General features: G+C 41.3%; 3 protein-coding genes across 3 annotated transcripts in view; 2 read left to right on the top strand and 1 right to left on the bottom strand.

Moving 5' to 3' along the window:
* LOC139339273 (microtubule-associated protein 4-like) overlaps nucleotides 1–9629 on the bottom strand; it is a 108698-nt gene extending 99069 nt beyond the window's left edge. Inside the window, exon 1 of the mRNA XM_070974806.1 lies at nucleotides 9524–9629. The gene's annotated coding sequence lies outside the window, so the exon portion shown is untranslated. The remainder of the gene's footprint in view (nucleotides 1–9523) is intronic.
* Nucleotides 9630–39264: 29635 nt separating this feature from the next.
* lhx8a (LIM homeobox 8a) lies at nucleotides 39265–46580 on the top strand. Its single transcript, XM_070974403.1, has 8 exons — nucleotides 39265–39371; nucleotides 40662–40814; nucleotides 41177–41298; nucleotides 42378–42598; nucleotides 44797–44900; nucleotides 45279–45374; nucleotides 45468–45648; nucleotides 45912–46580. The coding sequence occupies exons 1-8, from the start codon at nucleotides 39345–39347 to the stop codon at nucleotides 45986–45988; spliced, it is 981 nt and encodes a 326-aa protein (XP_070830504.1). The 5' UTR covers nucleotides 39265–39344; the 3' UTR covers nucleotides 45989–46580.
* A 2910-nt stretch (nucleotides 46581–49490) lies between these two features.
* Nucleotides 49491–65897, top strand: klhl20 (kelch-like family member 20). The gene is made up of 14 exons (XM_070974162.1): nucleotides 49491–49595; nucleotides 51832–51895; nucleotides 53083–53340; nucleotides 53485–53593; nucleotides 54326–54532; nucleotides 55659–55817; nucleotides 55974–56068; nucleotides 56302–56417; nucleotides 56600–56783; nucleotides 56910–57053; nucleotides 57337–57470; nucleotides 58013–58221; nucleotides 58541–58647; nucleotides 60342–65897. Exons 2-14 carry the CDS (start codon nucleotides 51873–51875, stop codon nucleotides 60424–60426), a joined length of 1830 nt encoding a protein of 609 aa, XP_070830263.1. The 5' UTR covers nucleotides 49491–49595; nucleotides 51832–51872; the 3' UTR covers nucleotides 60427–65897.
* Nucleotides 65898–72089: the final 6192 nt, after the last annotated feature.

Here is a 72089-nt window from a genome sequence, read left to right as displayed (position 1 = left end):
GCAGATAGTTATCTCTATAGAGGCACATGAAAACCGGTGGTGAGTCATACCTCGAGAACTGTATTTAGACTGAGTTGGAAATGCTGCAACAGATTTCATTTCAAATAGTTTAGAACACGTTTGCAATGCAGGTTTATCTATCTACATAGACATATATGTGTGTGTATATGTGTATATACTATAGCCCTTTACACAGTTTATGCATCCATATAAACTAGAATCTTTGCACCACTTTAACTTACATTTCACCAGTTATCCCTTCAGGCTGCTGTCAGACTCTCTGATGGGCAGACAGAGGGGAGGGCTGCAGGCACAACTCAGGGCTGATAAATGAATAAAATATTTCATCTATTACATCACATTATTTACATTCACGATTCTCCTAAAAATATGCTATGACTGCACATGAACAAAATAAATATTAGATATGGTAGTCGAGTACAGTGGTCTTTTTGGTGGCACATAAAATATTTATCTATCATAAAGTACGATGTTAAGTAACATTAGTGGACTAATCATGCAGAAATGGACCCGACACAGCACTTCTTATGTTCTGTCATTAATTTGGAGAGCATTATATGATGGAATTCATGATAATGTGTTATTTCATCAGTGGGTAGAAATACTGTATGTAAATGTCAGAAATAGCACTGACATTGACATACAGTGTTTCTGATGACTGTCTGACCTTTTGAAGAAGACAACATGAACTTTGATTTATTCCACTCTGAACTCTTGCTGTTGTCCCGTACAGTCGAACATTTTGTCCCTCACTCTGCTGTACAGTCTCATGTCAGGTCCGATCTGAACATCAGTGTCTGCGATCAGCGGGACAGAAAAGACCTTTGCTTGTTTCAAATCACAAACACACACTGATGGAGGCTTGCTGGAAGGAGATGATGAAAACGAGAAAGACACACGCTCATCCCGTCCACCCCGGCTCTACTGTACCGTGTGATGTCGGGTCGGATCTCAATCTCGGCCTCTTCCCTCAGCAGGAGAGAGCGACCTTTGCTGTTTCCTCTGAACTCTCCCTTTGATCTGCTCACTGCATCTCCAACATATATCCAGGTCAGTCGTTATGGTGCTTCACTCTATTTGTTTGGTATTCATTGGTTAAATTGCTTCTGGGTAGAACATCAGTAATAAATGCTGCTAGTTTACCTACAGTTCCATGTTTCTCCTTCCAATCATGGAGAGAGTGCAGAAAGCTGAAGTGAAACCAGAAGCGTCTGTTCCAACACGTGATAAAAGCTCATTTAAAATCAGATTTACATTAGCAGCAATGCAAATTTATCTAGACCACGCTGACACATATCGGCTGATATGAACTGATATCTGTGTATTGGCCGATAAGTAATAAGAAATGTCAGCACAGAAATGCCAAATTTGGTTTGAGGTCATTTAGAAACAGTCCACCACAGAGCTCTGACAGGTTGATGTTTATGCTGTATCGAGATTTGTAACGAGATTATTTCTAGTTATGTGATGTTTATGTGTCTGGGAATCAGATTTTTTAAAATGCCAAACACCCACAGCAGCATCGGCCTCAAAAATCCAGTATCTACACCACAACCATAGCCTACTATTGTTCATTTTATTTTATTTAATGTATACTATTTCTAGTTTAGAGGCCTTTAAAGAACACCACTTTCCATCAGAACAGATCCTCGGTGCTTCTTACAGTCTTGATCAGTGATCGATTTGCTGATTGTGTGACGTGGTTAAAGGAAGCAAACATCTAATATGTGGATCTGTCAGTTTGGACTTTTCAGTCACACATGCTGCTCCCAACGTCAACAATGAACTTCCATGATCAAATAATTTGTTGCTTAACTTTGTTAAAATCGCAAAGGATCACACTCTTGGATCAAGCGTGGTAGTACATACTAGTTTAGCTTTGGTTCCCAACCTGGTGGTCAGGACAGAAGGTGAACTTGAAGAGTTTCAATGTGATAAAAACAGTGTTTAAGAAACACTCATCGGCCGAACTGCTGACAGCTGGTAAGACATATGCAACCTGCGACAAGAAGTCTCAAGAAAATTCCTTTGTTTTAAGGGTTCACCAGCTATAAAGGTTGCAAACAGCTGGTCTAATAAGTCCTGCTCACTCAGACAGACAAAAGACACCCTCACTGAGACGCCAGCTGGACCAGTTTCTGTTAACTTCGGCTTGTATGCAAGTCCATTATCTTTTAGTTGATTTTTAACACAAGCAAAATGTAAATAAAGTGAACATGAGAAACACATTCAAAAACAATCTCCAACCTATTTCTAATCAGTCACAGTGGCACACATTCATTTCTGTTTACTTTCTGTGAGTCCATCGGGTCCATCCAACACCCACCGCTCAAGTCCCAACTGGATTTCTGGGTAAAGCCCCTATTTAAAGCTGAGCTGTTATAGTGCAGACCCCTCAATGAAACATTCATTCACTCATTCATTCAACCTCTATTTATACTCAAGAGGTCATTGAGGAGCGATGCTCATTTACAATGACATCGAGGCAATTACAAAAACAAAGAGGAGGAAAAAACCAAACCACAAAGAGATATGCTAACAGAGAGCCACTGTAATTCATCAAGAAGCCACTGAAGAGATCCGATTTGGGAAAATAATGGGATGGATAAATTATGATAATGTGAAATAAAACGTGCAATAAAATTCAGAAATGACACATCAGTGTGAGGTGCTGGGCCGTTCAGTCAGTCAGGAGGTTGTCTCACACAGGCCTTTCACTTTCACAAAGCTGATTCACGGTTAACCAGGCAAGATCACCATGGTAACCACAACTGAAGCTACTGACATGCCAACTCCTCAGCGATCAGCTCCTTCGAGTCACCATTCAACATAAACACGGTCTACATATAAATTTAGTAAGCAATGAAGATAACAGGCGGCACCGTGGACGAATCTCGCTGATAATGTGACGGCTGGCAGGACGATGCCCCTGCAGAGAGCTGGAGTGTTACATCCATTCTTCACTCATGATTTATTCTATCAGAATTAATGAATGTTTGCAGGAATTTCAGGTCTGTAAATCCCACCGTGCCAATCGAAATGGGCTTCTAACAGATAGCTCACAGCTTATATAATTCTCGGTGGTCATCAATAATGAATAAAAACGACAACTGCAAATGAAGTGCACTGAAAGTCTTTCGAAGGATTCTCAAGAGTGACTGATGCAACAGATTGCAGCCATACTCTCATCGGCACAGCATGAGACCGACTTCACAGACTCAAAGGGAAAGGACAATATTGTATGAATGGAAAGTTTTCCCACCGTGTCTTCATTACCAGGCGGAGGGAAATTATCCCGTCTGCGGTCTCAAACACACACGCTCATGTGAGCTTAAGAACAGAGTCATCAGAATCCAACATGATCGTTTCTCATGCATCTAGCTCCTGAAATATTTCCTCACACTGACGCTAGAAAAGGCTGAAGGTAAAGGTAGATGAAGAGTAAAGGGTTGTTCAAGTTAGAGATACAAAAATGCATACATGTCCTGTAATATCCAACAAATTTCAGATTGATGTTTTAAAGCTGCAGTCATTGATTTTTTAGCCACTGGGGGGAGTGCATGCTTAAAACACAACTGCTGTCATATTTCAATATACAGACACTATTTTTAAAAGTGAGATTCTTCTTTTGAACTGGTTTTTGCCAAAGCCAGCAGACTCCATTCACAGAAACAGTCATTTTATCATCTTAAACACACTGTTGTCAAACGCAACAAACAAAATAAAACTCACCAAAAGCTTGTCTTTCACTGTTCCAACAATCACAACTGACTGTGGATTGGTCAAAATAAAGTCTAAATTCATCCAATCAGGTGAGGAGTGAGAGAGAGGGCGGGCTCAGAAAAGCAGCAAAAACAGCATGCAGTACTGGAATATTTCCACCCCTACGGACACTATGACATTATTATGGGCATTATTTTCAGTATTTTCAGATGGAACTTCAACAGATTTTCCAGTTTTAAAAAAAATGGAAATACTGGATGACAAACTCTGACTCCTGTCGTCCTGCAGCGCATCCAGTGCAGCCGCTGTGGTGGTGCTGCTTTTTGTTTCCATAGTCAAATATTAAGTTTCTCTTTATGTTTCTCTGCAGGTTTCTCATTACGAGCAATCCCTGACACACTGCACCTCGTTCTGACCCATCGTAAATACAAAACTATATTTAAGAGCCGTTTTAATGTGTTCAGACGGCGGAAAGAGAAACATTCATTTATGTCCTAAAATAAACCACCTGGGTGGATTTTATGTACAATTTAAATTTATTCTCATACTTATATAACAAGCTGGCATGTTTCCATCTGTAGAGCAATAAGAAGAAGAGTTTTTGTGGGTTTTAATGATCATTGTTAGCAACGTTGCCTTTATTCAGACTGTGCCAGTCATGCAGGTACACTCCTGTATATACATCACTGAGCACTATTTGATCCCTGGTTACATATCATCATCTTTTTCACTCCATCTGCCCCATCCCTCCTCGCTGGAGGCTATCATAAAGCACTTTTACTGAGGACTTCAGTATGGTTGGAGGGTACTACTACTACTAGTCATCTCGCTCCTTCATACAGGCGGAGTTGATGTTACGCAGAAACACGAAGGGATAACTTGATGTTCTGACCCCACTCTTACATAATCTTACGTTTTACAAACTACTATCAGGGCTTAGAGATTGCCTCAGGGGGCTACGCACTATTAGATCATATATCTACTGTGCTGGCTCTGCCTGGCTGACTTGTTGACGTACTGAATGACTGGACACTTTGCACATTTCCTGTTAAAGCTGCGCATTATAACGGACTGTGATGATTCACATTACTTCCACAGTGAATGGTTGGTCAGCTGGATAACTGCTTGACTGCCTGTTTCACTGGAAACCTAACTCTGTGACTCTGAAAGGCTGCCTTGACTGACTGAATGTTGAGTATACCTGGCTGGATGACCGCTTGCCTGACTTCTTGTTTGCTTGGCTGGTAATCTGGGAGGGATTGCTTGTAATCCCACCAATCCCTAAAGCAGAAATTATGGCATCATCATCACAACAGCCATGCATTAGAACATCTCTGATAATCCATCCAGCTTCCTGCTTGAAGTCTCAGGCAGGGGTGGAGCAGCCATTTTAAAAGTGTGGGGGTTCTCGGGGTAGGACGTGAGCACCGTATCCCCCTCTCTTCCTACGCCGTTCCAGTCTCCAACATGCAACAACAAAACAGCCATACGTGCAAAGGCCAAACCATCCAGCCATGATTCATACACTCAAATATTTACGCTCATGCTTCTTATATTCTGCATCGCACTTCCTCAAAATCTGTATTTCTCTGCAAACAACTGCAGAAATTGTATCTGATATCCCAAAACCCATTAGCTTATCAGTCATGGCTAGTCTCTCTGAGGAAAGGGAAATGCCATGTTATGTTATGGATGTTCCAGTCAAGCTGCTCCCACTATCCGGAACACTGGCCACATCATCATCTCAGACCCACTTTGCAAAGTTCACCTCCACGATATGTGACTTAACTTTCATCATCGGAAACTTTGCCATCTTAAACTGCTCTTCATCATCCTCAGCTGTAAAATAAGTAAACATGCACATGTGGGTCTGATGGTGCCTGTTAGAGGATCTAGGTTTAGAAACTGGTGTACATTTTAATATTTACACACATTATTTGCTCCAGCCCCAGCTGACGCTCATGTGGAGCTAGTTCATGAGAAGAGCTCAGGTGTGTTTTGGAGAAATTTGACCGCTGGGACTGTAGCAAATGTACAGATGTTAGGTGCATCCATTAGCTTGCTATTCACACACGCAGTCACTCTGTGTGTGTGTGTGTGTGTGTGTGTGTGTGTGTGTGTGTGTGTGTGTGTGGAGCTGTTGACAGTTCAGTCTCAGCTTCTGAATTGATCTCAACATTAAAGAGGAACTCCACTTGTTTCTTATTTTTCTCAGGGCAGGTCTCCCTTCAGTGCTCCTCCATAACTGATGGTGAGGTCCGGCAGCCTCAGGGTGAGTGTTTATTGTTGAAACGTTACGACGTCTACATGTTTCACTTTCAGTCTGAACACACCTTCATAAGTTTGACCTCAAATACTAATACTCGAGCTAGCTTTTGTTTTCATTCTATCTTATCTACTGTGACATATTTTTTGCATTTACAATTCTTGTCATCTTGCTATGCGGGCAGTAAGGGAAACATTTTCTACATCTGCACACACTGTAAGTCCCTCTGTATATAGGAACCTGCTAGATACATTTATGTAAATTCTTTGCTCCATTGTGCCTCCCATCCATTTATTACTGCAGCAGTCTCTTGCTGGGCTTATCTTTCTTTCTTTCTTTCTTTCTTTCTTTCTTTCTTTCTTTCTTTCTTTCTTTCTTTCTTTCTTTCTTTCTTTATGTTTTACTGTTCTTCTTGGCTGGTCGTCTTTCTGACAAACCTGTTCATCACTGATCAGTAATGAAGACATTTCCCATAAAATATATGCTGTTTAAGAAGAACTGCTGCTAAAATCTGAGCCGGGGGGCTCATCCACAGGGGCACACAGTTTACATGACAGTTAACACAGCAAGCCGTAATTAGAAACTGGGCACTGTTCATTATGCTGTGAGGGTTATATCGTTTCACAGATCCTTAACCAAAAAACAAAAAGAAAAACCTGGCATTTCAACAGTGTTTTCTTCACTTAAAAAAAAAAACACCTTCCATACTTTCATGTATTTGTGTATGTTTGTTCACCACCATGCTGCTCATCATCCTGTGAACCACTGAACTAAACTGGCCAGCGACAAGAATGGGTCTGCTGTCTACCAGTGACAGGCATTCATTATGCCCACCAAAGGTCCTGACTCATGACAAACCTGTGCTTCTGACATTTCTGTCACATCACTGTCCCTTGAATCTTTTGAGAATGTTTTCTCCCCAAGCCAAAAATACAGGATAAAGTTTCAGCCCGTAACACCCTGAACAATATCTCACATCACAACACTGACAAACTCATAATTTGTCTGTATTTGGGGATGAGAACATGAGGAAAAGACACATTTTAAAACAAATGGCAGCATTATCAATCATCAAACTCCCAAACGATACCTGCTGTGGTCTCCTGTTATGACAGCTGCCACGTAAAGTACAGGAGCCAGCGGCAGTTCATGTATGATTGTCATATGTTTTAGGGTTACCCCACAAAGTTTGGCTAAGAATAAAGCAAATGGTTGGTCCAGTGGTGAATGACACATACAGAACTGTTAAACTGTGACATCTATGGTACCCAGGTGGAGACTTGTTGTACACCACCTCCCCTCTCTCTCCACATTCCCCCCCCCTCTCTCTCTCTCTCTCTCACTCTCTCTCTCTCTCTCCCTCATGTTAACAATCAAAGTAATATTACAATACATTCATTTGGGAGATGCATTGCATGTTAGAGGAAAAAGATGCTTCTCTAATGTGAGGAATTGCTGCTTTTGTCTCACCTCTGTTGTATAAGTTGAACATTGATGAGTTTGAAAGTGTTGGAAATAAAAAGCAGTTTGAAGCACTTTCTCCATTTCCACATGTTTAACAGACTGAATGATTATGTGGAAAAAAATTAACTGAGAATATAAGCAACAAATGAATTTATAATGAAATAATTACTGTGGCTACTTTTGCCTAAAGTTCGGTCTCTTGCTCGAGCACACTTAGACGTGTGATAAGGAGCAGCAGGGCAATAAACCAGAGGCGTGAATATAGACAGTGCAGTTACACTGGGACCTGTGGGGTGAGGGGGCCTTCAAGAAAGCTGGCCCTCCAGTTTTATAGAACAGGCCCTTACGAGTGAGATGCTGAAATACACCTGCATTCAAAGAAGAACCCACAATAAATTTACAATGGTGCCATTTGTGATGTATGCTCTGGAAAAGGCAAACCATCTCCATCATGGTTTTCTTCTTCTTCTTCTTCTTTTTTGTAAAAAAAAAAAAAAAATGATGATGATACTCATTCTACATAAGATATAAAAACTATTCAAATAAAAAGCAAACCAATAACCTTTTGAGCAGCTGCCCACCTGGTCTACCGCCTCCTAGCACCTCCTTAAATTAGTAATGAATAAGATAATGTTTTGATCTATCATCAGATGTCATTTTATTTTTTAATTCCCAGCTGTCTGATACTGATTAGACCCAGTCTATGCCCTGCAGTTGTGTCAAAAAGTGGCCTAAATAATGAAAATTCAAGGGGATCTTCTGATTAAATACTGTGCGACAGATGAGTGACAGCGACTGAGACAGACTGTAACAAGGCGACAGGTAGGCAGAGCTGGACAGGCTGAAAGTCTGCACAAACAAAGTGTGTCAGAAAAATGACTGACCTCTGCAGCCCTGCAGGGGCCACCAGCAGGTCAGCACCAAGCACTGACCCCTGTCCCACTGTCAATCTCTTCTAGACCCCAAACTTTCCAAAGACACCACATATTCCAGGCTCAATTACTGTACAGTAAAACTTCAGAGCCACTTCTGCCCGTGCTTGAAATGTAAGGGACGATGAAGACATACGTGCTCTGAGAGAGTATTCCCACAGCGTGTCTGCGCTGCGGCAGCTCATCCATTAATGACTTTAAAATACATTTATCATCCTCACACACAGCATGTTCAATTTCACATGTGAGGCAGCCTGAAGACTAACGCCAGAAACAGCCAGAGAGAGAAAGACCTGAGTGCCGTTGGAACAATGTGTACTAATCCACATAGAGACACAGGATGCAGTGTGTAGCTGTGTATGTGTGTGTGGAGTCGGGGGGTGGGGGTATTATTGTATAACGGCAGGCTTAGTCCCTATAGAACATCACAGACTCTTCCTAAAACTGGTGTATAGGCTGAGCAACATCAGAAAAAAAGCCTTTATATAACAAGGCCCTGTCTGCTCCGGAGCTGCACCTGACTGTCTGAGAGAAATGTGCTCCATAGTGAATATGATGGAGACAAATAGCACTAAAACCCACAGGCTATAGGTTACTGTAGTCCCATATGGGAGTATTAAGGTTAAAGAGGTGAAGTGAGATGCAGTGAGGCCTCTATGCACTCATTAATGATGAGTGAGGAGCACTATGAGCTCGTGCAGGAGGAGAATAAGAATATATTTTTGGAGTACTACAGCCTAGTGGTTTTTCAGCAGGAGGGGTGTACCATCCCGACTGCGGCACCACCATAACAAAGAGACACGAATCCACGGAGCCCTGCATGAGAGGCAGAGATCCCCCCTCACACGCCCACTCTGCTCCACCGTTGTGATGGGGAACACCGTGCACAACCATGACAAATCACCAGTCCGCCATATCAAAAGCTAAATATAGGCCCATGTCCGTGCCACTGCAGCTCGAGACCTACAAAAAACCCGCTATAAATATGATATAATATATCATCATTCATTTAGGAACGCACGAGAGGCTGGCGCAGCGCGAGGATTCACGCTAGGACAATCACGCGATGACACACCGTGACTCAGATGTTAATTGTGAAAGAGGTTACTCGACTCACCGTTTCGATGTGTCCCGTTTCTTTCGCGGAGTGTGTGTGTGTCTGTGTGTGTGACAGTCAGAGTGTGTGATGGTGAAAATCTCTCCACCTTTCGCTGCTTGCAGAGCAGACTGGTGCCAGGACGCAGCACAGGCCACGCCCCCTCCTCAGACGGCTCAGCCAATCAGAAAGCAAGGAGCTTTTTCCCTGAATCTGCAGACAGAGGGCTGCTGCTTCCTTCACGTGCTGCCGTAAATATGAAACTTTCAATTTCATTTCATTTTGTTTATGGATTTGAGGAACACATTTTAGTAAATCCAATGAACAGCATGTCAATATGATGACACGTAAATCCATGGACCCGAGATAAAAAGGTTAAAAGATCAGGTTAGACCAACTGAAAAAACTTTAAAACCTGCATCACATCAGCATAAATTAAAACAAAAATAATTATCATCTTCAAAATGATCATATAAAACAACAGCAAACGTATAATTGATATTGTACTTGAATATTCACTGCAACATAAATCAGACATGACCTCTCTAAAAACCCCTCTTCTCCTGAACAACTTAGTATTCAATGGGAGTTACCAGCGAAGAACCACTTTAGGTGCTACATTTTTGGCAATTTACATAATTACACTTTCTTTTTCATTTTTCTTTTTAGCTAGGTTGACTATGGACCAGTTATCTGTCAGCATAAGTATTATGAAGCATAAATATTGAGAGTTTGGTTAAAACGTCTCCCATGTTCGTATTATAAAATGTAGTGTTTTCAGTGGACTGAATTGATAGCTTAGATTCAATTATGAACACTGCACACAGTAAGGATCGGCACAGAGAGAAGCAGTTTAGGTCCATCTACACAGTGTAGTGCAAACAGTATATACAGTGCAGTGCATACACAGTAGGTAGCATAGTATAGTAATGTATATTAATGTCATAGTGAATACAGCGATGATGTATCATTAATAAAACTATGATATGTACACCATGGACAGAACCACCAGTATGTACAATACAGTGAACCTAAACAAGAAGCTAGTATGTAAACATGCACAGTGTAAAAGAGGCCATTATCTACAAATCTCTGAATACAGATAACCTAAAATGCAAATACAGTAGGCAAATGAGCCCGAAGTAACAGCAGTGACAGTGTAAAAGTAGTGCAAACAGCTTGATGAAGTGAAAGGTCCTGAGGTTAGGAGGTGCTGTTGCTTGGACCATGTGCTATGGTGGCAGTATGTAAGAAACGAGAACATGATAAGCATGAACCAATAGAGCAAACATACTGAGAATGTAGGATTCCATCACCAAATTGAGATTTGAGTACTTCACAAATAGGAAGGTAAATTGCTTTTCCAAGAATTTGTTACCTTACTCTGAGATGTTGTGTGTTTATCCCTTTCAGGCTGCATAGCTCCTTCTGTTGTGTAGTGCATAGTCGACCAAATATCTGCACACCCAAAACTTTGAACTTGTCTAAGCATATTGGAATATCTCTTGATGTTGTTCTCCCAATATAACTGTACTACAATCCCATTTTTTTTTTAAAAGTTGGGATGCTGTAGTAATATCATCTAGTAATATCCTTTATACAATCTCCATCCTTGCTTGTGAAGGACTGAGCCTTTCCAGGATGCCCCTCTCATACAGAATCAAGATACTATCACCTGCTACCAATGAACCTCTTTACCTGTGGAATGTTCCAAACAGATGTTTTTGGAGCATTCCACAACTTTCTCTTGTCCCAATTTGTTTGAAATGTGTATATGTTACACAGTGTCCCCACTTTTTTGGAATCAGGATTGTATATAATCTAAACCATGACTAGAATTAGTAGATTTTGCATCTTGGGTGCAGGGTTTTAGGCAGAGACATTACAGGCTCTAATGAAGTGCTCAGCTAACCTGCAATTTAAGTCAAAACACATTATGTGCTACATAGGAACAAGTAGCTGACCCAAAATTGGGTTTACATGCAATGGCTTCTTCTATGGCTAAATAATGAATGTAACCCAAAACATACCATACACAAACACACACACACACACACACACACACACACACACACACACACACACACACACACACACACACACACACACACACACACACACACACACACACACACACACAAAATCAAAAGCTAGTCCACATTTAAAGGAAGTTGACTGGCTGACTGGATGGCTGTCTGAGCTGCAGGCTGGTGAAGATAGCTAGCCAGATGACTAACTGGCTGTTGGAGAAGCAGAGGTTTCTATAGGATTATCTGGGATTATGGCTCCCTTTTGATTTGGTGGGTTTGTTTATAATCTCTCAAATATCACATACTGTCTACAGCAGTCAGTCATTTGTTCATTTTTAACAGGGGGGATGGTCCGATGGGAGCACCCCCCTGCCCCCACACCACCAACCTACATACACACCCATTCTTGATATTAGAATTGTGAATATTATTTGGATTTAATAGAACTGCTTTGAGGCCAAAACTTTATTTTGTGAAGGCCTATTCTTTTACTTCATGTGGACATTAACCATTTTAATCATGTTCAATTTTCAAAACACTGTAGCAGCTTAGCATGGTGTGCTGAGTGCACCTTCATTTCCTCTGTCACACTTCCTGCTCTACTCCCAGGTCACACCAAACATCTGTAGTAAAAACTATATCTGGGGTTATGTCTCCCCTAAAATATTTTTCTACAGAGGTGTCTTGGTCTGGGGGTGTATTTTCAGCTACTGAATGATCAGAAAACTGTAGGAATATTATAGGAATACTACAGGCAGCAGTGCGTCTCTATGATCCTCTCACTCTTCTGCAACTACATGTTGCTATTTGTCACTTTGGTCATGATGGTGACAATACTTTAGAGTATATAGGCTATATGATAGTATACAACTGATTATTTCTAGTGTGTAGTCTAGAGATTATTATAGGTCCAACATGAAACTGATAGAAGGGCGGGACTGAGAGAAAGAGGGGCAATTACAAATCAATCTACTACTTCAGCACCACGTACAGCACCCTGGATTCATCAATACACAGCACAGTTAAACTACTGATGTTTCAGAGCCGTGGTCAGGCAGATGAGACTAACATATTCAACTAAACAACCCCTCTGGCCATGCCTCTGGTCTTATGAACTTAGACATCAGAGTGGTGCACCTTCGATTTGACACCTCCCAAGTCTACCTGATCTGTATTCTCCCTCCATGTTTCACCATTATCTGCATACAATTCTAACCATCAGATATCACATAGAATTGACCAATCCTCAATACTCAGTCCCGCAGACAAGAGCAGAACTCCAAGGCAGGCAGGCAGGTTGAGTTAATATATGTTTACAGCGTCCAATGAGCAGTATAAAGTTTGGACCATGTGGTCATTTCAAACAGGCAAACATCATGAGAGCTTGTCACTGAGCTGCAGATTAGAGGCCATAATTCTCAGTGTGTCCATCACTTGGAGCAGCCCCTTTATATTATTCATTTGATCCATTGTCAATATGTAAATATTGATTCATGTAGCTCTGATATTGTAATGCAATGGATATGAGCCATGATCAGCCAATTTTCAGTTTAAATGTTCAAATATATTGAAGAATATTTCTTGTCATAATGTATTGATCATTATTTCAATTTGCTAAAGACGTGAGACTTCATCAGGTCTCCTTTGAAGCTGGCAGAAGTCGAAGGAATCTCAGGTGACGTTCAGGTAAAATAAAGGCTCAATAAAAAGCAGCAGCTGTCGATGACAAACCAGAGGCTGTGGCTGTTTGTCCGTCATCTTCATCAGGTTCATGCAGAGGAGGAGTCAGGAGTGGCTTCATTCACAGACTGCGTCACCGCCACCGTCCTCTCCACCATTTATCTTCCCATCAACCTCTCTGCTGTTCCCTCCTTCTCTCCCTTCCTTTCGCCAGGTCTGACAGCGTTATGCAATATCCCGCCTGCCTGCATCATCCCCCCTCCTCTCTCTTTCTATCGTCAGTATCTTTGTTCCTATCTGAGCCAAACCCAATCTGTTATACCATCCACCCTCTCTCCTCTTTCTCACTCCTCTTTTGCTGTATCATTCCTCCTTCTCTCTCTTTTCCACTCCTCTTATCATTGCACTCCATTCCAGAGATCCTCCGTCTGCCTTTTTCTTTCTTCTGTATGTAAGTCTGTAAGTCTGTATTCTGTAAGTCAGATCAACATACAAATGCATACATTTCTCACATGTACTGTACACCTACAGTGGCCTGAAAAAGTATCTGAAGCGTCTGGAATTTCTCACATTTCTGCATAAAATCACCATCAAATGTGATCTGATCTTTTTCAAAATCACACAGATGAAAAAACAGTGTCTGCTTAAACTAAAAACACCAAGACATTTATATGTTTTCATATTTTTAATGATGTTTGCATACAAACAATGACAGAAGGTGGAGGAATAAGTAACTGAATCATCACATTTAATAGCCGGTTGCCCTCCCTTTGGCCGCAATAACTTAAACCAGAAGCTTCCTGTAGTTGCAGATCAGTCTGGCACATTGATCAGGATCAATCTTTGACCATTCCTCTTTACAAAACTGCTGCAGTTCTGTCAGATTCTTGGGATGTCTGGCATGAATCGCTGTCTTGAGGTCATGCCACAGCATCTCAATGGGGTTCAAGTCAGGACTTTGACTTGGCCACTCCAGAACCTGTATTTTGTTCTTCTGAAACCATTCTGAGGTTGATTTACTTCTGTGTTTTGGATCATTGTCTTGTTGCAGCATCCATCCTCTTTTTAGCTTCAACTGTCTGACAGATTGCCTCAAGTTTTCCTGTAAAACATCCTGCTAAACTTTTGAATTCATTTTACCATTAATGATTGCAAATTGACCAGGCCCTGAGGCAGCAAAACAGGCCCAAACCATGATGCTCCCTCCACCATGCTTCACGGTGGGGATGAGGTTTTGATGTTGGTGAGCTGTTCTGTTTTTCCTCCATACATGACCTTGTGTGTTCCTCCCAAACAATTCAACATTGGTTTCATCAGTCCACAAAATATTTTGCCAGTAGTTCTGTGGAGTATCCAAGTGCCTTTTTGCAAACATTAAACGTGCAGCAATGTTTTTTTTACTCAGCAGTGGCTTCCTCCGTGGAGTCCTCCCATGAACGCCATTCTTAGCCAGTGTTTTACATATAGTAGATGTGTGTACAGAGATAGCGGACTGTGATTTCTGTAAGTCTTTAGCAGACACTCTAGGGTTCTTTGTTACCTCTCAGAGTATTCTGCGTTGAACTCTTGGCGTCATTTTTGATGGACGGCCACTCCTTGGGAGAGTAGCAACAGTGCCAAACTCTCTCCATTTGTAGACAGTTTCTCTAACTGTGGATTGATGAACATCCAGACTTTTAGAGATGGTTCTGTAACCTTTCCCAGCTTTATACAAATCAACAATTCTTGATCGCAGGTCTTCAGAGAGCTCTTTTGAGCGAGGCATGGTGCACAGCAGGCAATGCTTCTCATCAAGACACAATTCTTATCACCTGTGTGTTTTATAGTGGGCAGGGCAGCTTTAAGCCACTCCTAGGCGATTAGACACACACTTGACTTACATTTAAAAAAAAAAAAAAAGCCATTAATTGCTCTCAAAGTCTCCTTAGGCAGAAGGTTTAATTAGTTATTCCTCCCCCTTCTGTCATTGTTTGTATACAAACATCATTAAAAATATGAAAACATATACTGTAAATGTCTGTGTGTTTTTAGTTTAAGCAGACACTGTTTTTTCATCTGTGTGATTTTGAGAAAGATCAGATCACATTTAATGGTGATTTTATTACATTTTCACAGAAATGTGAGAAATTCCAAACGCTTCAGATACTTTTTCAGGCCACTGTATTGCCTTGCTCATCATTAACCAACCTTTCCATGCACCAATTGTCATCACTACATTGACCCATATTGACAAAAGCACATATAAGCAGGTACTTTTTCACAACAAAAGCCATTTACACACACATGCACACAGACTATAAACAGATAACAAGTCTCCAGCCATGCTAGCAGCCCTGTCACGCTGTGAGTTAGCACAGCGGTGCTTTGGGTTAAATGCATCAGCATGCTAAGATGCTCAGGATGACAATTCTGCCATGCTGATGCTAAACAGGCACTGTGCAATGAAGTTATAAGAAGTTGCCAAGGTGGCTCCCAAGGCAGGTGTGGGAAGTCTGATTAATTGCCTCAAGTGATGTCACTTGAGTCAGTGTCAATTTTGGCTGAAAATTACAATTTGGGGGTGTGAATTGCAAAGAAGTGAGTTTACCAGACCCCTGCCTACTCCTAATCAGCTAGCATAACACACCCAAATCTCTGATCAAACTGCAGTCAAGTTGCATTATGGGTAATGTAGGCACCAGGTTTTTGACAAGGAAGAAGAACCCATGAAATAAAAATACAAATATCTAGCTTGGAGTTCAACAATTACAGACGTAACCAAGGATTTGAAACATACACTACCACAGGATGAAGACTTCAGATACAGGAAGACAGCACAAGACTCCAGACACAGACAACAACATGAGGAGTTCAAACACAAGCAGCAACAATTACAGGTATGGAAAGACTGGCTATTTCACCATACCTTAGTGATGAATGATTTTACAGCTAGTGCTGATCTCTATCATTTATACTATACACACCAGAATCTTACTGAGAAATGTTGTTGAAGTTGAAATTATTATCAGAATCCATGTTATTCTTTGTAATTCTCTAAATCAAGCGTGGCAGAGCTTACATCCTACACTGCACCTGGGTCTTCAAAAAGCATCATTTTGGCTGATATATGAGCAAAATATGAGTACATGACATTACAGTTTAACTAATCTGAATTTAGTTTTAGGACTGTGGAAGGGAAGTAGAGCCCACAGCACAAAACCATTCATACTGTTAAGGTGGAGAATGTGCAAACTGTGCTTGAAGTCATCTGCAGTCAGACCTTCATGTTATGCATGAACACTGCTATTCAGGCTGAAACCATGTCTGGGTTTTCTGCAAACATAAATGTGTAGAAAACAGTCATTGAGTTATGGCGGGATTCTACTTTTATTTCATTGCTTGGGTGAAGGTTTTATTCTACATACAACAGGTTCAATCATGCATTTAATCAAACTCTATCTGTATAGCACCTTTTATACAGATTAAGTGCAATAGTAAAATTAATGAACATAAGAAATAGAAATAAAAGTAATGATGAGAACAATAAAATAGATAAGACAATGAAAGATTTGAAATAATAAAAAAATATACAATATTTAAATTATATAAATTATATAATATAAAAAATAGTATTTAATACTAATGAAAATTAAAATTAAATGGACCATAAATATTCTAATCAAACCCCATCTAAAGACATTGGTGCAGGTTGCTGTCTTTTGTTCTGCCTCACATATAAGTTGTTTCTGACTGGAAATTCTGTCATAGAGTGGGAAAAAAAATGTTGCACACTGGCTCCATATGCAAGTGAGTGAGCACACTTTTCTCCTTCTCTCAAGTCTGCTTGCAGTGATCAGCACACCAACCCTTGGTGTGTGTGTTATATTTCTGTTATATAATTCTGTCATAAATACCAGCGGTGCGATGCTCTTGACATGTGGCTGCTGTGTCACAGAGAGTTGATTAAGTTCCATGGTTTTATGATGCAGCTGTCTTGTGAACTGTAAATCTACTGTGGACATTGAGCTCCCAGATGTTACCACTGCCGCTTTCCAAAGTGAGTTCTCACATACTGTATATTGTCGTGAGCTTGTTGTCTGCTTTGAGCCTGCAATAACTGGCAGATTTAGCAGCAGAAACAAGTTGTGAATACATCACTGACATGTCATTGCCTATTAATTTGATAGGGCAAACTTGTTAACAGTAGTATTATCAACTAAATCTAGTTAAACTTTCAAAGTAAAAGAAGTACTTCATTATGTAGAAAAAGGGCCACTGTCATATATACTGTGTGTGTGTGTGTGTGTGTGTGTGTGTGTGTGTGTGTGTGTGTGTGTGTGTGTGTGTGTGTGTGTGTGTGTGTGTGTGTATACATAGTTTAAATTCTCTGTATCCATCACTCAGGACATCATGGTGATGCTGGGTCTCAGACTTTCACTAAACTGGGAGCAATCATCTGTCTTACTGTGTCACTATAATCAGTACTTGCTGTACGTGCTGCCAACATTTCTTAACACCCCCTTACAAAAAATTGCCTTGTTGTGATGGCCACCACCTCTGCATGAGAGTGCCGTGCAGGATTTAGGCCACACAGACCATTTGTTGGAGTTGAAACCATTCTTTTTTAGTCTGCACCAATCCAGAGGAGTTTAACTCTTTAACCATCTGATGACCTACATAAGGAGTGAACCCCTGCGGAGCCGAGGCTTAGCTGAGGGATTGACACACTGATACACTGGATATACCACATTAATACTGGCTCGCAACTCTCACACACACTTACACTCATTCATAATGGGCATATGCGAGCAAGAAGTAGAAAACACATACAATTCCACATTAGCATCCCTCTTGATCACTCATTAAAATCATATGAAAGTGCTGTTTTTCTGAGCTAACAGCTTACATGAAATTCAAACATCCAGTTAACAGGTTGAGTTTTTTAATGATTGGCAGCATGGAAGGGTTTGGGGGTGGGGAGAAAAAGGGCCGGGTGAAAGGAGATTTGGAAGGCAGAGTTTTAAGGCTGTAGGGGGATTGGGGGCGAGGCTGCACAGGGGGTGTCTGGGTTAGAGGGGGAGAAGGCAAATGAAGATAGCAAATGCATGGGTGAGGAAGGGGTGAGGAAGGCTGTGGGAATGATAGAATGGTGATGGAGGGCAGAGTTAGAGGAAGGAAGATGTGGTCGGTCTGAAACATATGATGTCTCAGTATAGAGACAGTTGTACTGTATCTGACCTTCGACATTAGTCTCCTGTTGCCTCTGACATTTCTGCTGCATCTAATACATGCATGAACAAACAAACACACAACATAACCTCCACACTGGTCATTTGCTTGTCTATCCCACAAAAGTACAAAGGGTCATGTCAGCCTTTGGTGCTCTGGAGACTGCTGATTCTTTACAATTCTTCCTTGAAAGACAAGAGAGGCTAATATAAGCTAATAAAATTCATATGGCACTAGGAAAATCTGTCAGTGACTGCTAATGTTATTTTGACAGCATTGTAGAGAGTGTGTCCAGTGTGCGTTTTTTATTCACAATTTCATGCAAATGATAAAAGAGGAAAAAGAATGCCCTTTCATTTTGCAGCTTTGTGGCAGTATAGTAGTGTTTTGTACGCCATCTGAATAAAGCAGAGAAGGGATGAGAGAGGATGAAGAGATGAGAGAGGAGGAAAGATAAAGGAGGGGGCTGAGAAGATGAAGGCAAGGAGAGAGAAAAGCAGATGGGAGAGGAATGTGTCTCACTCTTTTACTGTAGCCATGCTAACATCAGTGGTTTTACATCCAACACTTGCGCCCCCTTTTTGATGTTTTGGGTTTTTCCAATGTAGGCAACCGGTGATGCAGAAGCAACAATATTATGTTTTTCAAATTCACTACTTTGCACACAATCAGTTTATCTCCTAAAGGTTAATGCCAGCTTGAAAATGCAGCATGATTTTTCGGTTGCTTAGGCAGAGAATTGACTTTCACTGTTATTTCTCTGTTTGTTGAGTGTCCTGCTGGTTATGAGTTGGCACAGATCAAACAGCGAATCTGGTTCATGCTGCTCCTGCAAAGAACAAAACTGTGTACAAGACAGCAACATGGACCCCAACCAGATGGCGATAACATGAACGTACAGCACCACCCAGTGGACTAAAGGCTTATATGGTATATCATGCTGCATGTGGCAAAATCACTCTGAACAATGTTAAGTGTGCATTAAAATGTTATTAATGCTACACAAGTGGAATAGAAGATATTACTGTAGGGTAAGAAAAAAAAAAGATCCCTGTGATGGACTTGTCATTATTATATCTATTATTATCAGTTGTTAACGCTGACACATCACTGCATAAGCAGCCTCTTATTGTTTAGTCCAGCAGTTCCCAACTTTGGGGTCAGGTCCCTTCAAAGGGTCACCTGATAAATGTGAGGGGTCATTTTACCTCTCTGGGCTTCAAACAGATATTCAAATTATACCATATAAGAAGTTTTAAGGATAAATGTCTCTCATAGACATCTAAAAGTTGACAAAGGGCACCAAATACAGTGTTTTTTTTAACAATGGGTAACAAGCCAAAAAAGGATGGGAACCACTGGTTTAATCTTTAATAAAGTATTGTCTCTTACATGCTGACCACATGTTGTTTTCAGTAATATCGTCATCTCCAAAGTATTAACTCCAGCAGTCATATCAATGTAGAGGTGTGAAAAGCACATGAATGATCGTAGAAGTATGTGGTAGCAGAAAATGGAAATACTCAAGTAAAGCCAAGGTAATACTTAATACTTCAATCTGAAGCTGCCCCTTCCACAGCATGGCGGCACTGTAATGACCCACATACATCACTGCCCTAGCTGATGTTCCAAATCCATTCATGCAAATATGAAGTACAGTATCTCTCACTGCTGACATGACCAGTAGAGGACACATAGAATGAATTAAAGTGAATGACAATCAACGCTGCACAAACAAAAAAGACAGTCTAACTAAAACACTGGCAGAGCAGGGAGGATTGTATCAGCTGATACTGGTTCATCACTCGTTGATGTTGGCAGATATGCAGAAAGATATGACAGTACACCAGCGCCTCTGGCATGCTTTTTTAAAATAGATTTTTAGTCATTATTTATGAAAGTTGGAGTTAAATCATTATCTTAAGTTTATTCTTCAAACACAGAATATCTCTCTGTCTGGAAAACATGCCTTTCTCTTTAGCCTTCAGCGGCTGTGAGACAAAAACACAGGGCTCAGTCACACACACATTCCTTCCCTCAGCGCCTCTGACTCTCTTTCTTTCATCATCCCGTTCATTCTGGTTTCCTCTTTCACCTCCATGTTCGTATGAGTAAGTCTGGCTGATGCATGTTTCATTGTTGAGTAAGTTGTTGCTCTCTGCTTTTCAGCACCTAAACCACACACACACACACACACACACACACACACACACACACACACACACACACACACACACACACACACACACACACACACACACACAAATGTGACAAATGTAAAATTTCCTCCTAGATGGGACAAGGAAATATGTGTGTGTGCTTGTCTTTGTCTGACCAACAATCACACTTTAGTGAAAGAGAAAAGCACATTGCCACTGGCTTCAAGGTGTTTCACTGACTGAATGTAAGAAAAACACAGACACAGGAAATGATGCTGATGTTTTCCTCTGTGTGGAGGTTGATAAAGAGCACTTTCAGCTAACGAATGACACAAATGATAACAGCTCTGAATTGTTTGTGAGTCTCTGTGTTTGCATATGAAGAGAAACACGACTGCAGGTGGATGAGACATAACATGAGCGTGACAATCGCTCAACCAGCAGCACGTAATGGGTTGTTACTGTACACCAAATTCTGATTTGTTTGCAATATTGCAATACACCACTTTTCTTTTCCTGATACTCCATGTATAAATATTCAAGTTACAGTATAACAATAGACAGATATTTTATGTTCATGTGTCAGTTCGTTTAACTGATGGGAAAAATGCTCTGAGGCCTCTGAATGAAATGATAACAGACACTAAAAGTGAGTTTGATATGAACGTTTTAACATGAACATGCGCAGTGCTTAGCACTGAGGGGGCACAGTGGTCATCACTGACCCCTCACACGAACAAAGACCTAGGACTTCAGGTCATGAGGTCCCTAATCCAGCCTCCTTCACAAGGCTGGAGGATTTAGGACAACACTCCAGCATTGTGAAGGGGGACAGGTGCTGCCGAACACCTGGACTTTGGTAAAAGGTGCACATTATGTTCAGGATGATTATCCAGGACCAGAGTGCTCTTACTGAGAATTTACATCCATTTTGGGATCAATCACTTATTAACATTAAAAATATATTCAATTGAGCAAAAAAGATTTAGACAAACTCAAACAGTGTGGCTTGAAGAGCTGGATAGAAACCTGAAGAGGAAGGCAACCAGTACAGTACAATTACAGTAAGTCATTTGGCAGATGCTTTTATCCAAAGCAACATACATATGAATTCACACACTGATGACACAGCATCGGGGGCAGTTTTTGGGGGTTCAGTGTCTTGCCCAAGGATACTTCGGCATGTATGTGCGGAGGCCAGCGATCAAACCACCGACCTCCTGATTGGCAGACGATTACTCTACCTCCTGAGCTACAGCTGCCCCTGTAGGTCAGGAGTATGAGCCGCACAGGTGATTCAACCTCATGATCACTGGATTTATCCTCATCAGAAGTCATCATGCTTCTTTCTGTACTGCAAAAGTATACAGTCATGTTTGTTACCATCCATATAAGTCAGTGCAGTGAGCATGGGTGCATCTGGGGACACATAGCTGGTGTACTGCAGATCCTCCATCAAAGGTGGTGTTAGCTGACCAGGAGCAAGTAAAGTCATCATGGCTGAGGAGGCAGGATTCGGGCTGACGTATTTCTTCTGACGAGCTCGACAGTTCTGAAACCAAACCTGGATGCAGGGAGAATGGATTGATGACCGGTCTGAAAGTAATATTCTTCACTTCTACAGAAACTCCTCTCGAGGCAGCAACAGCTGCTTTACCTGAATCACCCTGCGGCTGAGACCGGTCCTCTCTGCCAGTTTCTGGAGAGTCTGGGCATCTGGGTTGTTATCTTTAGCAAAGTGAGTCTGCATCACCTGCACATGAACAGATGACAGATGGGACTCGTTTACAAGGCTGAATGTTTATGTGAGTTTGATTATGTTATTGTAACAGTTTACAAGAGTCGACAGAAGTGGCACAGGGTGGCTCAGTGTCTTCAAATACAACGTATTAACTACCACTGCCACTAGAGGGCAGAAAACAACTAAAGAAGGTGACCAAATGTCACTGGCTGACACATTTCTTATGCTAAAACTGCCTGTTTACACATTGAGCAGACACAGAACGACAGCTGCATTCAGGAGTCATGTTTCTGGTCAAACATTCACTCTCCTTTTCACTCTGTCTTGGTGGAGTCACATATTCATGACTAGTCACAGTATAATCTGATCAAACTATCAATTTAGTAGGAAACAACAGTAACCAACAGCACTGCTGAGTGTTTGCTCAGGGCTGAGTGTTCATTGACGTTAGAAATGGAGGATGACTGATGCCATCAAGTGGCAGCAGCCTCACACTTCTATGTCAAAGTGACTACAGTGAGAAGGAAAGCCCAGTGATCTCCCACACACACACACACACACACACACACACACACACACACACACACTTGCATGCTGCTGAAAGGTGATCCGTGCTTGATCACCAGTCTGTGTGTGTGTACATGTGTAAAATCTATTAGTAGAGCGCAACCACAGGAACTAATGCTATTTCCTGTGCTCTACATCTGACTGTATTTATTTGTGACAATGGAAATGGTTCAACAGTGAAGATTAAAGGAACACATCAAGGATTTGGCAATTTTCCTGATGGTCAATTTTTTTGAAAGTGCTGAAACACACCAGCATCCTCCATGTGTCAGCAGCCGATGATGGAAGCTCTCAATATAATGCGTCCTGCAGTTGTAGAGAGCTAATCATCCAATCCTTTACATTCAATTCCAGAGGTAGCTCTGCAGTAAATATTCATAAGGAAAATTTAAGGAAAAACTATATGTAGTTTTAAGTGGTGATATTTGTCACCATTTGATGAGAGTTATTTAATTATTTAATTTTTCAACTCCACCTTTTTATTTTCTACACAGCTAATTATTCAATCTATTATTAAATCATTTCTATCTTCACTCCCCAGTTTTGCTTTTTCTAATTATCATGTTAATTGTTTATGTAACTATATTATTTATTGATGTATTCAGTTATATTTTTGAGTTGTCTGATAATATTTATTGTTGTTTCTTGTTTCTTGTTTACTAATTGTGGGGCTCCATATGTTTCCCCCACAATTAGTTAATGTAGCATAGGGTTAGCAATACAATATTCATAATGTTGGGATGCTTATTTTGCCTGAACAATTCCATTAGTTTCTATTTTTTATCAGCATTTTCATTTACAATTTTAGATCTGTGTGTTGTGTCTGCATTCAGATCATTTGTAAGTATTGTCTGAAGCCTTCTGTGTTTGTTACTGGCACAGTCAATCACACAAGAACACACATGAGAAATGCTGTTTCCTAACACCCTTTTTGGTCAAATGAAAGGTTTGTGTTTACAGTCATTTGTTATGTTTGATGCTGTAACTGCTTAAAGAGTTTTCTATCTAGTTGGTATTTAATCAGCAGTGCAATGCTTAAACTAATTGTGATGGCTTGTAAAGAAATTGCAATGACCTGGACCTCAAGGTGAGTTCAGACTGAACTGAATGAGGAGGTATGACATATAGAAACATAGCAATGGGTTTCAAACTGTCACACAGACACATAAAGGTGTGTGTGCATGTTATCAGCTGGGTACAGCAAACATCTTTAATATTGGTTCACTGTGGCCCAAAAAACACTGACTTCAGAATAAAAGCAGTCAGATTTATGCAAATCAAATTAATATTAAACACCTTTATGCCTTTTGATTCCTTCAGGATCTGCACAGCACAGACTGCAGCTATTGATTCAACAAACCCTTGGCATGATCCCCTCTGACCCTTGGCATGATCACTCAGCACACACACACACACACACACACACACACACACACACACACACACACACACACACACACACACACACACACACACACACACACACAGATCCAAGACTGCACAGGTCTGTAATGAGTTCATCATGTAGCAGGATATCCTACCACCGCAATATAAACACTCAAAGAGGGTCCAGGGGTCTCTCCTTACTTCCTCCCCCCCTCCATGCCTCTCTCCTCCATCTAGTCTCCCCTCTTCTCCTTTACCCTCTGAACCCAGGACATGTTTAGTTATAGACAACCTGACAACAGCATTAGCCATCATAGTTTTGTCTGGCAACCATATGATTATTAGTTGTTACACCTTAAATCAGGTACCGGTGAGATGATGAAATACAATCCAGGAAAGCTGGTTTAAAAGTTACTTAACAACACCTGAACATCTTCTTCTTGCTGACCTTGGGTGGTTTAGCTTCTCACCTTGCTGCAATGATGTTCAGGTATACACCAGGACCCAGTGACATGACATGAGTGTGGTTACAGGTGCAGCAAGCACACACACCTCCAACTCAAAACCAAAAACTTACATGACTTGTTACTGAAGAAGTGTCATCATGTGACTGTAAAGTGATGCAGCTAAGCACTGACTCTCCATCATGTGCAGTGCCTCGCTGGGTGTACCTAAAACTGAGCAAGGTTCAACGTTTTGAGAGCCCTCTCGGTCAGCCCCCTCGCTCTGTCTCATTGAAATGAATGAGAATGCGCTGTGTCTGTCTGTGCTGCCTTTTCTGGGGATACAAATCTTTTTTTTTTTTTTTTTTTTTTCGTAGCCAAAAGCTGAGTGAATGCACAGCTTCTGTGCTAATGTTAACATTATATGAGTGAAGATTGGAAAGAATTCTGCCTGCAGCAGATTGACTTGCAAAACCACCAAGTCATTATTCTTGCAATGAATTAGTTTCCCAGCCAGAGTGAACAGAATACATGCTGTCTGCAGCCAATCAACCTGGAGTCCACACTGTTTCATTCACAATATGAGTGTACTGAATCAATGGTCTTTTTCTGCAGTCACATGCTGACGATGATCACTCACAGATTTTGGTTTGAAGATCTTCAAATCTTATCAGAACTGTCTGTCTGTCTGTCTGTCTGTCTGTCTGTCTGTCTGTCTGTCTGTCTGTCTGTCTGTCTGTCTGTCTGTCTGTCGGTCTGTCTGTCTTGCATGTATATGTGTGTGAGCATGTATTACTCACATTGTGGGGACTCGCTGTACTTGTGGGGACAAAATGCAGGTCCTTATAATGTAAATCAATAAATTTTGGAGTGAATACTCGGGTTAATGTTAGGGATAGACAAATAGTGATTATGATTATGGCCAGGAACTTAATGCAAGTCTATGTAATGTCCCCAAAAGTGATGAAAACCTAACTGTGTAGGATCACACAAACTTCTTTGCATGTCTGCATCAGACAGTGTCATGTTAGGAAATGGTTTGCATTGGCCAACAATGTGAATAAATTTCTAAAGGTCTCATTTCTTCCAGAGAATCGTCTTCCACTGCCAGACGGACAGGGCCTCACATGCTTCCTCTCTCTCTCTCTCTCTCTCTATCTGTGTGTGTGTGTGTCCCACTTGGCCTAACACCTCCAGACAGACGCAGGATATTGATATCAGTTTCAGTTTGAAGGAGATAGACTGAAGGAGCTGATTTTAACTCTATTTTCAACACATTCTGGAAAGCAACATTTGGCTTGTCAATTAAACAGCTAAAACGATGGCAGCGTTCCCTCTGGAACTGTGGACGACAATAATTACAATTTACATTTACTTGAAATTACAACAGTTAGCACATTGAAAATGTAGGTGACACTTGTTGTTACCATAGACATGTGTAACTGCTTTGTACTGCCCCTTTCAAAGATGCAAACATGGAATAAGAAGTCAGCTTACTCTTGACTCAAGGCTACATTAGTCACTACAACATAACAACCAAATATCCAACAGATATGTCGGCAAGTACAGTATATGAGACAAGTAAAAACCCAACACATTAAACAGTTCAAACTGATAAGCTAGTCTAAGAGAGTGAATAAAATCTAGGCCTGATGAAGGAGGAGTGGTTGGTGCTGTATTGTTAGATTTGCATGAAGATGCAGCAGCAGCATAAAGATATTTATGCATGCTATGATCGTTTCCCACATGTCCTATTCTATTACATGTTGGGGGCAGGCTGGACAAACAGTCATTAACACACCATAAAAATGGCACATAAACAGACAATTCAGTATCGGAATTGTAGGAACAATCGTTCGATTGTCCAGGACCAGTAAAAAGTTATGTTCACAAGCATTGTTACTACATCTGCTCTCCTGCCAAGACTCCTGAAGAAAAACATACAACTAGGTTGAGAATAATGACTCAGTACATGAAGATGCACTGTCAGGTTCACCGTTCACCCTTCCTCCAGTATATGACTTTGTTTACTGCTATTATTATATCATTTTCTTTAAGAGATTGTACTGTTGCTGACATGGAAGGTGTGCGATGTACTACTTTGTATTACTTATTTCATGGTGTTCTGTCACTGTGCACAATGTATAATATTGGATTTGTACTACAAGACCCATATAAACAATAATAATAATAATAATAATAAGTAGTAGAAGAAGAAGAAACTAACTTGATATATTTGGTTGGGTTTTCTGGGCCAGCAGCAGTCCTGACTGTGTCGCTGCCCAGCCAGAAGCTGCTGGCCTATTGTTTGTGTGCCACCCAGCCTACTGACCGGACGTTTACCTCCATTACCTCGCTGTGTTTACCTCCACAGTCAGCCCAGAATAACCTGTCACTCAGCAGCCACTATTCACCCATTTCCTCCAATAGCGTGACTCTGCTGCACAAGGAGGCGGGAACTGGATTAAAACAGGATAGAATGAGGAAAACAAGATGTGACATGGAGGAGGGTTTCACAAAGGACAGGAAACACAGACATGTCAAAGAGCACGGGACGAGAGATGGAGGGACAGATAGACGGAGGAGAGATGGAGGAGCTTAAAGAGAGAAGTGACAGGGAGAACACAAGAGAGGAGGAAAAAACTGGAAGAATAAGGCAAGACTAACAAAGGAAGAAAGTACAGATGGGGTAATATAAGATTGAGATGAAGAAAAAAGAAAAAAAAAGTCTTACTATAGCTTTGAAGTCCACATTTAGACTCAAAGTGGTTTATTGTGATTATGATATGATTTGATAAACGGTGGTGGCTTGATGTAAGTGCCCTGAGATGAAGTGATGAAAGTCTTCTAATAACAGCAGTGAGTCAAAGCTTTTGGTTTTTAACAGCGTTCACCAGCAGACTGACAGACGCAGCTTTGATCTCCAACCTTGAGGACCAACTGATGAATATTCCGTGCACCTCAGTATGCAAAAACCAATACTGTAAGTGAATAAACATAAAGTATAACTCACATAATAGTTTCCAAGATGTGAAGTATTCAAAGATCAAACTAAAGGAACACTTTGTAGAGTGTTTTTTTTTTTATACCTACATCATCATCATCATACTACAGGTTAAACACACCAGCATGCTGTTTTCCCCAAAGCTTCAGAGATACAGTCTCTGAATCACAACAAAGACTACATTTGTCTAACCAGTGAGACATGTTGGACACTAGCAATACTTGTTATCTTGTTATTGTGTTCCAAGATTACCTTGGTGAGTACAATTTTATCGAAACTGAGAGCAGTGATGGCTAAAAATACTAAATTGTAATTATGTGACATTATCCACTGAGAGTTACGCAAAGTACAGATATAGAGATAAGCTAGAAGACAGGAATTATATTTCTGAGTTTGAAGCCATCAAGTAATCTACAAACTAATTTATTGGCCAGAATGAGAAGCTGCTTAAAGCCACTCTTTTCACCATGTAGGCCATAGCTAACATCGACATCGCTGATGTGATACTTCAGGATATGTGATGATGGTGACCCATTGCTGTGGGTCCCAACCTAGGGCTCAGGATCCTCCAAGGAATGCAGGATTAAATTGAGGGGTGGAGGGAAAATCAAGGCCGCATCAATGAGTTTTTTTATGTTAACCATGGAAAAAATCTTAATCTGTCGCACGATGACCTGATTTTGGAGCTGACCCTCCTCAGCTTTACAGAGAGTTTTAGTGTCTTTCAGCTGTTTCGGTTACATAGTCGATAGCTTTGCTGTTTTTGTTCATTCTCACTGCTCTCATCCACCTTGTTTGGAGCACCAGCAGGCACCTGTTTGAAATGGACCATGGGATTTTTCTTTTGTCAGTGGATCATCACTCTTTGGTGTTGCAGGTACAGACAGCTTCTTTTTAAAGGGTCTCAAGCCTTTGGGAATCATTGATAGAAGTCCATATTTAAAGGACTATGGCTTACCTCGAATGAGAAAAATATAATAAAAATGACTGGACAGCAGCCTGAACTCAAAAGAACTCATTATAAGGTCATATACAAGTCTATAGACAAAAGCAAAAAAATGGTTTCATGTTTACTTAATTCAGTAAAGCATAACTCAACGACAGGTATATTTGCAGGCTGTACAAATGTAAATGTACTTTACAGGCTTCACACATTTCAAACTCACAGATGGAGGTACCATATGAAAGAATGTGACCATGCAAAAGTAACCTCAAACTAAATGGGAATGTTTTCCTATGGTTATAATAGGCTCTTTAAGGTTTACTTGGCATTACTGTATGTCTCCAGATATTCAGAAAGTCTCAGTATTGCATGTTATACTGAAGATCAAGTACGTTTTTGAAGTGGGCTACACTCTATGTTTTGTAACATAAGAGTGACAGAGCTAGGAAGTGTCTTGATGGGTATCAAACATGCTCGCCAATACATACAGACAGTGAATGGAATTTTTGCCCTCAGCTCTCACACATATTGTAACATATCTGCGTGTGCTAGTAGAGGAATACAGAAACGGGATGAAAGTGGTCTGTCAACACCAACAACAGGCTTTCAGTGAGTTTGGAGTCTGATTTTTAGCTGTGTTAGCCAACCAACTGACAGACAGAGCTTTGAAGCTGTGGCTTCAGCACTCAGCACCACAGGATTTATTTGGAGATTTGAGGAAAGACCCTGTTGCTTGCAGTTTCACTTTAACAAAAGAGCCTTAAGTACAACACACGCTGTGGCCTGTGTGGTGCAGCAGCCATGAGATAAAGGTGCTGCTTTTCTGCAGAGCTGATGCATGTCAAGGCTGGGAAGGGAGATAGGTGGCGTATCCTGATGCCACTTACATGTGGGCTTACATAACAAACACTGGATGCTGGCACTTTGACACGCATCATCCACTGGTGTGAGCTGACCTTTAGAAGTGGTCATAAGTTGATGGCTGCATTGCCTCTGTCTCGCTTTCAGTGTGAAATGTATATTACCCCGTGGATGTTGTGACTGCAAAGACCTTCAGCTTGCAGGTCTGGTGGCTTATATGAAGATATTGTAAAAACAATGAAATCTCAGCCCTTTTTGCTTCACCATTCCAATGACAGCTCTATCAATAATTCATGTTGTGAGTATTTGAGTGCCTACATCAAAGAGGCTGTGAAGGGCATTTGTGTTGCAATGTAACCACTGAAATCCAGAAGCTTCGACTGACCGCTGCAATCTCAGAAGAGCGCTAGCACGCAAGCTAGTCTCTGAGGATAAAACACAGTTTCCTTTGGAGCACTGAGGGAGTTTGGAAAAATCCACTGACTGAAACAGAGATGCAGCGAGTTTTGACTGCAGCTGAGGGGTAAAACGTACAGATGTGTATCAGAGCAGAGGACATTGATTATCTACCATAACCGAGCAAACCTTGCGTTGACCTTTAAACTTTAAATGTTATGTCTCCACATCATCTTCCTCAACCTACTGCTGATCCAGTTAACCATGTCCTGATGACTTCAGACGGCAGGGTCAAAGAGCAACTGCCTCCCTTACCCTCCTCTTTTTCCTCTTCCTTCATTACTCCTTCCATCAATCTGCCCTGTGTCACTTGAATGCATCAGAGAGCCAACTATTCTAATTAATAGCAGAGCAGCACTCAGCAGATATCAAAAATCCCTTTATAAAATGTGACAGTGATTTTCCATCTCTGTCTGATGTCTGAAAAAGTGCCTGTAAAAGTCAAGATGGAAGTCTTACCAGGTAGGACCAGGTAACTGTTTCAACACAGCACAAGTCTGAAGTCATGTCTTGTTGAATGGAACACTGGAGAACTCACCAGGAACCGCTGTGAATGAGCCAATCTTAAATTGCTGAGAGATTATTCATATGCCAGATCAGTCTTCACAGAATGCTTCACAGACAGCACATGAACATACATAAATGAATGCCAGCTATTGTCATTTCATGCTTGAGCGCTGTCAGACTTTGTAAAACAGGCAGCAGAATTCTGTCAAAACCAGCTGGAAAAGGCTGCCACAATGATCATTAATTAAGGTTTCCATGGCAAATTAAGTTTTAATCATCGGTGATGCGGCATGTGACAGGACAGAAAACACTTTTCTTCCTTGATACTGTCAGATGAGGGTATTCCAACTGAAAAGGAAGACTATAACAAGATTTTTTGTGTAGATTTTGTATAGATTAAAAACTACAAATCACTGTGTGCATTGGCTGTAGTTTGGAGTGTAGGGCTGGGGGCTCTCATGTGAGGAGGGGCCCACAAAGATACTCGAATGAATAGCAGTAGATGTGGGGAGGGGCCCATAGAAATATCAATGTAAAAGGTCTCAAATTTTGGTGCTTTGCTTTGAGGTAGACAACACAAAGGAAATACATTCACATATAAGCCTTATTTTTATGACAACACCACTGTGTGGACAACTGTTGGACAGAAAACAGCGCACATGCAAACACATTTCAACTTTGATGACCTCATTAAGATCGGTTTGGACCACAGGAAATCTGATATGGTTACTACTGTATCAGTTAATGGCAATCCTAATAAAACTCAAGTAAATAAAATCCCTCCAGGTCCAGCAATGGCTCCCTGAGGCCCAGGAAACATCAGTTTCCCTTGATGATGTCATTTCCCTCTCTGTCAGAGCAGGCCGCCATCCAGCCGAGCATTGTGTCGCTGTGCAGAATACAAGTCATCTGTCATTGGCCTGTGATGCTAATGAAGCCCAGATGTGGCGCTCTCCTGGTTCCACCGGGCCACGCCCCCTTACTCTTTGTTGACATGTCGATACAGTACCCACAATCCCGCTGTTTATTTTGGTTGTCCCGGTGATGGGGTACTGTAGCTGAGATGAAAGAGCAGCTGGAGATGAAGGGGAAAGTACGTACGTACACACACACACACACGCACGCACGCACGCACGCACGCACGCACGCACGCACGCACGCACACACACACATTTACCTCATGGGCTGGTTGGTTGGTGGTAAAATCTGATCTCATATCAAGTTTTCTGACAGTCATGTGAAACAAACAGTGGGGCTTACATGACTAAAACAGGCAACAGTGTGGGCTGCACGGTGGTGCAGCAGGTAGTGCGCGTGCCTCACAGCAAGAAGTTTGCCGGTTCGATCCCCGAGTCAGACGGGGCCTTTCTGTGTGAAGTTTGCATGTTCTTCCCGTGCATGCGTGGGTTCTCTCCGGGTACTCCGGCTTCCTCCCACAGACCAAAAACGTGCTCATTAGGTCTAAATTGTCCGTAGGTGTGAGTGCGAGTGTGAATGTTTGTTTGTCCTTGTATGTGGCCCTGCAATCGGCTGGCGACCGGTTCAGGGTGTTCTCTCGCCCATTGTAGCTGGGATAGGCTCCAGTCCCCCGCAACCCCGAAAGGGATAGGCGGTATAGATAATGGATGGATGGCAACAGTGTGACAATCGTGTGTGTTCAGTACAATATTAAATAAATAAAATAAGTAATTATGAATAGACAAAATAGACAATTTAAATATAAATATAAACCCCTCATTCTTTCTTTCATTCATTAACAGTTTTGTAGGAGGTCATTTTTATTTTGTATTAGATTTCAAAATGCTCTTTCAAACGTGTGTTTATTATTATGTCATAATTGTATTTTATGTCATGACACTTTTTATTTCACGTATCGTAGTTTCACTTTTCTGCAACTGCAAACCTGCTGCAGCTCTGTTGTGGAGTACACACTCTGCTCAATGTGTGCTCCAGAGCAGGGTTATCTGCCTCAGTGCTCAGGTACCTCAGCAATGAAGAAATAATCACTCGGGGTTCAGGAACAGTATGCATTTGAGCTCTGACAGAGCCTCTGCAGGAAAGCTGTTATGGGTGAAATATTATTTTTTTTTGTATTTGAGCAAACAGTGGTCACTGGCAAAAAAAATTTAGAGGGAACCAGATGCATGTGGTGGGGGTCCAGCACTCAGAAAGTCATGATGTGTTTATGGTGAAACAGTTACGAATCATGGGTAAGATTAAAACCGCTTTATTATATGAGGCAGAATTAAACTGTTGGCTATCTGCTACACCTCTGTGATGTCACAATACATGCTTTTTGGGATATTCATAAAAACTCTAAAATTAGTTGATTTCAGACACACTAAATTATAATTTGCACAATATTTATTCAGTTTAAAACGTCATACATACAGATTTCTGAGTTATACATGAAAGATTAAAATATTGTTGCATAAAAAAGAATAATAATAAAAAGAAATATTGAGAAAATTAGTCTTATAATTACTGCATTGCCTACTATTCAGCACACATACTGTACATAAAGAATACAGGAACGATCTAAATACTTTTAACCTGAGGATTCATTTATTCTCTCATTAACCCTGAACTTACTTACCTCAAGAGGGTGGTGTCGGGGTGGGGCTGGAGAGGCAGGGTCTGGGTCTGGGTCTTCAGACTGTGCTCGGTGCTTGGCAGGGTCCAGAGAGTGGTTCAGTGGTCTGCTGTGGCACTGGGTCCTCCTGAGATGACCCCGATGATCCACTTTCAGCTGACACAGAGTGGTCCTGCCCTGAAGCAGAAAAACAAGTCATGAATACATTTTAGACACAACTATAAAACCTGAGCATTGTTGGTAGCTATTCGTATAGATGGCAAAATAGAGTCAAACTGAAGAAGCTTCCTGTAATAAATAAAACTGATACATGTAAAACACTGAGACTGCTGCTTCTACAGTCTCACTGAGGGGATTACTTACTTAACCCACAGAAAGAAAGGTGACCACCGCTCTCCAGCTGGTCCTGTATCTTCTCTCTGTGCGTGTGTGTGTGTGTGTGTGTGTGAGAGAGAGAGAGAGAGAGAGAGAGAGAGAGAGAGAGAGAGAGAGAGAGAGAGAGAGAGAGAGAGAGAAACTGGGTGAAATAGAGACACATTAGAAAGTGCTTTGGATTAAAGTGCTCAATGAATGCAGCTCATGCATAAAGGTAATACACTTGTGACCATACATGCTCCAAAAAAATGTTCTAGGACAACTGCTGGATGAGAGAGAAGCGAGGTCTGATGTCATCATCATCATTATCGTCATCTTCAAACATGGAGTTCCTTGCTATTGTCAGTATCTTCATCCTGCTTTTTTAACATCTGTCATAAAATTCAACATTTGTGTTTAAACAAACAACAATCAGAGCAAAGATTAGAAAAACTACACTCTACCTGATACTAATTACAGCTGCACCACATCCAAGCCGCCAACACACCCCCTCCTTTCAACAGTAGTATGAAATATTCTGCAGTTGTGCCCCTGCTTCCTCTTTTGAACAGAATGAGAATAATGTCATGCTGTGTTCATGGGAAATTTAATGATAAACATCATTTACTCTTCACAGTTGCTTGGAAAAACTTGTGACTGCTAATGAGTTGACCGTTTTCACAACAACAAAACAAAAATCAAGTATTTTCACAAACAGTATATGGCTGAAGAAATCAACTGTTTTGTTTGTGGAAACGAAACATGATTGAAAATATGATATAATCCTGTTTTACTGGTGTATTTATACACGTAACTGTTGGACCCCTCCTTATAGCACTGAGACAAACATCAGCGTAACGCAAGATATATAAAACAGGTAGTAACTATAACAAAACTCAAATGGATCCGTGTTAGGAGTGTTGGAATGAAGTGTTTCTGGACAAAAAACACCACACAAAAGCCACTTTAAGTAGACCGTCTATGAGTATACAAAGACAGCACCAAAACAATTCTTCAGAGGCTGTGAGCCATAAGCTGTACACACCCAGAGTTCTAAAGATGCTGAACACAGAGGACATTACAAAACAACAACAACAACAACAACAACAACAACAACAACAACAACAACAACAACATGTCAGGAACACTGTAGGGCTTTTAGTCAAAAGGTTGTTAATCATAACGTGCATGTGAATGCTGCTTTAGACCAGGAGCTTGATCAGCGTTGCTTAGTTGTGTTTCGTTTATCTTCTGTTCTCAGTAGTAATTACACTTTAAACCTTATACAACCAGCTTCTGCAATACTTTGAGAGTGCAAGGAGAGATTAAATAGACCAACAGATGATACCAGTTGTTCACCTTTGGTGCCCACATGTTGATGTGTAGCTTTGCTGACTGTCATAAATGACGGTTTCCTTCAGACACCAATGTGTCCATAATAATAAAACACACACAGTATGGTCACTGTAGACCATTTCAAAACACTGACCTGACAAGGTCAGTGTTTCTCCGCTTCTCTCAACTTCTCCGCTAGTTTTGTGTTATGCTTTGTGAAGCCCTCTTACACCAAAACCATGGGGATCACACTGATGTTAAGAGAAATACATCTACATGCATCTCATCAGGTCAATTTATATATGTATGTGTGTTGTGGTATTTTATTTATCTATATTTCCAAATAGAGTAACACATTCATACTGTACTTGTGATGTATAAGAACAGGTACATTTGTGCCTAGGCTCTGCCATGTACTGTGAACTTGTTGAGAAACTGGTTACTTATGGAGCGATGAATGGAATACCTTACTTAGCAGCAGGGTAGAAGAGTTGTTGGGATCTGTGAGCGTCTTCGAAGCAGCAGTTCATGTTATCAAACTACCTGCCAGGTTTTTTAAAGTTTGCCTTGTTCAGAGGCTCATTTCTGTGACTCAAAAAATGTTTAGTGCAAAAGCCTCAAATGTAAAAATGAAGACAAACTGGGGCCATAGTTATTTGAAATAAAACAACACTGTACAGTACTACAGTATGTTGATGGCAAACTGTACCTGTGATGCTGTGTGTCTGTGTGTGTGATGCTGAATGTGTCGTGATCTGCTTCAGTGCTGGAAAATCATTTACAATTAATGTATTTGTCAAGAGGAAATGTTGAAATGGGGATTTTATGAAAGCTGTCACATGTGCATGCTGCCACACACACACAAACACACATGCACACTTTTCACTTTTCAAATTCATTTCCTGGAGACTTACTCTGACCAGAAGCACTACTTGCCTAACTCTAATGCTGGCTAGCCCAGACTTAGCACAAGTTGTCACCTTAAAACTGAATGATTTACATTAAGGGACTGTTTTGTCCTCATAAGGAAGGCGAGTCCCCAGAATGTGACTGTGTTTTCAGGTTTATGCACACACACACACACACACACACACACACACACACACACACACACACACACACACACACACACACACACACACACACACACACACACACACATACACACACACACTTGCTGACCTCCCTAATTGTAACCATCTGTATCGTTGCCAGTGTGCAGAGTGAAAGGACCACCATCTTCCAGTCATGTCCTTCCATCCATACCTGTCTCAACTGAACACTTCCTGTCAGGGTCAGGTAACCATGGCAGTTGGCAAGGAAAGTGCACACACACACACACACACACACACACACACACACACACACACACACACACACACACGCACACCGTGCACAGACACTGCATGCAGAGTCACACCCAATTTTTCACAAGTGACTCTCCTTACATCAAGTAATCTCAGATGCACTTGCACACACACAGATACACACACAGTGGCACACAGACAAATACATACACACACACAAAATCATGCATGGTGACACACCCGCACTGTGACACTCCTAAGCAGCGAGATAAGCACGTCATGTCACGGCCAAACCAAAAGCAACTGCTGCTTTGAACCGAAAACACCCGTGTGTTTGTGGGATGCTGGGATGTTTTTGGCTGAGGAGGGAAACCAAGCCCACTGACAAACACTGCCACAGCTCACGAACCCTGACGTCATCATGAGAAACTTGCCACTGTGGAAAAGGGCACTGACCTTTTGTTATTAGATATAATTTGAGCAGATTTTTACAGTGACGCTGCTCTTAAGATAGCTGATGGATGCCAACACTAGAATATTTCCTTGCCCTTTGCAGGTATAGCGATGATTTCATTTGCATGAATTCCTGCTAATCTCTAACTTTGTAGCAGATTCAGGTTAAATTAGAAAAACAAATCCTCCCTGTTAACGACTGTTTGGGCAGTGCATTAACTGAATGCACAGCTACATTGTCCACCCGCTCTCTTCAAGGAGCAGCTGTCTGCAGTGTGTGTGTCCACAGCTCTCAGACCTTCTTAACTCATTTTTGAACCAATGGGAATGAAAGCAGCCTGGTAATATCTGTAATCTTGCGTAATTGTGCCAGGTAAGACAATAAGCATAGTAACTGGTCAGAACGGCAGACACTTTCATGAATTAAGCAGACATTTTTATTTTTCAGCTGCCAGCCGACTTTAGTCAGGGACCTACCTGTCAATTATGTGAGGGAAAATAAGTGGCCTAAACAAAAGGACAAGAGTCCTTTTAACATGGAGTCCTGGTGCCATGATGTTAAACACCCAGAGAGCTAATGCCCCCACCTCAAACAATCACCCTCCTCCTCTCCTTTAATAAATCTGCAGATGCCGTCCGCAGGAGTGTTGTCCTAAATCCTCCAGCCCTGTGAAGGAGGCTGGATTAAGGAGGTCTAAATTCAAACTGTTGGCTTCCAGGTGGAACAAGGGAACATGTGTTTGAACAAATATGGAGGTTTTTTGCACATGTTTTTACTTCTAAACAGGAATGAGTGGTTGTACAGATACAGTAGATAAATGGGAGATATGAACTCAACAGTGACCATTTAATATACAGTATTCACACAACAGCAAGTCAACACTGGCAGGTCGATTTCAGCGTCAAGATGTTGGGGCAAACATCTCGGATTTTACAGAATGAACAGAAGAACAGCAGAGGTCGCCCACAGGGCCATGACCTGAAGCTCTGGGTCTTTGTTGGTGTGAGGGGACAGCGATGACCACTGTGCCCCACTCAGTGCAGAGGCACTGCACATGTTCATGTTAAAACGTTCATATCAAACTCACTTTTACCGTCTGTCTTCTGTTACCATTTCATTCAGAAGCCTCGGAGCCTTTTTCCAGTAGTGAGAAAAATGAGAAAAAACTTCCAGTGAACATCATTGTGCTTTTTGAAAATGTCAGAATTATTTCACAGCACAAAAAAGGGAAATTCATGTAGTCTAAAGTCCAGACTTCAAGTTCATGCAGAAACAAAGGTTTTGCTGTATCCTGAATTTCAGCTACACAGAAGATTGTCTACTTCAGTTTTAATGGTCCCAAAATTAAAAGACATATTTTACAATTATAATCTGGTGGAGAGTCTCTGAAATATATTAATCACATAATACTAAATCTAGTGAGTCAGATCAGTCTTGCAGTAGATATATTTGTAAAATCAGGATTTGATGGCATTTTTTTTCATGATTCTTACAATTTTGAGATTAGTTTGAAAAGTCTGCGTTACACTTTTCTGTTGGACGTTAATTCCAGTCTACCCTCAACATCTATGCCATTAAATTATGTCCTAAATGTGCAGTTTCGAAGTCTGTGTGACTGAGGTATCAGGTCGCAGATGTTCAGGGATTCTTGCTCTGTCATTCACAAAGTGCCCTCTGAGAACGTTTTCATTCAGGCCTTTTTCACCCCAGTCTTTGGTTAGCCGTCGTCCTCACTTAAAGTCTGACAAGGTAATCATAGAAGAGGGAGAGCCCAGTACAATCAAAAGCACTCACTGTTTTCCAAAGAGGGGGAGACCACTTAACACTGCCAGACACCCCCCTGCATGTTGCTATTAAATTATGAAACAGTTTCTCAAGGATGAAAAAGATAAAACAGGAAGAAAATCTAATTCTCAATAGGTAGTTCAAAAGTCTTAAAACATAGAGGTTATGGAAATTGTACATGTTATACAAGAATGAGTGTATTTATTTAGAATTATGAAGGTGCAGATGCTCGAATGTAACATGACTTCAGTGTAAAACAATTTCTCCCTCAAGTAATTCAATGCATGGAACTGTGCTCCCATCTACTCTGAGCAGGTTTGAGGAGTTAAACGGGCTTTGCTGTGCTGCTGGTCAGACGGTGTGGATGTCTAAATAAATAGCCTATAATTCAGTCCCCAGGCCTGACCTGTGCTGTGTTCATTATGTCCCTGATGGCAGGAGAGAAAAAGATGAGGAATACTGATACTGTCACACTGGGCGAACAGAATGGAAATGTTTCTCACAGGAAAAGATCTTTGAAAGTTGTTAAGATTTGTGTTTCTGGAAGCTTTGCAGTCTTAGTTGGCTTTGGAGAGAATAGTAATAGAAACATAAGTCCTGTTAGGTTGTTTCTTTAATATTTGCTGACTGATTTTGTAATTGATGAGCCTGAATTAAAGTTTTCTGCTTGACAGTAATGAAAAGAGTTTGCAGCCTTAAACTACCTGCTCCTTTCTTCTGCTTTAAACTATCAGATCGGGTCTGTACCCTCCATTTATTTTCCAATCTTCAAAGAAAGACAGACCCGGAATCTTCATCATCCTCAGAATAAAGACCCTGCGCTGCGGCGGGCGGGTCGGGGGCCGTCAGTGGGAGGTTCATTTCAAGGCTGCTTAAAATGACCAGAACAAAGCTTAAGAGTCAACAAAGTCTCCTCAAGAACAAGAGGCGAGGCTGAAGCGACCGGGCTGACACACGCCGGGCTCCCAGGCTGCTGCTGGGGACTAAAACATCTGGCCGAGCGGGGATGGACGCGAGGAGCCGCTGACAATGTTCCACTCTGCCTCCAACAGCCTGGTGAGTAAACTGGAGGAACACAGCTCAGACTGATATCTGTGGCTGTTATGATCATTACCGCTACTACAGAACATCAGATGAATGACGCGAAACTAAATATTTAGCCTGCTCTCGTCCAGGCAGATTTTCACTTTATTTTCTCGGGTCATGTTTATAAAATGTAGGTCTATTTGCCCTCTAATAGCAGCAGTGACACACAGTAAGGTCCGTTATTTTCTGCTGATAAAGAGTAAAATCTGACATTTATTTACACAAAACAAAAAATTTGATATGACATTAGGAATACAGGAATTCATTCCTTCATTCATCATTTGGAAGCAGCATTATTCTCTGAAAATGAAAGCTCTTTCCAGTATTCCAGGCCTGGTCGCGGCCTTCCTGACTGTACCTGCTTTCATGTGTTCATCATCCAGCCATCAAAGCTGCTTATTTGCGCACATTGTCATAAAACTCAGTTATTCCAACGGCCTCTTCAAAACAGACGTCAGCATGTGAGGACGATGATGATGATGAAGCTGGGATTTCACTGAAATCTGGGCTCAAACCAGAGTTTGACACGGCGGAGGTGAACACATGTGGCGCGTGCCAGGGTGTGCGACAGGCTGAGGGCTCGCTCTCATGCGCACGTGAACCCAATCAGTGAGGATGGCGTTCAGCTGTGATGGAGGCCGCGCTCTGACTGACAGCTGGACACACGGAGGCAAAGCGTAGCCGTGAAACTGCCGACACACCTCCACGTCGCACTGGGCCCATGGCCGCGCAGAAATAACATAAGGCACAAGACTTCGTACGACACGTTTGAGGCGACATTTGTTTTCCTGGTGACCTTTCGGGGTAAAGGCTGCGTCTGTCATGTCACTATGAGCGGGACACCAGCCCTCTGGGCCGTCACTGTGCCTGCTCATCACTCTGGGCGCCATGTCGGAGGGAGGAAGGCGGCCGGCTCAGCTCCAAACAGCGAACCTTTTTGCGGACACAGTAGGTGTTTTCAAATGAGCCGTGAAGGACTTGAGGGCTCAGCTCATAGACGTGAGGTGAAGCGTCGACACGGAGGGTGAAGAGTTAATATAAAATGCGTGTGTGCGCACTTCAAAGTGCAGCTAAATGAATCTAAAGTCAGACAGTTCAGTTTTTTGGAGCCTCGTTTGAAAAGCTTTTAGTTTTCTTCCAGTGTCACAGTCTCACCTTGTTTTGCTTCCTGTCGCATTTTGTGACAGAGACACTGTGAACGCAGAAATGTTGAGGTGTAAAAAGTTGGAGCTGTTCCATCATCAGTGTTGCTTCTGACAGGGCTCCTCTGGGCCTGATATCGATGACGACTGCAACTCTCCGTCCTCCCTGTCCTCGTCCTCGTCCTCGTCCGTCCCCACGGTGGCCACCCTGCAGGGGAATTCTCTGTGCACCTCCTGCGGCCTGGAGATCGTGGACAGATACCTGCTCAAGGTCAGACTCACATGAGGACAGGCTGCCTGTACTTAACACTGGAACATATCAGAGGGTTCAAAACCTGCACTCAAATCAAATCACTCAAATCAGCTGTACTCATAATTCTTATATTTCTCTTTCTCACCCCTGGTGGTAAAAGTGTTTCTCTGGCTGCGAACCCAATAACGTTTGGGCTAATATAATGGCTATTCTGGGCTAAGTAGCTGATAAGAATGGTGGTTATGGTGAATAACCAGCAGGATAGTGTTGCCTCTATTGCCTTCAGTTATAAGGCTAGTATTAAGTTTGCTATTTGGGGATGTTTATATTGAGACCTGTAATCTGTATTTTGTTCAAATGTCTCTTTTTCTCCACCTCAGGTGAACAACTTGTGCTGGCACGTGCGCTGCCTCTCATGCAGTGTGTGTAAGGCGTCACTGGGACGACACGTGAGCTGCTACATCAAGGATAAACAAGTTTTCTGCAAACTCGATTACTTCAGGTATATCAGATCTAACAGCTTTCTCTCCAGGGACTGTGCTGTATCAATCAGAACGCAGAAGAATGGTGATGTGGTCCATGTGAAAGTGAACATTTCATATGGTTTGCATTTGAGGAAGGGGAAGAATAGAAGGGAAAACTAGGTATCATGGAATGTGCTTTTTGGCCATCAATGGACAAAACAGAGGGAGGAAGGGACATATGATGTATTCCACGTGTTCTGTTAATAAGGGAGCATGAGGACTGTGTCCTGCTGTGTGTGTGCTTCCTGTTTGAGGTGCATGATCACTGAATGAAAGATCTGAATGTTTGATCAATCATGCCTCTGCACATTTTGCTAAATTTAATAGAATTTTCCATGTGAAGAATTGCTGTCAGCCGGCCTTCATCTCTTTTCTTTCACTTTGCAAAGTGTTTAGATTTTTTGTTTTTATTTTGACTAACAGTTAACAAGTAGGTCAGTAAGTCTCTGAATGGAATACGAATGCATGATGACTCATGGGAAAGAATAGCTTTCACACAGAGAGGGGTGATATTGAACAGCATGACTTATCATGACCTGTGCGTCAATACAGGATAAGAAGGACTGTACTGGAGCTTTGTCCTCTGGGTAAAATGAATGTTATTGCTGCAAAATGGATGCTTTTGTTCACATGATTGTCTGTTCATATCCACATCTGCATTCAGGTACCTTATCATCCGCTTTTATTTCAGATACATTCGAATGATTCTGTCACATTAGGGGCACACGCCCTCTCCTCATGCCAGGCCAGTCCAAGATCAGTGTTTACGTGTTGAAAGCTTCACATGCAACACATTCTGACGCATGTAGGCAGGAGAATCCCAGAATTTTTGTCAGTATGATGAGGTGAGAGGTTTGGAGCATACACCAGCACAGACTGCAGATTATTAGAGGCAAAAACAAGTGAGGGGGAAATGTGTTTGACTTGGTCAGAACATCTCCTTCTACAGATGGCTTAATATTACTGAAATATCACTGATCAATCACTGCATCACAACTCAACTGAAGAGACTGTTTGTCCTCACATGCCACCTCTCCTCCTGTTTGTCTGTCTTCAGAAAATATGGGACCCGTTGTGCTCGTTGTGGCCGTAACATCCATTCTAGTGACTGGGTGCGTCGGGCCCGCGGCAGCACCTTCCACCTGGCCTGTTTCTCCTGCAGCTCTTGTAAGCGCCAGCTGTCCACTGGGGAGGAATGTGGACTGCTAGAGAACAGGATCTTCTGCAGGCCACACTATGATATTATGATGGAGAATATCAAACGTGCTAAGGAAAATGGTGAGTAAGAGAATGAGACAGATGACAGGAAAAATGTGTTTATAGTCAAGTCTGCCACACTACAGAACAAGTCACCTGATAAGTATTTAGTATTTATTTGAGTATTTAGTCGCTAATGAAGATGTCTCAGGTTTTTATTTGTGGAGGTTTTGAGTTATATGCCCCAGGTTTGTGCTACCACTCCATCACAGTGCAGGTGGAGCCAACCAAAGTGCCCCAATTAATCAGAATAATTCAGCTTTTGTTATTAACCCAGTGTGTGACCCTGTGGTTGCTTGCAGGCAGCAGTATAGATTTTGTGATATCAAATCATTGATAGCTAAAACTGGAGGCCTGTGCCAAAGCAAAATTAATTTCTAATGAAAGTACCTTATTAATGATGTGTTTGGTGAAGAAACTAATCTGGGGGATGTCAACTGTCACAGTGTTTATCTTTAGAATTTAAATTAGACACCCAAGTTATCCGTGAGTTTAAATCAAACTAACTATTTCTGATCATTTAGTGCCTCCATCATTTAATGGCGCTACAGTAATTTCCCAGCTAGTGTGAATTTTACAGTCGTTTGAATCTTCATCAGTAAACCTTATACAATGATGATGAACAGGGATTTGAAGACTGCTTCAGTTTGTCTTTGCCTACTATGAGGCCCACAGGGCTTGTAGAGAAAACAACCGTCATATGTTCAAAATACATGAATGTGGTAAACAGCCCGGCCACGCCTGGAGCTGCTGTAACTACTGAAGTATTTCTCTGCATTAATGTAAGTAGAGTACAGGTCGAGGCTGCAGTGGCATTCTCTTTAAGTTGATAGTGAAGACAACACTAAGGAAGATGGTGAAAGAGTCCTTTTACAGTAATACACATCTAGAAAAGCTATCTCCACTGCAAACCTTCTACACACCACGGCTGTTCTCTGCTCTCCATCATGAACAACTGTATGTGGCAATATGGCAGTAATCTCCAGTTCATTAGTGAGGCAGTCAACCATAGTGAAAAAAATACTCTAAAATATACTAAATATTACTGGACTGGACATGCTGAAGTGTAGTTGCACCCAGACTATTAAATAATGTACTTAGTATGGTAAATTGGAACAACTAATTATTACACTTAAACAGTATTTAAGTTGTACAAATGTCCAACTGAAGTTGTATTAAGTGTATTTGACTGCTAAAATGGGACAATTATAAGTATACTTTAATAAACTGCAAATATATGAATTCTTTTAGATTTGCTCATGCTATTCTTCAGTTTATAGTACAACTGAAATGCATTTTAATGTAATGTAAGTTGTACTTTGAGTGTACATAAAAATTGAATGCAAATACATCAGCAATGGGATAATAGTGTATTTTTACATACTAAAACATTTCAGTACACTTTAAATGTACTTGAAAACTAAAAATATTGTGTATTGTAAATGAGGATTTAAAGTGTACTAACAATTTTCTTAAATGTGTTGCACTTATAATGTACATGATAATGTACTATTAATGGATTATAAATACATCCACACTAGTATATTTATATATTGCTTGAGCATTGCCAGTACAGTTTTAAAATGTAACTTTATAATCCTACAATTGGGCAACTAGGGCTACATTCTTCTTAAGCATTTTCAACACACATGAAAAAAAGTTGGCGTATGAGTTTTGCCTTATATGGACATGTTTTTGTGTATCTGTATGTGCTACACTGAATGGCAAATAGATATATACAGACTTTTAATCTGTATAAGTTTATTTTAAGTGCACTATTATACAATTTGTTTTAATACACTTCCTGAAAATATACTACAAAGTATTTGACAGCAATTATCTTAAAAGTGCACTTCAAAAATGTTAAGGTTACTTAATAGATTTTGCTGTAGTATGTCTTAAATGTATGTTTTCAATCTATTTAAAGTACACATTTGTGTAAATGTATTGGAAACATATTTTACAATATTTAAATATAGTTTAAGTATAGTTTTTTTCATTTGGGAAAACTTCCCATCACTGCTCTATATGACAAAGTGATTGAAACAATTCTAACACACATGTAACAGAGAACAATATAACCTGATATTACACAACACAAAGCAGCCTTTCTATAGGAGGAGACTTGGAGGATGTCCAGGAGGACCCCATCTGAAACACTACCAAGATTTCAAAATGTCAAATGACCTTTGTAATGTGTCCCGTGTCTTGTCTTGAAGAGGAACCAAAAGAGGATGAAGAGGTGGGAAACAAAGATGAGTCCAGCACTATGCCCAGACCTGCTAAGAGGGCGAGGACCAGCTTCACTGTTGACCAGTTACAGGTCCTACTAAATTGATAGTTTGATCAGATTATACTGTGACTAGTCATGAATATGTGACTCCACGAAGACAGAGTGAAAAGGAGAGTGAATGTTTGACCAGAAACATGACTCCTGAATGCAGCTGTCGTTCTGTGTCTGCTCAATGTGTAAACAGGCAGTTTTAGCGTAAGAAATGTGTCAGCCAGTGACATTTGGTCACCTTCTTTAGTTGTTTTCTGCCCTCTAGTGGCAGTGGTAGTTAATACGTTGTATTTGAAGACACTGAGCCACCCTGTGCCACTTCTGTCGACTCTTGTAAACTGTTACAATAACATAATCAAACTCACATAAACATTCAGCCTTGTAAACGAGTCCCATCTGTCATCTGTTCATGTGCAGGTGATGCAGACTCACTTTGCTAAAGATAACAACCCAGATGCCCAGACTCTCCAGAAACTGGCAGAGAGGACCGGTCTCAGCCGCAGGGTGATTCAGGTAAAGCAGCTGTTGCTGCCTCGAGAGGAGTTTCTGTAGAAGTGAAGAATATTACTTTCAGACCGGTCATCAATCCATTCTCCCTGCATCCAGGTTTGGTTTCAGAACTGTCGAGCTCGTCAGAAGAAATACGTCAGCCCGAATCCTGCCTCCTCAGCCATGATGACTTTACTTGCTCCTGGTCAGCTAACACCACCTTTGATGGAGGATCTGCAGTACACCAGCTATGTGTCCCCAGATGCACCCCTCCTCACTGCACTGACTTATATGGATGGTAACAAACATGACTGTATACTTTTATAGTAACAGAGCAAAAACACTGGCCATACACATACTCTTTGTTCATATAAAACATTCATAGAAAAAGCTTTGTGTAGTTCGTATGGCCGCCAGTAAAAACCAATGCATGACCCATATGTGGAGGAATCCCATTTTCACTCCACTAATTTTTGTTTAGAAAAACAACAACTTGCTGATTTTAATCAATAATCTCTTTGTGGTTCACTCATAATTTTTCTTTTTTTTAAACTTCCTCAGACCAAACTCCAGACCCACTTTTGCTGCAGCCGCTCATTTCCCATTCATTGACTCAACTGCCAGTCAGCCATGCTTGAGCTACAGCCGGCCTCTGGAAAACTGAAGACAATGACTGGCTGATGGGAAGATGGAGAGCAAATCATTACTCTTTAATGAGATACGTCCTGTGAGGATTGGATGACTTTATTCATAAAATGTCCAGGAGCAGTTAAATTTAACTATTTGTTTTACTGCCGAATGTGTGAGCAGACACACAAAAATCAACTTGTTAAGTCCCTGAATTCATTTCAGTCAGTCACACACAGATTCACAGGTGAGAATGTCCAGTAAAATATGGGTGTATGTGAGATGAAACATGTTTATGTGTATGTGTTATGACTTTCTTTGTATTTAATTTATTTGGAGAATATGATGAGATAAGGCACTTTGTTAGAAATGATGTAAAACTGAGAATAGATTTGGTTTTCAGTTATATTTAGACTTAAGAGTGTAGGGATGTGCTTAAGGATTAGAAAAATGCCAGTTTGGGCACTTACAAAAGAAAAATCTACAGAGCATTCAGGATTGATTTATACAGCAAATTAAAACCGCAGGAGATCACACAAAGATTCTCCTGTTCCTTGCCTGGATTGACAAGAAATGTGTGTCCTTTTAGTGTCCAAATCTGTTGTTCTCAAAACATCCCCGTGTCTAATTTTGGATAAACATGTCTTAAAACATTTCTCAGTTGAGCATGTTAAACACATGCAAAAAACAATACAAAGTGTCATTTTTTTCTTAAGGTTATAAATGTTAGCAACACAAGAAGCCATGTATGAACTGCACATTGGGAATAGATGGACTTTCACATGACATGTTTGAGATACTGGAAATTAAAGTTCATGGTTACACCACAAAACTTGGAATGATGGAATCTAACTGTGCACATTTACTCAAGTCTGTACTGAAGTACAACTTTTGGAGCCTGTCCTGGTCCAGGGTATTTTCCTGATTTGGGTTATTTGCTGAGATGTTGCTGACTGGCAGAGCTGATGTACTAGAAGTTGCTTGCTTTGTCACTGTGCTCATAAAGCAGGGCTTTGGATTTAAGCCCCAAGTTTTCAATGTTACCTGTTGAATGAAGATTGTATTCTGTCTGCTGTCTCAACCGCTCTTTACATAGATCTGGGATAGGAGAGTTCACATACACCCAGTCTAAATGGGAGATGTGTGAGGCTAAATTAGCTAATGATGACCGATATGTGACATTACTCATCCTATAATGTACAGTATATCTTCAGTGTTTCCTACAGGATAGAGTTGCTGAGGTGTAAACTTCCTCAAATGCTCAAAGTGAGTGAAAAAGCAACACTCTTACAACTGCAGGTAGTACGATGGTTAGCCAGAAATGCTAACATTTGCAGCTTACAGTAAAGCAGGTAAAACACTGTTTCAAGCATGTTTCCTTACATGTCTGCTCTTGTGTTTTTGGTTTTGGAAATCTAAAGCTTGACAGACCTGACATGCATGGATCTGGTGTCTGCGCTGGTGTCTGACTGGATAATTGTTCGGAGAAGAGCTTTAGCCAACGGTCAGTTACAATAAAGCTTTTATGATGAGATCATGATAAGTCCTCTGGGCATGAACAATGTAGAATATGCTATTCACAAATATCACAGAGTGTTTTGTCCTGTAAGTGGAAGCTTGTGCGCTGCTCACAGGTGCCTGTGCGCCCTTGAAATTGTTCTGAGCACATCAGTTACTCAAACACACAGCACATGTCATCCTTCAGAGCCAATAACACAGCAGCATGGCATCGTTTGTTCCTCTGCAACAAATGCTATCCATGGTGCTGATCCCTCTGCACACCTCAGAATGGACACAGACACTTCCATGATAACCAGGAATCTGTCATTCCACCAACAAACACCAGACTAACTCAAGGTATCAGTATTCTGCCATTCTGTTGTTTGCAGCCTGATATAACATCTAGTCTGCTGACTGAGAGACTCGATTTGATTGAATAAGGACTTCCTCTGAGACCAAAGTCCTTTCAAGAGTTTGTCTTTGGTTCTTCTTTCATTTTTTCTTCTGTATTTAGGACAAGACTTTTTTTGTGTTAAATCCTGAGATCTGGCCTTATTGAATAAACAAGCTTCAAGACATCCTGGGTTTGTGAATCTCTCCTCATCATTTGGTAGAGACCTCCCTCATCATCCTCAGCATACAATAAAGCCTTAGCTACAATAGCTATATTTCACCCTCATGTGTTAATGGTGTGGGTGATTTGGAGCTGCCGGTTGTCCTACTGAATACACATATCCCAGCCAAAATTATGAAATGTCAAAGTATTTTAGAAAATTGTGTGTAATAAAACTGGAAACTTACATTGAATGACCTGAAGGCTTTTTGCCAAGAAGAATGGGCAGCTTTGACATCTGAGAAAATAAAGGGTCTGATTTGCAACTTTAACAAAGGACTGCAAGCCATCTTTGATGCTAAAGTGGGCAGTATTAAGATCTAAGGGTATGCAAACTTTTGAATGGCGACCATCTATGTATGTTCCTTATTGTTATTTTTGTTTAATGATGGTACAATTCTGTGATGGCTTAGAGTTTAATGTTAATTCCATTAAAAATAAAATAAATCTTAATATTATTATTGCTATTGCTATTGATTCATCACTCATTTTTTATAAGCATGGTACACATCTTACGCATTCTGCCTAGAGGTATGGAAATTTATGAGCACAAAGGTATGTACTGGGAGTGCAAAGAAGATAAGGGGAAGGAATCATACAGACTAAAATTAGAGCAGAGTAAGGTACTGTATGTCATTTGCTAAAACTATAGAGGGAATGTAGAGAAAAAACGAAATGTTTAATGTGCAAAAGGAACTGGAGCAAAAACAAAATGGAGCTGATCAGAATATCGGCATGGACAAATTTTTGGCATATACTGCCATCATTTATTGTGCCGTTAAAATGCAGGGCAAGTCAGAAAGGATCAAGATGGTGCTGGATACTGCCAGGAGATTCTGAAACGTTGTGGACATATTTGGAGAAAATCTAGAGGCTACACTGAATTTGCACCAACTCAGACGACTGGGTCTGGATCATCGATCCTCACTTTGCGTCGACGCTGTAATAGCGTCACTATGAAACTATGACATTCCAATAGGTGGCAGTAATGCGCCTTATATGGATGCCATTAGCCTTAAAAATCAACAGAAGAAGATTGTGCCTCGCGCTCCCGATCTCTGTGTTGAATGGCTTTAGGGTTGACGTTGCCGATCACTGCTGAACCCTTAAAAGCGGACGATAATGCCTTACATGATTTACTAATTGTCTCAATATTAGCGGCATCCCATTATTATGTGTTGTATTATTTCATTATTTCAAACGAGTAATATATTGCTGTATAATACGTTAACGTTGTTACAGACTGAACTGTACACATTTCCTTGGTATGAAACCAAGTATTTTACACATTGCGTATCTGTACACATTTCATATTACAGAATACTTACAATGACGTAATCCTCAACTTTTATTTTGAAAATACACCGCCCGGAAGTGGCGCTTTGCATTTGGCATGCGCATAATAATACCGAGGAAGAAAAGCACCAGTGTTTAACCTACGGCATTAAATTGTAAACATTAGCAACCTGGGCGACTTTTCTGTGTCGTTGGGATGGAAATATAAGGTAAAGTTTTTGTTAAACGTGTCTACTTTTTGTTAGATAGTTGTCAATGTCAAAAATGCCAGCAAATGCCGTTTTGAAAGCATTGACGTTAACTTAGTTATCGCTAGCATTACATTTATAGCATCCAATCCGACCTGATGCTGAGATTGACTCTCCAGGCGCCACAGACATCCTACATGTCGGGAATGTCTTCGTTTTTGTTACATTTCGTTTTCTTTGCTTTTATTGATTCACGTTAACGTTCTACGTTTGAAATATCGCCTGTGGATTCCCTACCACAGTGCTAGCACAGCACATAGCATTCCCAGACATCCTCGGGAAATGGTCTGACTCGTTAGCTAGCTGATTGATTTTTATAGTTCTGCGCTATTGAGAATTGCCCTGGAAGCACGAGCTCTCTCTGTTTACCTCACTGCTTTCTGCCACAACTATCGGTAAGATTCACAGGAACCTAATCTCCAACATACTGTTGGAAATTTTGCGTTAACTAGCTAGCTGACTTCGCATCCGGATCAGTCTATCTGCTGAAAGTGCGAAAAACAAACAGTTAGCCCAAGTCTTTAACTACTTGACAGTCGTGCGAAGAATGCAGCATTAAACAAATCACTAACAGGAACGACCGTGTATTAACGTTATATGAAGGGACAGGACTGATACTGAGCATGTTTTGACATAAAGCTGAGGTAAATGGTATGTGAACATCCGAGCCACTTTCTTACTGATCCCGTGCAACAGAATCAGTTTTGGCTTGCTGTTTTCCCACTAATTAACCCTGGTCTGTGATAAGATTTTACACACGTTGTTAACCTTATCTGCAAACTGCCCCATCTTTTCTGTGACAGCTGATTAGCAAACCCACAAATTGTTTCCAGTATCTAATTTGTAATTACTTCAACAACAAATGAAGTCTATTATAATAAGACAGGAAGAGAGGACTTTGATTAACCTGTTCACACACACACACACACACACACACACACACACACACACACACACACACACACACACACACACACACACACACAGAGCAAAGCCTCACTGATTACCAGAATACAATGAAAGCAGTTGTATGGAAATACTGCACTCCAAAGTGTTATATACAAGGGGAATCCTAAATCCCATATCCTGTATCTTTAGACTGAGTATGGTCACATATCTACAGAGATGAGTACTCATATGACATAGTCCAGTAATCATTGTCCATTTTGCTGCAGATAAACAGGAAACCATAATGCTCCCATATGGTAGATCATGGGATGTGATGGGGAGATCCTCTAGCTCTGGCCTCTCATTTGTGCTTGTCATTCGAATGACTGCAACACTGCATTAGATCGACTGACTGAGCCAAGCCGACTGGCATGTTACAGCTGAAAGAAAACAACTGGTGCACTGCCAAAGTTTTCTGATTAAAACTTATGGTCTACCATTTCTGTCTGGCATGTGCGAGCAGTAGACATAAATAGACAATTTTGACAGTAATTGTTTGAGTCACAGGGCATACTGAATTGAGGAAGCATCATGGAAGATTGAGACGAATACATGTACCTTTAACACCCCTACTTTCAGTAAATGCTACCTTTGTGGAGCTTGTAGTATACATTGATTTTGTAAATACTGTATCAATGATCACTTTGAGCCTGTTGTGGTAATGTTGTCTGGCACTGCATTATATTTTTACATCCAACCTCATTTATGTATGTGTCGGGGTAACAGAAAAGCAAAAATGTCACTACATGATTATAGTCACCATATAACCACTGAGGTAATTAAATACCTGCCTGAGATAGTGTCAACACATCATACGCAGTGTACATCATAAAGTTTACAATGGCAGGGTGGAGGTATTTGATTGCAGTCCAACAGGTGTACAGAGCAATTGCACAGGTGTGTGTAATAAACTAGTCACTCGGTGTATGCAAATGCATCAATCCGTTCTCAGTCTTGCTTTCAGAAATGACTACAGATTACATTTGAAAGGTAGCAGGACAGGAGTGTGGCATGAACTACAATTAAAAAGCAGTTAGTTAGTAGAAGCCTTTTTGGCAGCAAACTGAGCACATTTCCCAAAAGAAGACATAAAACTGGATACCAAAATCTAAATGGACAACAGGGAAATAGTGGAAAGGCTTTCTGGTAAACACTGCTACATTCACATGCAGTTTCTAAAGCCCTTCTGTTCCACTTGTGGTGATTACAAATCTGTCTCTGTAATCAATTTGTTTTGTTGTCTTTGAAGGTTAACCTCAAGGTGTGGGACCAAGCATTATTCTTCAGTGCATGGACGCAAAGCCAATGCGCAGGTAGGTGTGGTATCAAAGTGTGAAATATTGTGTAGAATGAAATCTCTGTGTGTATTAAGCTCAGAGTCTTTGTACAAGAATGGTCTTAAACAAAGATTAAATGTCTCCACTAAGGTAGGTGTTGAATTTCCTTGTAGGAGTTTTTTTTGTACCCAAAGAAAATCCTTTGTACCAGACAGGGAAAAAAATATTCACTCCAATGAAAAAGGTTCAGATGAGTTTATTTAGAGAACTGGTGTGAACCCCCCATGACTCAGCGGCACCTTCCTGTTTTGTCGCCAAATAAGCTTGTCTTCAAGGCAGACAAATCCCAAAGAAGGGTTAATTTTGAAAAGGCCAGTCTTTTTTGTTTCGTTTTCCCAGGTGGTTTTGGGATATTGTAATGTATTTTGTTGATGGACATTTCTCCTAGCCGTAAACATTCCAATGAGAAGTTAGCATACCTAATCCAAAAAATAGGCAAAGAGGTGGAGTGTGGGTAGGGCTGAGGCGGGCTGAATGAAGCCTCGCTGCTGAAACCGAGCGGCCAGCTGTCACCCTTCAAGGAGCTGCATGTTTGGTACGTTTGCATTGGCTTAATTTTTCAGTCCTTGAGGATGGTGCTTGCTCTTAGGAGTAAGATCCTTCAAATTAACAATACGTTAATGTAGCAAGGCAAACATGGTCTGAAGTGAACCCATGTCCCAGAAACAAAATGAAACTGTACTCACAGCTCTGGATTCATGTCAGAGTACACTGGGGGAGCTGACTGCTGTAGACAAGTTTGCTCTGTCTATCTAGTGGGCCAAATGACCCTGCTGTGTTTGACTCAGCTGATACCACAGACTGAGACAGCAGATCAGGAGTGTGTAATGATGTGGGGCCTTTGGATTCACAGGTACACTGCATATGTCAACAGATGTCATTTACTCACAAGAACCCAAACAAATCTACCTGTTTGGCTATCAAGTACACCAAATGTGTTCCAGTTGTAGAATATATTGTGGCCGACACTGCTCTGTTTTGCAGCTCAACTGACTTAAAAGTCTCTGACTGCTCAGTCATTTGTAGATCACAGTATTCTAAAAAAATGTTTCCACACTGCATCATCATGTTCCCTCTTGTGTTAAACTAGCAAATGACTTAACAAGACGAGTTGTTAAGATGTATTTCCTCTCTTAATCACTGTCCATCTGGTTGATGTCCAGGGCCACCAGCGCACGCCAAGACGCCACTGGAATGGACATTACCAGCCGCTGTACTCTGGGGGACCCCAACAAGCTCCCTGAAGGGGTCCCCCAGCCTGCACGCATGCCCTATGTCTCGGACAAACACCCACGGCAGACCCTGGAGGTGATTAACCTGTTGAGAAAACACCGTGAGCTCTGTGACGTGGTGCTGGTGGTAGGCGCCAAAAAGATTTACGCTCACCGTGTGATCCTGTCTGCCTGCAGCCCGTACTTCAGGTACAGAGACACAAACCTTGTTGTCAGCTTACATTTTATAAAGCAAAAATCTATCTGGAAATGAATCCTCTGGCCAGCAAATTAAAATCAAAGTGCAGGTGCAGTACTTTGAGTGATATCTTTTGATTTCCATGTACTCTTCAGGGCGATGTTCACTGGAGAGCTGGCTGAGAGCAGGCAGACTGAAGTGGTCATCCGCGACATCGATGAGAGAGCCATGGAGCTGCTCATTGACTTTGCCTACACTTCACAGGTAACAGCAGTAGCGATGGACAGTGTTTCATTGGTCAGTATCACACGCTGCATTTGAACAAGTGCTAACAAGAACAGGAGCTTTTCAAATCTGCTGTAAACCAGTGACAGAAAGTACAGAATTTTACATTTATTGAATCAAATCTGCATTCATGACCTGGCATCAGGCAGGATAAACAGGGCCTCCAGTGCAGTTTGCCTCAGTTTTACTTTTAATTTAGCGCCAAAGCTAATTTCAACATATTGATCCAAACTCTGTACACATATTAAACACAATTAATAATGCATATGTCTTTACATGCTTTGCTATGAAGCACCCAACTCATCACTGCTTCAGCCAGTTGTTTTTAGTTGCACGTGTTGAGATTACCTGGGTGTAGTCAAAGTAGTTTTGACAAGTGATTTTAGATCAAAAACACCAGGCTTGGGACAGTCTGTTTGCTGGTTAGTCAGTTTTCTGGCAAAACTAGCATCTTGGATACAAATGAACACTACACAGAAATCCACAACATGGTTATTGAAGACCACACTGTATATCCTTCAGAGTACAATAAGGTCTGTCATGAAAAATACAACCATGGTACAGCAATAAATCCAGCTAGAGCACCCTCAAACTGAGTGTCTCTGTGAGGAGGCCTATAGAGATGGACAAGGAGCTGCAGGGTTCCACAGCTTCATGGCTATATGACTGTATGACTATGTGTGAAGAATGTGTTGACCTCCCTGCTCCTAGGTGACTGTAGAGGAGGGAAACGTCCAGACGCTGCTTCCTGCTGCCTGCCTTCTTCAGCTGGCTGAGATCCAGGAGGCCTGCTGTGAGTTCCTCAAGAGACAGCTGGATCCCTCTAACTGTCTGGGCATTAGGGCGTTCGCAGACACACACTCCTGCCGAGAGCTGCTCCGCATTGCAGACAAGTTCACCCAGCACAATTTTCAGGAGGTAAGAAGTCACCTTTCCTTTCCTTTAATCTCACCACACAGCTGCTTTCGTTTTGTGCACTACGATGCCCCAATCAGTTTTTTTGGCAGCTAATACTGATCATCTGTGGGCCATATTGGCTGTGTATTGTCTGATACTGTTTTGTTTGTTTGTTTTTGTTTGGTTTGGTTACAGCAGTATTATACATCAGTTTGAATTCTTTGTAATATTTTCGATCTCCACCAGGAGACAGCGTATCCCAAGCTATAAATGCTGTGTGACAGTCATTTATTTACTCAACTGGAAAGATGGAATGGAAAGTGAGGATTTCTTGATGTTCTCCTGTGAACACAATATGTGGAGTATTCTGGCTTTGGTTGGAAAATGTGTCACCTTATATTTCAGATGGTGTACATGTGATAGAGAGTATAAACACTATTTTATTTTAGGTGCAAAAGTGGAGTTGTAGCCCCAACACAGATGGACCGGTGGTCACCTGAATGTTCCTGTCAGTATTGTCTTGGTAGAGACATGTTAGTCTGCAGCCAGCATTCATTCTAAATTCAGCAAGCACATGCCGGTGAAGTCAAATACAAGGGGCAGATGTGTCTGCATTCAGCCAGTGTCAACAGCAGAATAGCGACATCTGGTGGACAATATATATCATTACATTTTCTGTGAAAGAGTGGCACAGTGACTGTTGACCTTGGTAATAGACCTTTTTCTGGGCAGATAGTTTTGACTTTTCACAGCAAAGGTGGAACTAATTAATGTTAAGGATGACTGTGTTCTATTTATGTGTCCCAGTCAGTCAGAGCCAACCAGCTTAATACCACAGCCCTGGAACTGGTCAAGCTAAATAGGATGCAGCCAGTATTATTAATGTTATTAACTGCACCTGTGTCTCTTGCTGGTCCTTGTTCAGTTGACTGTCTTTCATTTAATAGCACACAGGATTTGTAGAGCATGATTTTCAGGTGATGTATTTAAAATTCTGAAGAAAGAGGAAAGCAGTTAACCTTGTGATGATGCCAACACTGTAGTGATGGCTCGGTTTTGATGGATTTCATGGTTGTGGAAAATTAGAATTGACTGTTCTCTCTTTGTGGCAGAGCTGCTGTCTGACTCTTCTTCTCTGTCATCTTAGGTTATGGAGAGTGAAGAGTTCATGCTGCTGCCTGCCAACCAGTTGATTGACATCATTTCCAGTGATGAGCTCAATGTGCGCAGTGAGGAGCAGGTTTTCAACGCTGTGATGGCCTGGGTGAAATACAGCATCCAGGAACGCAGACCACAGCTCCCCCAGGTTTGTGGCCAAAGAAATCTCTTACAACAGATTCTGCTTCTGTTGCCAGTTCTGTTATTTGTGTACGACACACATATACAACACGTGATGTTGCTTCAGACTTCTGTTGGAGCTGAAAACACTTTGGAACTGATGTGGGTTTTCTGTGTTCTGCAGGTCCTGCAGCATGTCCGTCTGCCGCTGCTCAGCCCCAAGTTCCTGGTGGGCACTGTCGGGTCAGACCCTCTCATTAAGAGTGACGAGGAGTGCAGGTGAGTTTGTTTGTCAACCATTTCCTGTTTTTGGTGGTAAAATGTGGCTGGTGCTGATCTGGATCCAGGACTTTGTTGGATTTCTTTAAATTGCCAGACATTTCTGGACTTATTTTTTTATTCTTAATTTTTGTATTTACTTCTAAATTTTGCATTACAAACACTGTGAGAAGGCACGTTTATCTCATTACATACTGTACTATGATCATATACTTGTGTTTCTGTTGTTTCAGAGACCTGGTTGATGAAGCTAAGAATTACCTGCTGCTGCCGCAGGAAAGGCCGCTGATGCAGGGCCCCAGAACACGGCCGAGGAAACCCATCCGCTGTGGAGAGGTACTCTTTGCAGGTCAGTACCTTTAAGCAATAGATTAAAACCAGGGTTTCCCTTGCATCAAATATGCAGCTGTATGCAGACACAACTGTGGGTGTGGATTGGAAAAGTGTATCTGGCTGAGCTAATCATTTTTGTGCTAATTTAATACTGTGTACTGTCCGTTGTTTCTTCCTCTATGTCTCCTGGTCTTGTAGTTGGTGGTTGGTGCAGCGGTGACGCCATCTCCAGTGTGGAGCGTTACGACCCCCAGACCAATGAATGGCGGATGGTAGCGTCCATGAGTAAACGGCGGTGTGGAGTTGGTGTCAGCGTTCTGGATGACTTGTTGTATGCAGTGGGAGGTCATGATGGCTCATCATACCTCAATTCGGTGGAGAGGTGTGGCATGATCACTCTGGCTTTGTCTGAACATTTTTGTTCTTCTTTCCCTTTTTGTATTACCACTTTGCTAAATCAAAAAGATCTAGAAGTAAAATTAGAGTTTCTCTTTCTTCTCCTGTCTAGATATGATCCGAAGACCAATCAGTGGAGCAGTGACGTGGCCCCCACTAGCACTTGTCGTACCAGTGTGGGAGTGGCTGTCCTTGGTGGTTATCTGTATGCTGTAGGGGGACAGGATGGGGTTTCCTGTCTCAACATTGTAGAAAGGTATCTGCCACAACTCTTGTGTCTATGGCAAACTGTCCATGTAACCGTCTTCTAGTGTTTGTTGTTTTAGATCTGAAATGAAATCAGCAAACTCAAACCTCCATCCTGTAACTTGACGTTCATCACAATGAGCCGGCTAAATTCTAGACTCTTCCCAGAAACTGAATGTTTGAACAATCATTTATTTGTCAAAGCTAGAAAAAATATATCCTTGTTTGTACTGATTCTTTGGTTGGTGATATATTATGTAGCTTTGTCTAATAGAATCCTTCTTATGCTTTAGGTATGATCCAAAGGAGAACAAATGGACTCGTGTGGCCTCCATGAGCACCAGACGACTGGGTGTAGCTGTGGCTGTGCTAGGGGGGTTCCTTTACGCTGTAGGAGGGTCTGATGGGACGTCACCATTAAATACAGGTTTGATTGTCATGTGATAAGTAAACTGACCCAGAGCTGTGACAAGAGTGATGATTAGGAAAGTAGAAATGCGTCAAAACACATTAAAGTTTAATGTTTATCTGATGTTTGTATGCACCTCAAAGTGAATACGTCATGGCTCTCTGCTTTGGGTTTGCCAAACCAGCCTTAATCAGCTGAATGTTATCCAGGTGTTCCATCTTTTTTCTGTGGTGTTTGATAATGAGGCTGCTCCTGAAGCGAGGTGTGAAACATCTGTGGGGAGCGGAATGTGAGACATCATACAGGCTGGGACCATTCATTCAAAACTGCAACACAATAGCATATTAATCAGAAATAAAAGGACAGTTTCATTGGTTGGAGTAGTTCATCTGCCTTGAAGCGCAGTATAAACACTGTAAACAGGAAGTAAACCATACCATAGTTCTCCCTCAGCTGTCTGTCCACTGTCAAGAAGTTGACTGTAATTATTTTCTTTTTTGCTGTCATTTAATTTCCCCTCTCCTTTCTCCTTTTTCTTGTGATCTTTTCCTCCTTCTCAGTGGAACGTTACAACCCTCAAGAGAATCGCTGGCACACCGTGTCTCCCATGGGAACCAGGAGGAAGCACCTCGGCTGTGCCGTCTACCAGGACATGATTTACTCTGTTGGAGGGAGAGACGACACCACAGAACTGAGCAGTGCAGAGCGATACAACCCCAGGACCAACCAGTGGTCTCCTGTAGTGGCCATGACGTCCAGACGGAGCGGGGTGAGTGCGTGAGTGCGTAGGTATGTGTGAGTATGTGTGAGTATGTGTGAGTATGTGTGAGTATGTGTGTGTGTGTGTGTGTGTGTGTGTGTGTGTGTGTGTGTGTGTGTGTGTGTGTGTGTGTGTGTGTGTGTGTGTGTGTGCGTGTGTGTGTGGGGGGGGGGTTAGTTACTGCTTCACAGTCATATTTTGACAACTAGATCGACTACATTTAATTTGTAAAAGGTTTTATTACATGTGTCACTGTTTATCAAGAGCTTTAATCTGTGCACAAGGCTGAAGTGTGTGTGTGTGTATGTGTGTGTCTGTCTGTCTGTAGGTGGGCCTGGCTGTGGTGAATGGTCAGCTGATGGCAGTGGGAGGCTTTGATGGGACGACGTATCTGAAAACTATAGAAGTCTATGATCCTGATGCCAACACATGGAGGTAAGAGCCACCCCGTAAAAGTTTAGCACTTATTGAAGTTGTCATGTGTGTCAGTGCAGAACGTGTTCAAGAGAAAAAGCATGTTCCCTTCCATCTGGAGAATATGACTTGTAGACCGGGCACCACAGTGTTTCATTTATAATGGCATGTGGTGACATATCGTTAGCCTCATAGCATAATTGTCTAAGTCATTTTTTGGCCAAATTGAGATATCTGCCTAACTCTACTCTCCTGACACTGCTGCTTCATCCTGCCTTATCGCCCGAAAAACCTTAAAATATGACTTAGGCAATTATGCTATGAGGCTAATGATATGTGACCTTAAGCAATAAACTGCAGCTCTTGTAATTTGGATGTTGCACTTGGCTATATTAAGATTTCAATCATTTTAACCCAAAGTCAGACCTTTTCTACCTGGAAATATTGGAAACAGCACAGCAAGATCACATGTAACACCCACTGTCAACACATACAAACATACAAAGATAGTTAACCTCTTGAACTTTAAACATATTTCTATTAATTGATGTTTAATTGATGATTTATCATGATTATTAGCTTTGTATTATGATATCATGCTATTTGCTCTAGCTGTAGTGTCAGCCAGCTAAAATAAAACTGCAACTTTCCTTTTGCTGTGGGTTATTTTACTCAACTGACTCTTTGTTGATGTGCATGTAATTCACATCGGCAAATGACTTCCTGGTGTGACATCCACCTTTTTAAGTGTCACATATCCGACCTTTGTAATGCCCTTTCATAGACTGCTCTTGTTTGCAGTCAGTAGTTTCTGTGCAAAGGAGCAGAGGGTGGGTGTTACATCCCCCAACATTTTTCATTTTCATTTCATTCACAGAGATGTAGCAGTAAATTAGCATAGTCTTGATATCTGGTGGAATCAGCTGTCAAAATGCAACATCCAATTTGTTTGACCCTGTTTTCCCTGTGTATTTAGAGTGTAAAGTTAGCATGAGCGTGAGTTGTGTTTTTCCAGTATGTCACTTAATGCAACTTGTCTGACATGTCTGAAAGCAGTGAGGGATAGCAGTACCACCCCTATACATCTAAAGTGAATGGATTTTTATTGGTGGTGCTCCAAACATTCAGCAGCAACATCCACGTCCACACTCGTCTGATGATCTCACTATCAACACAAACTCAAAAATCACTTCACTGACATCTTTGGATCATCCAAAATAACAGAGGCCCTGTTTCTGTAAAGAGATTTTTACAGAGTTTGAGTCATCAGGACAAGTCTTATCATGCCAGCAAAGCATATTGGATATCATTACTGACCGCTGTGGGTGGACAAATACCTCTTCAGCTGTGGAAAAGTATATCATTGCATCCTCCTTATTATTATCATTAAACAGCATAGAAATTATTTCATAAACACATCAAGATATTATGAATGTCACAGTACATGCCACGACACAACAACTCTAGACTTAATTCAATGGGGCGGTATTACACATACAGAAGAAGCCATTAAACAGGCCTATTAAACTGTCCATCACAGAGGCCCCAATTAGTTTTCACTTTCTAAATCTTGTTCGTCGTCTTCCTCTTCTCTTCAGCCGTGTTCACATTGAGGAGTAGCAGAGCAGGGTCTTTTAGGTTTATCATTTCTACTGCACAAAAGAACATTTGAACTTGTCCTCCCTCATCATTTGGTTGTCACTCACTCTTTCCAGGTTGTACGGAGGAATGAACTACCGCCGGCTAGGTGGAGGGGTGGGTGTCATTAAAATGACTCACTGTGAATCCCACATATGGTAACACCAACCCCCGCCACCACACACACACACACACACACACACACACACACACACACACACACACACACACACACACACACACACACACACACACACACACACACACTCACACACACTCACACACACTCACATGCTTCTCATCACGTTGCAATGGATGCCTCTTTTCACCAACTCTCGTGCCTCCAAAGAGACGCTGTAATTAATGCGAGGATGAGGAAACGGTGGGGGGAGACGAGACGGAAAGAGGAAGAAACTTTGAACTCTGGTTCATCCCCCACCCCACTCTGAGGTCACTGACTTTGGATTACCCTGCTATTATTGATTGACCGCAGCCACCATGAAGTGCACTGAGAGCAGAAGTCTACCAAGAACCATTAAGCTTCCATTTCGGAGAGGACAGTCCTTCTCCTGTGACCTCTCTGAGTTTTTATCTGCCAAGCCTTTTCCGTCTGGGACATTTGGTATTGGCGTGTGTGATGGGCGGAACTCAACTTGGGGAGATTAGCAACATTTCTGAGGTTTAACAAGTTCAAAAGCATCAGGTCACTGGAAGAGGGTTTTTTCAGTCTTCCAACTGTAAAAGCCTCCATCACTTTCGTCCTAAAACACCAGCCACCAAATTCTGGCTACTGGTCATCAGCCCCCCCCCCCCCCCCCCACTGAGTTAAAAACAGCCAGCAGGACAGCAGACCCTCTGCTCATTGTCTGAAATCGATTGTTTCCTGGAGATGCAGCATTGTGCACTGACTGTCGGAGGTAAATCTCTCATTCATTTTCTACTTTCCTTTAGGCTTCAAAGCATACGTCTGAGCTGTGGCTGTTATGTCTCTGGGCCTCGTGTGTAGCATTAAACAGTCGATAGCTGTCAGGCAGTTATCTCCTGAAGGCATCGATATACGTTTTGGCTGGATACCCAGAGAGGAAAAACCTAATTTATTTTACCAGTAATGGGCACTGGGGAAGATGGGTGGCATGAGAAGAGTCACTGCTGCTCAACATTTTCTCCCAAACTTATTGTTGTTGAACAGGGCTCTGCTGCTGCACTTTACAGGAGGCTGCTGGTGGTGTTTGCTGCCTTGGGTGTTTGAAGATTTCAGTTCAGAGCTGTCGGTATGGTTAAAGGAACATGGCCTGTTAGTGAACTTAACCCCTGGGTGGGAAGAACTTGGACACCAAAATCATCTATCTGTGTCTGGTGTGTTGCTGAATCATGGAGGCCTCAGTATGCTTCAAACAAGCTCAAGGCTTCGCACTATCAGACTTAACTATTGGCCGGAAATCCATTATCGGAACAATAACACTAATACAATTTTCTTGCTCACTGGCCACTGAGATATTGTGCTTTCTTAGTGCCCTGCTGTCATAGCTGCCACTTGGCTACATCACACCATCTCTCCCATCTTTCTTCAACAAATCTTTACTTTTGCGTATCTTTGTGGTCTCGACACGATAAAGTAAGCACACAAATGGGCATTTTTGGGCGGTTTGTCTCTTCAAAGGCATTTATGGGGTTGCACTCAGCACACAGATTCTAATATTGTTTTATGAAGAAGATTTAAAGTTCAAACCCTGCCTTCTTTCACACATTCACACATCTAATCAATCATTACGTGTAACGTGTCATACATTCTGCTCCAAAAAGTTACAAAAATTGTTCTCTGGATTCTAGTTTAGGCTGTTAGATGATCTGATAAGCACTTTGTTTGAAGCATACTGAGACCTTAACAGTCTCCTATATTGCATTTGTTAGTACTATATGTGTCTAGCTTTTTGTCAGAGGTGCAAAGGATATTCTATATTTTGTTTTTGTCAACAAATCTCACAAAAATACCAAAACCAACAACATGTTAGCTTGTCTCTCAGTACTTGTAGCTTTCCAAGGCTGTGTGTGGTGCTCAGCTCCAAGGCCATTCATTCTCACTGATGTCTTTAAATCTTTGAAAACACATACAAATCTATTGTTTATTTAAAAAAAGCTCAGTCATGACCTAAAACAGCTGGTGCAGCTACAACAGTTGCAGTTGTTGCAGTTGGAAACAGTAGAACAGGAAGAAATAGTGCATTTGTTGGGGACTATTTTCAGTGGTGGATTAATACACATTTGCTGCTCTAGTGAGCATTTGGGCAGCAGGACAGTGTAGGTGAGACTGAGTCAAAGTAACCCACAGTAAAAACCCAAAGTTTTTAGACAGCAGTGGAGCTCTATGTACAGAGGGATAAGACACATCAGGCTTTGGATACATGCACAGTACTTTGTAGATACATTCACTGTCCGTTTGGGACTACACGTCAGGTTTGTTGACAATAAGAATATCATCTATTGGAAATTGAAATGCAACACAAACATTCTGCTTTAGAATACAAGATTACTTTCCCTTTTTCCACAAGTATGGCAAATTGTGTGTCGATAACCTGGGTCATAAAATCCCTTACACTTGTTTATGTTTTGACTCTAAACACTGCAGCCAGTGATCTACTTTGGGCAAAGATGATTTTTGTGCACATGTCTCATAATGGTATGCATTAAGTCAATTAACTTCCTTTACCAACGTCAAGCTGGAAGAGAAATCTGATTTAATTTTGTCCTGAATGCACTGTCAGAGGTGTGGCCTGGCTGAACCGAGGGGCAGCAAGACTCAATTCCATGATGCAAGAAATAAGTCCAGTGTTAACCCAGAACTGAAGCAACTTTTCAGCCATCCATTTAAGCTGATCACATTGGGGTGATAGATTTACCAAAACCTGGGAATTACCAAGGCCCAAGTTCAGTTCAGCAGCGTTTTGGACCCTCATTTATGAACTGGTTTGATAGGGCAGCGTTCTCTAGCCAAATGATATTTCACCTTTGACCCTATGTTAAGCCCCGCCATGCTTAGGCGCTGTTGCTAGGCCTGTCAAACTTTTCGTTCTCTCACTGCAAATATGGAGTTTACAGCGTTAATGGTGACAGATTTGCCATTGAAATTTGCAGTAATCCATGAAACACCAGGTCTGTGATTCCTCACAGAAGGAAACAAAGCACGCTTCTCATTTCTAGCTGCTCCGTGTGCAGCTGACGTTGGCGTTACTTGGACAAGCACTGCAGTGGTTAAATTTAGGCTATTCTTTGTATTTTCAAACAGTGTGCTTCACCTTTACGAGAGGGAAGGATTTGAGGATATGAGGAATAAGCCATGGGATTGGCAGATGTAATGGTATCTACCTTATGTTAGGCTGTAGCTACTGGAGAGTGAACATCTCCAGGGCAAACAAGGAGCAGGACTGAGCTGCTGTCATTACATTCTGATCCTGTTGCTTCCTGGCTCAGGTTGACATATCCACAAACAGTGCTTGTATCAGTCCTGGACAGGTAATTTTCAAGCGTATCCTGTAACCCCACACAATAATGTAGAAAGCTAGTAACACAATACTTTGTGTCTGCTGTATGTACTCAGTTAGCCAGACATGCTAACCTTTGCAGCTTACATCAGAGCAGATAAAGACAACATTCAATCCACTCCTCACACATTTACGTTTGTGTTTTAGGTTTTTCAAAGTCTACAGAAAAGACACCAGCTTTCAAACTCTTGAGATACTGAGTATTGCTCTTCTTAGAGCCTCATACACTCTGCATCAATATGTAGAGAAAAGAAAGTTTGTCTGAAAGCTATGATTGGACAATTGCTGTCTAGAGGAGGGGTTTAACAGTGGGTCAATTCAGCAATTTTAGAGTATAGAAAACCTGAGGACTTCTGTCTTTTAATCAGTTCAATGATATCCCTGATAACAAAAGTTTAAATGGAGGAAAATTAAACCTAATTAGTCCAACTGGATTTCTGTTACATGCTTCACACCTCGAGCATCAAACTCAGACTAGTTGTCATGACAGTGGACTATGGCAAATGCAGTGAAGTGTACTCATCCCAGTTTGTCATTAAAAGAATGGACCACATTAGTACATCTCTTAACTGTATATGCGTTCATGGAGTAACACCTCCCTCTGCAGTCGTCATTGGTTGATATTTTTGTTCACACATCATTGGAGTTTGGAGACACAGGTCCTTTTTGTTCTGTTCCCTCCTTTTTGTTTTCATGTCTTTGTATGCAACGCAGTATAATGGCACCACCTGCTGGAGAACAGTTAAAGTGCAGGACTGATATGAATAACAGAAAAAAAAACCTTTTGTAATTTCCTAAGTGGTTCCCTGTCATACTGATCTCAGCTCAGTGTGAGACAAAAGTCGAGACAGACATTTCGAGTAGAAGGGGAAATTGGTTTTGGATGAATCTCAGAATTTATTGCACTGTGATTATCTTTTTTTTAATTGTATTTTATATGGGTGTTCAGCTTTCCAGATACAGGGGCAAAAATGTAAAATCATAGTAAATCCACATGGGAATCAGACATTTCAGGCGTCACACTGGGAAGGACAGATTTATTTCACAGATGCAACACATCATGTCGCTTGCTTTGTGTCACACACAGTTCGTCACAACTCTGCACTTTAAATGGTGTCTGCAACAAACGAATTGCTGTAAAGACCGACAAGTGACAGCACATCCAAGGCGGTTCTTATGTATTATTTAAAAACACCTTTTCATGAGCAAGCAGGTCCTAACCTGAATATTGGTGTTGATGTTCAATGATATGGCAACTGTACATTTTTGTGGGGTCTAGTTTTCTATGCTGGTGGGAGATTTCGAGCGGCAGGATGACTGTTTGTCTGATCATGCAAGACGTTTTTGGGGATGTTTTGCTGTCACACATGCACATGAAATATTTTATTGAATGTTCTTAAGTGTTGACATTGGAGAACACAGAGGCTCTAACACATCTTCCATACTGACTGTGTTAAATGCATAGTTTTCACTGAACAGAAATGTTATCACTGAACAAAAACGATACAGTGTGGCCAACTGTTTATCCCACGAATCTGTTGCTACTTGTCACTGCCACAGAATTCAAAGGAAGCCCCACTCAGTTGAAGAGTCCATCCATGTTATTTCTTTGGTTCAAGACGAGGCCTGTCACCATTAATTAGCTTTCCATAGAAGTCTAAACACCATGTGTTCAGCTTTGTGACGATGCATTTTACATAAACTCCAGTGAGTTTTTAAGTGGTTTCTTTAGCTTAAAGAGTAGAGCTGTCGTTCAACCCACAAAGACACAGGGAAACCTGAAAGAGATATTTGACTTAACAGATATGGATTAGGCTGTTCAACCAGTAATACTGTGTTTGTTCTCCCAAACTGAGTGGAGTCTCCCTTTACTCATGTAAGCTACTAATGATGCATTGTAATAGTGATGAACAAAAGTCGAGTTCAGTCAGTAGCCTATAGTCAATATCTTGTTTTGAGTAGCCTCTGTGCAGTATGTCCAACGTGTGACCCAAACATGGCTGTGATCTCTGGTGTTTGTTTTCATATATCAAACAGCCTCAGCAGCTCTGGACTCACCATGTTCACTATGACAAAGATTAAATTTTTCCCTGGAAAAACAAACGTGTCGGATTCTTTGAGAGCTACTGTGGAATTGAATTTTGGGGGAAAAGGGAAATGGCTTTCTTTCTCTGCAGCAAATGTTTTCACCACAAAGAAGGAAAATTCCCACAGGAAGTGTCATATTTCATTGTCTTAATTGTCAGTGGTATTTTAGGTTTTAGTTTGTGCAGAAACTGTTCCTGTTTATTTTCTTTGGCCTGACAAAATGACCACAAAGAGTAAGAGCTGAGTATGATAGCTGAGTGATGATGGTCACTTACAGTAATTAAGTGCTGTTTATCCTCTCGGTTTCACCATAAAGTGTAAACACAAAGTCAGTCATGATGTTATCAGCAAACAGCATAACTTAATGTTGGGAAATAAAATCAAAATACAGTATAACTGAACAGTCAGCTGAATAAAAGGAATTAAAAATATAGGCACAAGCAGCAATAATCAGGGTCCAATCAGACTTGAAAATTTGACATTTAGATTAAAATGACAAAAGCCATTTTTGAGATGATTGGGAAACTTAAACTTGATTGTAACAGCATCACTTTGAGGTCAGTGACTGTCATTGTGTGTGCCTGAGGAGTGGGTGGCATTTGCAACCCATTTTGGGAATTTGACTTTGGAATTTGGGGAAGCAGCATGGGATATGGCAGGTCAACTTTTAAACCACAAGAGTTGACAACAGATGGGAAGAAAGAGGAAGAGGCACACACAGTTTGGTGCCAGGCTGGCTTTGAGCAGATGACTTTATTGGTACAGGGTGTGTGTCTGAACTGCTAGACTGTGAGGACAAGACAGCTGACACTAAACATGAACTAAGTTCTGCATACAGTTATTCAAGTTCTGCATTTAAGTCAATGACATGAGGAGGGGAAGGAAGTCTGTTTACGCTGTCAGTCATAGACGTTGTTAGACTTCTTACCTCTCTATGCTCACTTCTAACATGGGCTTTCATCTATTAGCTCGGTCCATTCATTTCATGTGTATTATATGTATATTAACAGTGACTGTTGGCACAATTATTTTAAGCTCCGAAGGTTCAAGACAAAAACAACTTCTCAACAAGTTTACAGTTCATCTTTTCCACCTGTCAGATTCTGTCAGTAACAATATGTAGCTTCAGAAGATGTGCACACATTTACTTAGACAATGAACAAACTATAGTGTCAGATAATAATAAATTATTTACCTCTGGTCATAGGTTTAAAAGGTGGTTGGGCCTGACTCTATGTAGGTCTTGTCTGAGTGTGTAATCTAGAAACAAGAATAAGATTGATTACCCTGGAAATACACTGAACAAGATGTCCATAAAATTAGCCTTGTTGATCTTATTAAGATGAAGTAATCTTCAATTTAAAAAAAAAAAAAAAATCTTTTCAAATATTATATATTGTTTGCCTTCATTTTGTACGGTGGCTGACAAGGGCCAAGATGCTGCAAAAGCCCAAAACATTTCCATTAGCTGAAATGTGCTGCAGCTTCAGAGATGATGCCAATTCAAAAAGCAAAAATCCAAAAGAAATACAATGGAAATGTGCTGCAGAAAGCCAAAACAAACAAATTAAAAGAAACCATGCTTCAAACACAGGAACAATGCAAAATCCAAAAAACAAAACACAAATGCAAGAGAAACACAATGGAAGTGCTCCTGGCCTCTAGGGGGCGTGCTTAGTGGAACAGCTTGATGTGGATTTTGAGAGCTTGTATCTACTTTTTAGACCAAATCATACACAGATGATGCTGCCAGTCATTCCCCTGCTTGCTTTAAGTGCATCCATTCTCTGATGGTGGAGTTCTTCTGAAGTCAAGTTGAAGGATCAAAAACAAACCAAACCAAAGGTTCACATAACTTGAGCGACTCATATCTGATTTCAAACCCATGAATTAATCCCCTACCGCAACCAGTTGCCGTACTTTTGGTGCAATGCTGTTGCTGACAGCAGGAAAGGCTTCGTTAGTCCATTCTGTATGTCCTGTTCAAGAACTAAGACAAGACACAATGTAACTGCTTGGTTTTTGTGATGTCTGCTGTGATCCATTAAAGAGCAGCCCTTAAAAACCAGCGGACCACTCCTTTACTCTTAACTCCCCACTGTGCACCGTGATTTGAAGAACGTTGCTGCACAGCACTGCTAGTCTTCAAAAACTCCACTGGGCAAACGTATCTCTGTCCATCCCAGGCCCACGAGGCATCCTTAATTGAGGAGTATGTTGTCAAGAAAAGCATGAACATTAACTGGGAGATGCTGTGTCCCAGTGTCTGCATGAGCAGAGGGGAGAAAGACAGACAGGGACAGCTTGACAGGCTGCTGTTTACACAAAGCTAACTTATTGTGCCAAACATGTCTCCCCAAAAAGTGAATTTCCCCCTGGTGAGTCTTCACTTCAGTTTCACATCAGATAACAAAAATACATTCAAGGTCTGTTTTCTTCCTGCTGGCCTCCAAACAATGTGGAAATATTTTTCAAATCTATGATTGCAAAGAGCAAAAAATGTCTCAAAGAAATCCACCCAGATGCATCCTAATGAAAGCCTTACATTTTGCAGTGATGTACGTGTATGAAAGCTGAATTTAAGGACACCACTGGGGGCTTAAAACACCAATCCATTGCTGAAGACATTTGGACGAACCACAGGGAATGTTTCCTAGCTGCCTGCTGGATTAACTTCTCTACTTTCAAGCATGAAAAAGATGCTACAGCCTGCAAAAGAATAACAAGGAGATATATTCCCTGTCATGGAACCGAGTACATCCATTCGGCTTAGACACTGTCACAGTCACTGCAGCTGATACACACAAGGATTTATGGCATGAGGCGGCTGGTGAGGTCTACACACCTGCACGCTCAAATGAAAATAACGTTTCATTTTGGAGAGGAGGTCTTATGTGCCTGTAATGAGCAGTCTTAAAGGAGACAGACATCTTAAGACAATGTTCACTTGTCATTAAAAGAGTTCTTGTTACCTGTAGTTGTTCCTCCTTTCAACAGGGACTGTGAAGACATCCCTTCCCAATGTGATTCCAATGTTCAGAGTCCTCGCTCTGCACAAAAATTCACTGTTAGGTTCAGGAGTTCACCTCGGCGTTGTGGGAGTTGCTACAAGCTATTCAATTGCAGTCAGAGACATAATAACAGTTATGTTTCCATCAGGGTTGTCCGCTGTCACTTGTGATCTTCATGCACAGAATCTCAAGGTGCAGAGAATCATACCTGTGAACTCTGAGGACAGTGTCCAGTTTGGGGAGTCAGATCAGTCTCAGTATTATTGCATATGTAAGAATGTGATCTGACTCCATAACCAGCTGAGGTGTCTGATCGGGATGCCCCCTGGGTGCCATCCTTGGGAGAGCATGGAATAGAGCCAGAACAAGATGGAGGGATACATGTATATATACATGATACATGTACATATACATGTGGCCTGGGAGCACCAGTATCCCCTGACAGGAGCTGGAACATGGTGTTGGGAAGATGGACACCTGGACTACCTTACTGCTACCACCATGACCCAGGCCTGGATAACTGATGAAAAATGGATGGATGCATGGATAGATGGAAATAAACGATGAGCTAAATGAGTACAAAATAAATGGTTGTCTAATAGAGCAAAAAGTAGAGTTCATCCAATCACATTTTAACTGAAGTAATACATGATTAGAACCTGTCTGAGGTACAAACCCAACACCATGTTTGCATGAGTTTCATAAAATCTCTTAAGAAAACATTCTTACATGGCTTGCTTGCATAGCCTACATGTACCCATCATCATCGTCACCATCATCATCACCTGTAGTCATTTACTAAACCACACTATATAAGAGAAGGTTGGCGAGAAGCAGAGGAAGAGGACAGCTGGAGCTGCTTTGTTTTAAACAAACTTTGGTTTTTCATTGCATTGTTGAGGCCGAGGCTATGCTTGGCATGAGTGGAAGCAGCGAACAGTGAAATGCCAATAGGCTCTCTATATGCTCTGCTCTGCTGTTTCCTCAAGGCACCTAAGCGTGGACAGACACCACACACACTTACAAACACAAACTCAGAAGAAAAGACATGAACTCATTGTACACACATCTCTGCACCTCTTTTCTTCTGTTTCACTTCCACTTTTTCTCTCTTTGCCATCACTTTCTCATTTTAGTTTCTCATAAATGTACAAAGAGCCAAGAGCTGCAGGCTATTCTTTACTGAGCAATCTCCCGCTCACTGCATCAGTCCCTGAAGACACACCCTTACCCTAAAATATACACTGAATCATGAAAACTTTGCTCTGGGCAAGATTCCAAACAATTTGAAATACACTTATATTGGTTTGGAGCTCAGTTGGAGCTGGCTTATGCTCCAGTATGTATACTGTATATATATGTGTGTATGTGTGTGTGTGTGTGTGTGTGTGTGTCACTGGGTTTTTACAGCGTCTCTTTGGCAGTTATAATCTAAACACTTTGCCAGAAATACAGCCCAATGCCCACTAATTAACTATTTTCTGTGGAGGAACTTGTCAATAAGAGGAGAAATGGTATGTTGTTAAGAGGGCGACGTTTATGTTTATTCATCTGGCTGATCATATAATGTACCTACATATAATAAATAACCTAACAAGTGTAAGCTGCAGCACTGGTGGTCTCAAGATCGTCTGTGCCAAAGGGCAGCAGTGAGAGCTTCTTATGCTGAACCCTGTACACTCAAATGAATTTAGCTCAACTAAATGGACGATGTGCTGTAATTCTGTCAGAGTCCTTGAAGTGCTGACATGCAGTCACAACTGATACAAATTTGATTTTTACACAGATCTTCAACTATTATTATTATTAAACAGAAGCAAAAAATGGACATAGCAGAAAAGATGTTTTTCTCTGAGCCTCTGAAGGGTCGTGACAGCAGAGCAGACACCCTGAACTCAAAGGGATGGCATCAACATCTAAACAAACTGATCCTGAACACAGATGAGGTTTTAGGATTTTAATCAATGCCTGGAGAGGAACTTTACAAAGTTACCTTTTAAAGTTCCTCTCCAGGCATTCATTAAAAATCCTAACAACTCATCAAATTTACATATTTAGAATATTTTTCCATTAAAACCTCCCTTCATGCATTACATTAGCTCAGGTATACTCCACACATTTGCTTTCATGTAGTATGCACAGATCCATACCTGTCAACATTGGCATTTGGAAATAAGGGGAACTTTTCAGCGCTCTGCCTTGGACTGTCCCACCACCCTTTCCTCTATCCACAAAGCCCTTACATTACAGCAGGGTGGTGGTGAGAATCAGATACCTGGTTGAAAGTGAAATGCTGTGAGCATCTCTGCATTATATCAATGAAAACAGAATGAAAGGGACTATAAAGTCAACACTTTATTAATGTCTTACTTGAAGGATATGTACACATCACTTACACATTATGCAGCAGTTTTGTGGGTGAGGCGAGACAGACAATTGGTTGGAGAGGATTCTGAAAATGGATGGCAGAGATAGTTTAAGTACAGTCATTGGTGGCGCATTTTTCTTATATTTGGCAGATTTGTTGTTTTTTCCTCCATGTGATACACTAAAATTCATGTGTCATATTTTACAAAAACACTTTGATGTTGCTCTTCGTTAAATACGGGTAAGCCTCCTACCGTTTTGGTGAGACACTTACACAAACTTTATTGATGGGTGTGGTTTGAGTGAATTATTCCTTGTCAATAGACATTACAGCTGATGATCTACATACTGCCACCTGCTGTACAAGAGGGGAACTAAGATTAACTTTTTTTTTAAGAATGGTTAAAAATGCAGGAGATTTATGGGAAAGTGTTTAAATGGGAGGACACTGGAGAAAAAGGGTACAATATGAGAGAATCATATTGTACCCTGCAGCTTTGACTGCTCATCACACACAAACCTCATCAGCAGCTTATCTACTTGACAAAGGTTTAGTAACGCTTGCTCTTACTTTCTTCATCAACACTCTCCAGCCATATAAGAAGTTCTGTCAGCATTTGCCTTGAATCATTGTGGAACGTGGCAGGCTAACTTTGGCTGACATACCGGCTGACCAACATGTTGTTGATAGAACAGTGTCATAGAAATTTTGTGGTAACTTAAACTTGATTTTCACTGGCGGGGGGTCTGTGATGGGCTACGAATGCCAAGTTGCAAAACCTGCAAAACTCTGGTCGAAGGTTTGTTTTGCTGCCCTTTG

This window comes from Chaetodon trifascialis, chromosome 11 (genome assembly GCF_039877785.1).
Source record: "Chaetodon trifascialis isolate fChaTrf1 chromosome 11, fChaTrf1.hap1, whole genome shotgun sequence".
In the NCBI taxonomy this organism is placed as follows: domain Eukaryota; kingdom Metazoa; phylum Chordata; class Actinopteri; order Chaetodontiformes; family Chaetodontidae; genus Chaetodon; species Chaetodon trifascialis.
The sequence above is the reverse complement of the archived record's forward strand: the minus strand, read 5'-3'. Positions and strand labels throughout refer to the sequence as shown.

Bases quoted from the DNA above. Each gene is read 5' to 3' on its own strand.
- lhx8a (XM_070974403.1), top strand. From the start codon at position 39,345: ATGTTCCACTCTGCCTCCAACAGCCTG. The intron at 41,299-42,377 runs GTATATCAGATC...GTCTGTCTTCAG, and splicing joins TGCAAACTCGATTACTTCAG to AAAATATGGGACCCGTTGTG. The intron at 45,375-45,467 runs GTAAAGCAGCTG...CCCTGCATCCAG, and splicing joins TCAGCCGCAGGGTGATTCAG to GTTTGGTTTCAGAACTGTCG.
- klhl20 (XM_070974162.1), top strand. From the start codon at position 51,873: ATGGACGCAAAGCCAATGCGCAG. The intron at 53,341-53,484 runs GTACAGAGACAC...TGTACTCTTCAG, and splicing joins GCCTGCAGCCCGTACTTCAG to GGCGATGTTCACTGGAGAGC. The intron at 58,222-58,540 runs GTGAGTGCGTGA...GTCTGTCTGTAG, and splicing joins TGACGTCCAGACGGAGCGGG to GTGGGCCTGGCTGTGGTGAA.